Below are 72,089 nucleotides of genomic sequence, written 5' to 3' on the forward strand. Positions count from 1 at the left end.
TGCAGATTGAGATTTTGGCCCGTCAGATTTTCCCTTCGCAAAAAACATTCTTCTCCGACAGTTTCAAAGACGCCACCGAGGAGCCCCACGGGTATTTAATCCTTGATCTCACTCCCTCGTGCCCAGAACGCTACAGAGTACGCGCCGGTCTGCTTCCGGGGCAGTACCCCGTCATTTACCTGCCTAAACCCAAGTAGCCATGTCTCAGCGTATAAAAAGAAACGCAGTCTTACTGCAAGCTCTGTACCACGCGTCGCCGCAGAAACGCAGAGACATTCTCGCTCACAGCTCCCCGGATTTCCTCCAGGCGCTGTGCGAGATAGCTTTAAATCTTTTAAGGGGAAACATACCTCTTTCCGCTCCTCAATACCAAAAACTGAAACGCCAGAAAAAGATCATCAGGCTGCTGGCCGACAAGAAAACGAGTTTAAACCGTAAGCGTCAAGTTTTAAAGAAACAAACGGGCGGGTTTCTTTTCCCTCTGTTGTCCGCAGCCGTACCCATTCTGGGGAACCTGCTGGGAGGAATATTTCAAAAACGCTGAGATGTTTAAAAAAATGATTCTCGTTCCCTCTCACGAGTTGAAAAAACTGACCCGACCCACCGAGCCTACCGTCAGAGAAACTGCCAAAGACGATTTGGACGAAAAGATGAAAGCCATACTGGAGGATCCGCGGCTAAATTCGTATGAAAAAATCAAAAGATACGAGTCTCTGCTGCGGAGATATCTCACACTCTCTAAACAGGACCGGGACGAGGAGAGTAGGGTGACTTTCCACCTCCCGCCAGAGGAGGCGCAGCAGCAGGTGCAGCAGCAGGTGCATCAGCAGGTGCATCAGCAGGTGCAGCGGCCCAGAGAGGAGGATGATGAAATGATGGAAGAAGTATTAAAATCCTTACCCCCTGGAGATCGCAAAAACGCCCGCTACATTATGCAGAAATTAGCTGAGGGTGGAGGAGGATGGACAAAGAGGGGTGAATTTGTTTACAAGGGGGATGCGGTGCGGGGTTCGCACATGATCGATCTATTTAAAAACCTCTCCCTCTCTTTTAAAAGTAAAAACCAAACGCGACCGAAAGGATGGAACGCATTTTTAACTACTTTGGTCGAAACAAACATACCCTCATCCTCAATACATAACCGTAGAGCTCGCGATCAGTATGCGCGTCTTAAATCTGTGGAGGAGGAGGAGGGAGGACAGACACCTGCGCGAAGGGGGAGAAAACCTTCTCGGGTCAAAATAACGCTTTCCCCGACCTGGACCTCTATGTAAAATCAAATGTTTTTTTGTTTACAAATGAAATAAAAAACGCTGCAACAAACTTTTTTTTGTTTACGTTTCTTTATTCGATACACACATCTTTAAACTTTTGTAAGGAGCACGCCCCGTGATGACCTCTGCGAGAGCGAGCGGGGCAGCGTCCTTTCAGAAAGTCAGACACCATATCATCATTTTTAAACACATCGTTATAGTACAGAGAAAGTATTTTACCGACGGATAACCCCTGAGCCTTGTGACATAGATAAAAAGTGCAATGTTGCCCGCAAACGACAGACATAGGGTGCTGAAGTTGACGATCGTGATAGAGTATTTTGTCAGAGCGGCCTTCCAGAAACTCTGAGATGACCGAGGGATAGTGAGCAAAGTCGGGAGGGAATCCGTAAGAGTCAAAAAAAGTGGAGGAGCCGTCCTTTTCCAGAGTCAGAGCCAGCCAGTGTTCTCCCCTCAAGTGCGAGGGGTGAGTGTTTACTATAAAGTAGGCGGGGGGTTTAAAGTCGCGCCTCAAAAAGGCCAGCTGGTCCGAGGCCCAAACCCCGCAGAAAACGTCTCCCAAGGCGCGATGTAGAATGTGCTCCAGCTGAAGGTTATCCATGTATATATATATATATATATATTTTTTTTTTTTTTTTTTTTTTTTAGTAATAATCCACCAGCACCTGTCTTTTAGAGTCAATCTCCAAAATTGAGTCGTAGCAGGCGTACACTATGAGAGTTGTGGTCTGAGGCAGAGGAACTCTGAATCTCATCTCCAGCCTCAAATTCCCGTTGGAGACGGGAGACAGGGCGTCAGCATCCTCGCTGGGTTCCAGATTAAAGGCAAACAGGGCGTAACCTTCATTAAATTCCCGGCGGTCGATGCTCAGAGGTAAATCTTTGAGGTGTCTCCCCGTGGCGGAAAACATGTGATAAAACTCCCTGACCGAATTTCCGCGGTCAAACTGTGGCTGGAAAGCTTTGGCGGGCACCTGCCTGCCGTCCTGACACAACGCCAGATACTCCACATCGTTGTGTCTAAAGTTGAAAGGCGACAGATCCCTCCTCCCGGTGAAGGCGTCGTGATGAACCATGCCCAGGACCACGTATTTTGGCATGGCTCCCAGAAAGAGATTCTCTTGGTTGCAGATCCTGGAATTTTCAGGGATGGAGTAGGTTTTCACAGAAACGCGCGAAAGAGGATAGAGGGCGTTTCCTTTCATCAGGGCCGCGGCGTGCCCCAGCCTGACGGCCGGCGAGACCGTGACCTTTTTAACAAACAGAGAGGCCGAAGTTATTTTCAGGGCAAACTGCGAATCCCGAGTTCCCATCAGACTGAAGGCATCGCTGTTGCGTATCAATTTAATTCTCAAATCCACAGAGTTCAGCAGGAGCCTCTCGCAGAAGAAAATATCAGCGTGGAGGGGACCCAGCAGGTCCACTTCTCACGACTCGGCCGTGAAAACGGCTCTCTGTTTTATCCTTTTGTTCGGCCCGTTGCTTATAACTATAGAATCCATGTCTCCGGCCGTGTCTTTGTAAAACAGACCGGCGCTGAATTGACTCTTTAGAGTGTCTTCTGAAAAGTTGAGCAGCGTCTCGATCATGGCCCTGTAAGGATGGGTGGCGCTGGACTGCGAAATCAATCAATCCCCCAGAATAACGTCGCACTGACTGAAAATTGTGTTGAGAGGATAATTGATGAGGGCTACCCCTGCATCGGGTGGGATGTTGCTCCCGTCCTTTTCCGTAATTTTCACTCTCAGATGGAGCATGGTGTCGTTCAGATCGAGATACTTTTCCCCGTCTCCGGGGATGAAAAATTCAATGGGTGAGTTGTCGTTCAAAGCAGAGAGGGGCTGACATTCTTGATATTTTTTATCCTCTTTGGATAGCTGGGTCATGGGAGCCGAAAATAGATCCAGTTCGGCAAGGGTGCATTCGGCAGATTTCTTGTGTAAGAGAGACATTTTTTATTTATTTATTTATTTTCTTCTAAAATATGTCCGAGCTCCTCTGGGGCTTCCTTCTCTTCCCACTGCCAGCCTTAACTGATTTACTTTTTACTCCGACGCTTTTATTTTTAATCCGCTCGCCCAGAGGGCGTTTCCTCTTCCTGCGGGAGAGGACCATCATACCCCCCGCCCCCTCCTGGCGAGGCTCTGTCAGCTTACCCATCACTCTTTTCACAGCGTCTGTAGCGATATTGGTTGCGGCCGTTTTCAGGTGAGGTTTAGCTACGGCGAACCCGGATTTGAAGAGAGGAGACACGAAACGAAACAGTCTGGAGAAGATGGATCCTATCCCTCTGCAGTACATCACGGGCGCTCCGTGATGTACCCGGAAGGGAACCTCCCACCTGCCCCTCATAATACCTCACAAAACGGTGGGGGTCCTGCGGGAGACGCGCCGCCATTCTCAAGCCGGTTTAAAGTGCAGCTTGACTATCGTTTTCCCGTAAACAAAATCCACGAATCTGTCGCGGTCCGTTTTAATTTCTACGCGTATGGTTTTAATGTATTTTTTAGATACGCGCAAGTAATGGACCGTATTATGTCTGATGCTGATCACGTCTCCGTAATCGCCTTTCACGTTAAGGACGCTGAGCAACGGTGAGTAACTGTCACCGACCGGCTGGTACTGAACGATGTCGGTGTAGAGAAACAGGTTATATACGCCCGCGTTCATATCGCACGGATACGGAGTAGAGCGCTTCGACAGAGTCCACCACTCGTTCGTTTTCAATCCCAGCATGTAAGCCAGAGGAGGGAAGACCTTTATTTTATGGCTCCCGACTCCTTTGACATCCAGACGTTTGGTGATGTTGTTGAATGAAGCCTCGAAGGACGGGTCGTACTTTTGGATCGCCGGCACCAGGTGATCCAATAGATCTTTAACGCGTCCGTAATGACCTCCCCTGCCGAATTTTAAAATCACCAGGGGCTGATCTTCCTCCGTCGTCCGCATCAGCTCCAAGTAGGAGGCGTCCGGCGGTAGATTGTACCATGTGCGCGGATAAATGAATTCGCATAAGCCCACGCTCCATTCTCCGGTCAGCTCGAGGGGTTTGGCCAGATCCACCGTGTAGCAGCCGCTGGTGTTATCTTTAAATAAGCCCTTGCTGGCGTTGGAAGGCAGGGTCACGTAAAACCCTTCGGACTCCATGATGAATTTTAAAAAATGAGCCGAATGATGCGAGGGGTCTCTTTTTTTATACGCCTACCACTTCCGAGGCTTTCACCCAGCTGTTGAATTTATCCGGCCAGTTTTTCCACTTGACAAAAACCCGTTTTTCCCCTCTGACTGTGCGCCGCTTTAAAATCTTCTCCACATGAAACGCTTTGTCCTCGGTCAGTTTCACTTTCTGCAGCTCGGGCTCATAAAACGACCCTTCGATAGGCTCCCCGTCATAATCTTGTAGCTTATACACGGGTGGCGATCGGTGAAGGACCCGGATCACAGTAAAGATTTCGTCCGTGAAACTCTGTTCGTATTTTTTATCAAATACTCCTCTCAATTTGGATATTCTCACCAGATCAGCCCTCTTAAATTTCAACTTTATTTTAGGACGGGCGGGTGTCTTTCCATACAAGTTGCGAAACACCTGATCCGCGTTCTCGGGGCGCACCTCGGCAGGTGCCATTTTAATGCTGCTGTGATAACTGCGGTTATATCCTTCTAACAGGTCGGGCAACACCTCCAGATAGCGTCTGATATTGTGCGCGGTGAAATATCTCCACATCCTCGTTTTCAGGGTGCGGTTAAATCTCTCCACCACCGAGGCCTTTAGATCGCTGGCGGTAGCAAAATGGGAGATGCTGTGATTTTTCATCAGAGCTTGAAAACTCTTGTTGAAAAATTCTTTTCCCGCATCGGTCTGTAAATTTTCCGGTATTTCACTCTCTCTCAACACAGATTCGAAAGCTTCAGTCACTTCCGAACCCGTCTTCCTTTTCAGGGGGCGGGCGTAAGCCTTTTTTGAAAATACGTCTATGACGGTTAATAAATAATTGAATCCGTCGTTGTATTCAGACAGGTGTCTCATGTCGCACAGGTCGGCCTGAAGCTGCTTCAGGGGTTTGGTCACAAACACTCTATTTCTCTTAAATCTTACTCGCGCCGGCTTGTGTAGGGTATAGGCGTCCTGCTCGGATAAAAAATTCTGCACCTTGCGGATATCAACTTTTTTACCAGTTTCATCTTCTAAAGCACGACGGAGTCTATTTACTCCTCCGAAACTACCTGGGTGATGCAGGTCGTAATACACTTTTTTCATCTCACTTTTCTCGGCCATCTCGTCTTCTGATAAAAAGCTCGTCTGCGTTATAACGTCGCAGGAGTCGGCTTTTATTATTTTATTCAAAAACCAAAGATGAATGTTTTTTATTTATTTTTATTTTTTTTCGAAACCAGAGGGCTTAATGTGCAGAAAACAGGAATACATTATTCAAAAACCAGAGATGAATGCTTTTTAAATATTTTTTATTCAAAACCAGAGGGTTTAACATGCAAAAAACAGGAATACATTTTTATTCAAAAACCCTGAGATAAAACACACTTATAGAATACAAACAGGAGTACAAGTAAGTTACAAAAAAAACAAAAAAAACAGGAATACATTTTTATTCAAAACCCTGAGATAAAACACACTTATAGAATACAAAAACTCTCTTTTATTCAAAACCAGAAGGTTTAACATGCAAAAAACAGGAATACACTTTTATTCAAAACCCTGAGATAAAACACAGTTATAGAATACAAAAACTCTTTTTTTATTCAAAACCAGAAGGTTTAACATGCGAAAAAAAAACAGGAATACACTTTTATTCAAAACCCTGAGATAAAACACAGTTATAGAGTCAAACGGTTACAAAAAAAACTCTCTTTTTTTCTTTTTTTTTAAAAACATGAGGTAAACATGTTAAAAGGTTACAAACAAACAGGATACTGTCATAAGCGTCTGTGATGGCGTCAAAGACTTTCCTCACCGATTTCAGCTCATGAAGCAGAGTCTCCGCAACCATCCCAACTTTAACGTCCTCAGTCTTGATGTTGCGGGCAATCAGCAGACGTTGAATGGAAGGGACAAAGCGAGGAGTGAGCAGTTTCTTTCTGATGTTATAATAGTTGTCGGAATAAAAATCATCCTCCAGAATTTGCAGGCACTCGTGTTGTCTCTGGCTGGGATGGTCTATCTTACAGCCATTACATTCGTCGGTGCGATGCTTGTTTATCACCAAGTTGACCAGATGATACACAGCCGTTTTCACAGTGTCGATGAATAAAGAAGACGCCCAGCCGTCCATCTCGTCGGTATGCTGCTGCCGCTGCCGCCTCTGGCGCTTCAGAGGCCCGTAGTAGCCGGGAGTGTCGGGTACCAGCTCGCCCTCGTCAGAAAAACAATCGGTGGAGCTGGTCTCCTCATCGCGAAGCAGGGGTGCAGAGTCCATCTCTCTCTCTGAGCTAAAAAAGGCTTTTTGATCGGACTTTTAAAACAGAAGGAAGGGGGGCGTGGTCCGGGAGGGGCGGGGGTTTTCAGAAGCTGAGACATTTCCTTACTCCTACAGCATCCCTCCAGCAGCGGCAAGTTTGAAAAAGAATTGTAATATCCTTCCTCACTTGCAGCATTCTTACGACCCACTCTTTGGCTGGTATAACCATCATGCTGCGAAATAATCCGCAGTCGGGGTTGAATTTCTCCATGACAAAAATGTCAGGCGCATCAGATTCATCAGTTGAGCGCAGGCTGGCTCTCATTCTCCATCTCCCCGTGGCTGTGGTTCCTGAAGACCAGACGGTTGACAAGATTGTTTTAGTCTTGATCAGTTGCTCATCATTGAAGCGTATGCCTCCGTTCCGCGGCGGGGGAGGGGGAATAGCTTCTATTTCTTCTTCCGTAGCTTTTTCTGGAGCCGGGGGAATGTTTTCTTTATTCTCAGCGGCTGCTTTCTCCTCTTTTATTTCTGGAGCTGGGGGAATGTTTTCTTTATTCTCAGGAGCTGCTTTCTCCTCTTTTATTTCTGGAGCTGGGGGCTCATCATCTTCTTCTTCTTCTTCTTCTTCTTCTGTAACTGTGTAGAGAGGATGATGATCATCATCATCATCAGCTGATTCAACAGCTGATTCATCAGGGGAGGAAACATCCTCTACAGAGGGGTTTTTTTCTTTATCCTCATCATTCTCAACAGCAGGGTCAGTATCCTCTTTTTCATCAGAGGAGACAGAAGGAGGGGAAGGAGGATCTTTTTCATCATTCTCATCATCAGCAGCATCATGCTCTTCTTCATCACCGAAGCCGAAAGGAGAAGGAGGAGGAGGGGGAGGAGAATCTACCTCTCTCCGGGGTCTTTTAGCGGCAACATCTTCCTCTTCAGGAATGGGAAAATCCTCATTTGCCTCTCCGATAGCCATCGCAACCAGCAGCTTCAGCACGGCCCAGTCACTGGGAGTCAGCTTCACAATGCTGCTCGATTCCGTCAAGCTTTCTCCTTCGTTCAACTGATAAAACCAGAGCTCCCCTGATTCATATTTGAATATGTAGCCCCACTTTCCACAACCCTCAGCAGGCAGAGGCCATTCTCCTCGCAAGTTTCTCGGTGCTGGAATTTGGCTGCGGAACATGAAGACGCTCTTACTTCTTCCTTCTTTCCGCGGAGTGGCGGTTGCTTCGGATCTGGTACTGTAGACAGAGACCGGCGTATCGCTGATAATCGACGAGGCCCACTCGCTGCTGCTGCCGCCCATGCTCGAGGGTTCTGCGGGAGAGCAGATTTCTTCACCGTCCAAGTAAACAGGACCGCTGCTGGGCTGCAGAAGGAAAGAATCCATCTTGTGTGTCTGTGACTTAGAAATTGTGACGGACTCCTCCTCTCTGCTTTTTATTCTCCTCCCTCGCTGCAGTCCCTCCCACTAAAAACTTTTTTTCCCAACAACAGATGGCGCTCTTCCGGAGGTTCCCCCCTCCTTTCTCAGGATGCAATTCGACACGGTTAGCAACAGATGGCGCGCTTCCGGGGTTCACCCCCCCTTTCTCAGGATGCGATTCGTCACGCGGGGGGTTTCCCACCCCCCTTCTCCGGATGCGATTCGTCACGCTCATTACACGGGGGGAGGGGCGGGAGGTCAAAAGGTCGTGATTAGGGCCATCAATCACTTCGGATCAAATTTTGTCATAAGCTGTATGGGATTATCTCTCTCACACACACACTCAACTCTACTCATTCACCTGGAGGAACAACTCTCAGTTTGACAACACTGATGAGGTCACTATCCAGTTTTGCTCTCCTTCTGTCACGGATAATGGGGAAATACGGACTCAGTCGCGGAGCTCTGGATGCGAAGCAAACAGTGCGTTTATTTACAGTGCTCAAATACAGTCTCAAAACACAAAGCGAAGTGCAAAAATTCAACGGTGATCATCTCCAAATTCCCAGTGGTGTGCAAGTGAGTCTCCCAAGTGATTATCCGAGTGTGTTTCTCCTCCGAGAGCTTAATCCAGTGGGCTCCTTCTCTCCAACCTTCTGCTCCGTATCACTTCCTCCTACAAACGAGTGACAACAACAGGTGAGAAGGGTAGCCGACTAAAGCTATGTTACAAGTAACAAACACTCTTTACTACCGAGCTTCCAGTACAATCCAGCGTCGACTGCCATCCGGACACACAGTTAAATACCTCAGCCCACAATGAAGGATGATCAGTGACAGCTGGGTGGCAAATTAGGTGCAGGTGTGTCAGCCACTGGGTGGAGGAGGAGAGAGAGAAGCACACACATACACACACAGGCAGGTCGCCCCGGGAAGGACCGTCCGACCATGACAGTACCCCCCAACGGGCTGGTCCGGACCCGCCTAATTTGAGAAACATGAAACACGTTGTGTATCTTCATGTTGCGCGGGAGGGCCAGTCGGACAGTCACTGGATTCAGGATGGCTTGCACAGAAAAGGGTCCAAGGAACCGGGGAGCCAGCTTCTTGGACTCAGTCCGCAGAGTGATGTTCCTAGAGGAAAGCCATACCTGCTGGCCCACCCGATAGGCCGGTGTAGGGACGCGGCGGCGGTCAGCCAGTCTCTTGTTTTGAGCGCTCGTACGCAGTAGGGCCGCTCGAGTTGCCCGCCAGATCCGTCGACAGCGCCTCATGTGATGTTGCACGGAAGGCACGGCCACCTCTCCCTCCGTGATGGAGAGGAGTGGGGGTTGATACCCCAGGGATGCTTCGAAGGGAGAGATGCCCGTAGCGGCTGATGTGCTAGAGTTATGGGCGTATTCGGCCCACGCCAACTGCTCACTCCACGACGACTGGTTGGAGGAAACGACGCAGCGCAGCATGGCCTCCAGCTCCTGGTTCGCTCGCTCAGTCTGCCCATTAGTCTGCGGGTGGAAACCAGAAGACAGGCTGACCTGGACCCCCAGCTCGGTACAAAACATCTTCCATACCCGAGAGGTGAACTGGGGCCCACGGTCAGAAACAATGTCCAGAGGAATGCCGTGAAGGCTGAAAACATGCTGGGTCAAGAGCTGGGCAGTCTCTAGAGCGGTGGGAAGTTTGGTAAGGGCAACAAAATGGGCAGCCTTAGAAAAACGGTCAACGATGGTGAGTATAACAGTTTTACCAGAGGACGGAGGGAGGCCACTGATGAAGTCCAGAGCGACGTGCGACCACGGCCGGCTGGGGACAGGCAGTGGTCTGAGGAGTCCCGATGGAGGGGAGTTGGACGTCTTATTTCGGGCGCACACAGGACATGCGGCCACATACTCCCGGACGTCCTGAGAGAGAGAGGGCCACCAAAACAGTCTTCGTAAAAAGGTGACAGTTCGGTTCCTGCCCGGATGGCAGGTAAACCGTGCGGTGTGTGCCCAGTGGATGACCTTACCCCTGACCGCTGAGGGAACGTACAATCTACCTGCTGGACCAGTGCCGGGGTCGGGATCTTGTCGCTGAGCCTCTCGGACCACCCTTTCTATCTCCCAGGTGAGGGTCCCCACAATGCATGAGGCTGGCAGAATGGGCCTCTCCTTCTCCTCAGGGTCCGTGTCTGGCGCGAACTGGCGCGACAAGGCGTCTGGTTTCGTATTCCGGGACCCGGGCCTGTAGGTAATGGTTAGGTTAAACCGTGCAAAAAACAATGCCCACCTGGCCTGTCGGGCGTTCAGGCGCTTAGCCGCTTGGAGGTAGGCGAGGTTCTTGTGGTCCGTCCACACGATAACAGGATGTCCGCTCCCATCCAACCAGTGCCGCCACTCCTCCAGCGCCAACTTGATGGCAAGAAGCTCCCGGTCGCCCACGTCATAATTTCTTTCAGCCTGAGTGAGCCAACGGGAGAAAAAGGCACAGGGGTGTAATTTACCTGCCTTGCGCTGAGAGAGAACCGCCCCAACCCCCGAATCAGAAGCGTCCACTTCCACCACGAACGGCAGGGCGAGGTCAGCCTGGGCCAGGATGGGGGCCGAGGCAAACAGGCTCTTGAGACGGTCGAATGCTTGCTGAGCTGCTGGAGACCACAGGTACGGCTGTTTGGGCGATGTGAGTTGAGTAAGAGGCAATGCCACCTTACTGAAGTCCCGGATGAAACGTCTGTAGAAGTTGCTGAATCCCAGAAAACTTTGCAACTTCTTCCGGGTGCCGGGCACAGGCCACTCCAACACAGCTTTGACGTTAGCCGGGTCCGCTCGCAACCGGCCCTGTTCAATGATGAAACCCAGAAAAGAGACAGTTGAGGCATGAAACTCACATTTTTCCGCTTTACAAAACGGCCGATTCTCCAGCAGGCGGTGCAACACCAGTCTCACATGCTTAACATGCTCAGCTCTGGACCAGGAGAAAATCAAAATGTCGTCAAGGTAAACGAACACGAAGTGGTTCAAAAAATCTCGTAGGACGTCATTTACCAGGGCTTGGAAAACGGCAGAGGCGTTAGTGAGTCCGAACGGCATTACCAGGTACTCGAAGTGGCCCAGATGGGTGTTGAAGGCCGTCTTCCACTCGTCCCCCTCGCGGATGCGGACCAGGTGATAAGCATTGCGGAGATCAAGTTTGGTGAAATGGGTGGCTCCTTGAAGGAGTTCAAAAGCTGAGGCGAGCAGAGGTAGAGGATATTTGTTTTTGATAGTGATCTTGTTCAGTCCCCGATAGTCAATGCAGGGGCGTGGGGATGCATCTTTCTTTTCAACAAAAAAGAAGCCTGCACCCAAGGGAGAGGTGGAGGGACGGATGATGCATAGGTTGGTACAATTTGAATGTGTGAATCGTAACGTTGACTTTGTCCTGTAGGCCTACCTGTTGCCTCGAACAGCCTTCACAGAACACAATAACATCACCTTCATTAGCACATAGACGACTCAGGATCTGATGGCGAAAAATAATTTTTGACACGTTTTACTGGCCAGCTGTTCCACACAGATCTCACGTTCATATGGTGGAATAGTTTGTAATAATGCAGCTCCATCTGCATCTCCATTCTCAGGATTTCGTTGATTTTCCTTCAGCCTCGGCTCACTGAACCGAGTTGTGATGCTGGTTTTGTAGTTGTGTGTAAAATTACATTTGCACATTTACCACTTTGCAACTCTGGTCTTTAAAGGGTTCATTGATTCACATCATATATATATATCTATATATAGATATAGATATAGATATATATAGATATATGATGTAGCCAGAACAGAGGGGATCAAACTACCAGAAGGCAACATTGCAGACATAGAGGACAGGTACAAGTACCTGGGGATCCCGCAGGCGAATGGGAACCATGAAGAGGCCGCTAGGAAAGCTGCAACCACCAAGTACCTGCAGAGGGTCAGGCAAGTCCTGAGGAGTCAGCTGAACGGTAAGAACAAGATCCGGGCCATCAACACCTACGCCCTGCCCGTGATCAGGTACCCTGCTGGGGTAATAGGCTGGCCAAAGGAGGAGATAGAAGCCACTGACATCAAGACAAGAAAGCTCCTTACCATGCATGGAGGGTTTCACCCCAAGTCCAGCACCCTGAGGCTGTACGCTAAGCGGAAGGAAGGGGGCCGGGGACTGGTGAGTGTCAGCACCACAGTCCAGGATGAGACAACGAACATCCACGAATACATTACGAAGATGGCCCCAACTGACCGAGTACTCAGTGAATACCTCAGGCAGCAGAAACTCAAGAAAGTGGAGGAAGGCGGGGAACCATCATGGAAGGACAGGCCCCTGCACGGTATGTACCACCGGCAGATAGAGGAGGTGGCTGATATCCAGAAATCCTACCAGTGGCTGGACACAGCTGGACTGAAAGACAGCACGGAAGCACTAATCATGGCAGCACAGGAGCAAGCTCTGAGGACAAGATCCATAGAGGCTGGGGTCTATCACACCAGGCAAGACCCCAGGTGCAGGCTGTGTAAAGATGCCCCAGAGACAATCCAGCACATAACAGCAGGGTGCAAGATACTAGCAGGCAAGGCATACATGGAACGCCATAACCAAGTGGCCGGCATAGTATACAGCAGTGGTTCCCAAACTTTTTTTGCTGGGCCCCCCTTTGCTTTACAAGAAAAATGTTCGCCCCCCCCCGCATGCACGCGCGCATGCACACATCCTCCAAAAACACACACCCATATTTTGCTCCATTGCGGTTTATTTCACACCTCAAACATTTAGTAAACAATTAAGCAAATACAAGTAATCTGCAATAAATTACAGGTAGTAATAAAATAAACAACTAACTCTTTTATGCTACGTCCACGCCTACACGGGGATTTTTGAAAACTTGAAGGCCCTGAGTACTTTCTCCCACACTGAAAACACTGGAATGATAAAATTATTTGAACATTACCTAATAAGACTGATTCAGGACAGACGATTAGTTATTTTAAACTTTTCTAGCAGTCCTTCACAAACAGGGAACAGTCTGTCTATTCTCTCCATCTGTCGGCTGCTGCTGGCTCTTCCTCCTCCTCTTCCTCACACACTGCTTCTCCTGGTGGATTATCAGTAGTGATGTTCGATTCGTGAACGAATCGTTCAATACTCGAGAATCACTTTACTGACTCGTGAATCATGATTCACAAGCCCAACTGACTCACTGACTCATCCCTGTTGCTGTTAGCAAACTAATTCCATTAGTAGAAATATATCTAGCTTATAATTAAAATTGTGGGAGGGGGGAAACAACAGCCAGTTTCTTAACAAAAGCATTTCTGCTCTGAACTGGAAGAAAAAACCCTGAGTAGAAGTAGAGCTGGGCGATAGAACGATAACGATATGTATCGCGATATAACTTTTACTCGATAGAGAACTTAAGCTATCGCGATAGACCTCGCCGCTCTTGTCCTCTTTAAAAAAAAAAAAAAAAAAAAAAGGTCAGCCAATCCAAATTAAGTAGCGCAGAGCCGAACCAATCACAGCCGCAGCGTCACGTCGCGTGACTTGTTACGTACAGCACAAGTGCCAAGCCGCACGTGTGTTTGTTTGGGAAGCAGCCAGCGGGTAATGGAGCCAGCGCGTAATGGAGGAAATGAGTGTGCCGACTAGAAAAATCAACCGAGCGTGACCGAAGAGAAAACAGATGATGGTTCCAATGCCGGAGAGATTGTCGAACGGAAGAGCCATAGAAGTTCCGTAGTGTGAAGGTATTTCAGCTATTTCAAGTCTGACAAAAAACAGAGTAGCGTGCACTGTAAATTGTGCCGAAAGCAAGTCTGGAAATACAATAAACTGGTGCATGCGTCACACTGTGCGCCACGTTATTGTTTCGGTGAAATGAATTTCTACAATACTGTTACTGTTAATTCTACTCTCTGCAATGTTTAAATGCTTACATATACACACAGTTACTGTCCGTCCACACATACGACTCTGTTCTGCTTCTATGCCCCAGCTTTGTTTACTTTTTCCCACGAGGCTTCTAGACTTCTGATTGGCCAACATTTCTGCACGGTTAGGAATCTAGCGCCACCTGCTGCTTTGGCATGTTCATAGCAGCGTTTTCCTTCATTTCTGCCTTTATGTGTGGACAGGATTATTTTTTAAAACGAAAACGGAAAATCTCCGTTTTCAAAAATACCCGTGTACGTGTGGACGTAGTCTCAGTCTCTGACTGGAAGCGCTAATTCGTCATTCGGCTTTTGTCAGACTAAAGTAACTGTTAAAACTGTTTGAAAAGCTAAGCTATACAACAAGGAGAGATTGAGAATTTCCTTTTAGTTCTCAGTTTATTTGATATTGACAAAAGTTAGTCAGTTTTGTCTGTTCTTCTGTAAAACAAACTAAGATTTATTTTTAGAATTAATATTTTGTTTCTAAGTGGAATTGACAATTTAGTCTGTTTCGTTTGTTCTATTTTGAAACTTAAACGCTTTAGCGGCTGCCTTTTGTGTAGTTTGCAATATTTGCCTTTATTTATCTGAAAAAGTCTCATGTTCCTTAAGTACATCTACCCTGTTGAACTTATTATGGGAAATAAATATTTAAATAAAAACAAGCTGCTGATTATTTCACATTTTACTTGTGAGCAACGGCACATTTAAATCTTACAAATATAGTTATTTGGCTTATATCGTGATATATATCGTTATCGCCTGAAATGAAAAAAACATATCGTGATATGAAAAAATCTCATATCGCCCAGCTCTAATTAGAAGCTCACATCTAGAAAATAGCTCCTCGGTTCACAGTAGCATCGCTCTGCTAACATGCTAACAGCGCATTTGAGCTACTCACCCCCTCCCTTCCTGTGCTGAATCATAGAGCAAACGAATCACTCACTCACCCCCTGCTCACAGCTCAGTGGACATTTAGATGAGAAAATATATATTTGACACATTTAAGGAAAATACTAATAAAATACAAATAAACAAAATAAATGTTTATTAAGTAATTTTGATAGAAAATTGCTTAATTTTAGAAATGTTTTTGCACTTTTTTGCTCTATAAAATAGTTGTTTTTTTAGAATCATTCATCTTAGCAGTGGGATTTACATGAAAAGAGAAACAAATTAAGTTTGAGTGAAAATGTACATATTTTGCACTCTCTGGTCAACTGACTCAGTGAATCAAATGACTCAAAAAACCCGATTCACTTTGGTGAGTGACTCATTAAAACTCGATTCAGTAAAAAGAATCAAATTTACCATTACTAATTATCAGGGGTGCAAAGCCTCACAGATGATGTGCAGCAGTGGGTCCCTCAGTATGTCCTCACTCTGGACACTTGCAGTTGTCACACATGGAAATCAAATGTGTGATAAGCTGCAGGATTCAAACACAAGTGTAACATGTTCATACTTTTATTCCACAATCAGAGAGAAAGAAAAAGAGAGAGAGTGCAGGACAGACAGGTGACAGTCTCGGGTGTATACACTGCTACAAACAGGAGGATTTAGTGTTTGTGTTATTACGAGTGCTAAACAAGAAGAGTTCCCAGATGGTACAGTGGACACATGTGTGACTCCTGTGATTAAAGCATCTTTCTTTCGGCTTAACGAGTGAACCGTCAGCTCGTTCAAACACACGTTAAAGTCCGTTTGGCTCGACACCACCGAACAGAGGCAGCAATATAACATAGCTAACATTAACAGTGCAGTGAATCCTGCTTGTGCCGTGATATTCAGGACTGCAAACCGAGCAGCATCACTGACTTTCAGCTTGTTGTGTTTGTAGATATATGACTGACTTTAATTATCCACAAAATTATCACATTCTCTGTAAGATTAAGGTCAGCTATTGAACAGCGTATATTTTAAAATAAAGGCTTTAAAACCAAGCTGACACTTAAAGTACAAACATCACTAATGTCCCATAATTTTGCCAACATGTGGCCAACAGTAATGTTTTAATGTTCTTCATTATTAAACATTCGCACATAAATAAGTGACATAATATTCAGTACTTACTTTTGAAAGTTCACTCTTTGGCAGCTCCGCTTCCACCGGTTTTTTTTTCGGCAAAATTATCCACACCCACCACCGCGCTATGAAGTCTGGGATATGGCCTGTATTTGTATAGTGCTTTACTCAGTCCCTAAGGACCCCAAAGCGCTTTACACGTTCAGTCATCCACCCATTCACACACACATTCACACACTGGTGATGGCAAGCTACATTGTAGCCACAGCTGCCCTGGGGCGCACTGACAGAGGCGAGGCTGCCGGACACTGGCGCCACCGGGCCCTCTGACCACCACCAGTAGGCAAACATGGGGTTAGTATCTTGCCCAAGGATATTCGGCATGCAGCCAGGAGGCAGCCTGGGATATGTTGGGCCACGAAGTCTACACCTCCACATCCTTAAAATTCAGGGGAATGAAGGACGCATTTGAGGGCCGCATTTCGAGCAGCCTTTGAATTGGGACACTTCGTCACGTTGCTGTGATGTAATTGGCCTTAAAATGCGGCCTTTGAGGCTGCAGACCCTGAATTGGGATACAGCCGTTGAGGAGATAATTCAGCCATTTGAATTAGCTGTGCTGGATCAAGAACGCAATGTAGCTTGCCATCACCAGTGTGTGAATGTGTGTGTGAATGGGTGGATGACTGGTTGTGTAAAGCGCTTTGGGGTCCTTAGGGACTAGTAAAGCGCTATATAAATACAGGCCATTTACCATAACACTTCTAAAACCTGCACGACATCCTTGGGGCCTGGAGATCCCCTGGGCCAGCTTAAAATTTACATTTTACATCTTCGGATTATAAGAGGAAACCCACGCAGGCATGCCTCTGCTGCTCTTCATGCACATTTTTCCACGGACTTAAATTACATCACAGCCTGCAACGTTTCAGGTGACAAAAAAAGGCGTAACACATGTAACAAGCATTTTGTACCTAATAAAGTGGCCATAAAGTAGAAACTATAATGTTCTGTTTATGATTTTGACCTTGTGTCAGTCTGAGTGAGTCCAGTTTATCACCAGCTGCTGTTTTTTCCCACTTTTTTCCTCAGTAACATTGTTCATCTTACAAAACAAACGTTGCGTTTTTAATCTTCTTTTAAATCTTAGAAACTTTGCAGAAGAAACAAATGTTTTAGTTTGACCTCTAGGTGGCAGTGTTGTATTAGTGTTACCATAGCCACCTACAGAGGTGTGACCTAGATCAGTCATCAGCGATCCAGTCACAGTGTGCGACAAAAACACTATTAAAATATGTTTCATTTGGATTTCACACTTTTTTCTTTTTTTTTCTTTTTTGTCCCGTTTGGATCTTTAGGCATCAGAATTGTTGTCTTAAGGCCAAGAAAGATGCCAAGCGGATTTATTTTACCAAGTGGATCATCATGGCCTTGCCATATTGGTCCATTTGATTGACCTTTATTATAATTATGAATTTATTTTATTTTCAGTTGCTACAAACAGGACAGACATGACTGGGGGATAGGACAGTGGGAAAGAATGAAAGAAAGAGAGGGAGAGAAAGAAAACCAAAGGGGAGAAGAGAGGGTGAGAAGGGGGGAAGAGAGAAAAAAACCCAAAAAAAACCAAACAAAGCACCTGGGTCACCTGTATGGAGAAAAAAAACAGAAGAGAAAGCAAACAGCAAAGAGCAACATAATAAAAAAAACAGCACCATCACAATAAACTAGCTAGTAGTAGATATCAGTAGATACTAAATAATAAACGATATTGTGCAGCACGCAAGATAGACAGCGCACAATGCTCTTTGAGGCAGCAGCCAAGAAAGCTGTAGTCCGCGTCTGTGAATACCCATGTGTACACCTGTGTGCATACCTGTGTGGATCAGCATGCTTGCATTCCAAAGGTTTCTCCATGTAACGATCTGCTAGGGAGTGTGGGGAGCCATAGCCCCGTCCACCAGGGTATGAAGCAGGTATGGAGGAGATCAAAACTCCAGACATCTTTAGGCCCCCAGAACACAAGAGACCAAGGAAGACCAATGGATTTCACACTTAAGTTTTCCATCCATCCATTTGTTTATCCTTTTCAGGGTCGCAGGGGGTTGGAGCCTGTCCCATCTGTCTTAGGGCTTAAATGGCCACTTTGTGTTTTCTTTGCTAAATACTTCAATCCTCTACACATGCAGGCAGAAACAGGTCTACATGAAATATGGGCTAAGATATATCTGTAAGACAAATGGGAGATAATCATCATCATGGTATTTAAGATGGCATCCTGCTGCCTGACGAGTAAATTTACTGTAAAAATTATTTTCCCCTATTGTCCATGAGACTAACTAATGTGTAAAACATCAGTTTCTTTGTATATAAGTTTCAGATTATTATTTATTTGTACCACTTTGTTATTTTCCATTTTAAAGGATTCAATAACTGTCAGATAACCCAGGAAATTACATGAACGTGTCAGTGTGCAGCAGTTATTAGTTTCATTGGGGTGACCGTGGCTCAGGGGGTGAGGAATCGCATCTGTAACTGGAAGGTCGCCGGTTCAATCCCTGCGCTCTCTGTCCTGGTCGCTGTGTCCTTGGGCAAGACACTTTACCCTACCACCTACTGGTGTTGGCCAGAGGGGCCGATGGTGCGATATGGCAGCCTCGCTTCTGTCAGTCTGCCCCAGGGCAGCTGTGGCTACAACTGTAGCTGCCTCCACCAGTGTGTGAGAGTGAATGAATAGTGGTATTGTAAAGCGCTTTGGGTGCCTTGAAAAGCGCTATATAAATCCAATCCATTATAATTGTTGTGAGTTGTAAAAATTTAAAGCAGAAAAAATAAAACATTTGCAGAGGTTGCCCCAGAGACAGAGAAGTGACCCTAAGCTGCAAACTGAGATTGTTCCAGTCAAGATTTATCTTCTTTCATGGGGCAGTGGTGACAGAAGTTAAGGGCTACTTTGACACTGTCATGAGAACTGTGTTGCCACCACATTTGCAGAGGTTGCCCCAGAGACTCATGCCTACACATTTTTCATGATCATGGGGGAATCCACAACCAGCTAAATAATAAAACAGCTTAGGAGCTCTTATATATGGTACACAGAAGGCGCAGAGGTCAGAGAGGGCCTTGAAAAGAAAACATCTGTAATCGGATGGGAGACCTACAAAGACTTGGGGTGGTGACCACTGAGCATCCGTTCTGAGCTGCACAGAGTTCCTGCTCCATCAGTGTGATGGTGGTTATCACATCATGTCAAATAACAAAACCTGCTTTATTACCGTGAACACGTGAAGTTGGACCTGTTCCTTTTTTGTGTTTCCCACATGTTAATGTTAGTGAGATGGAAGATGTGCTGGCTTTAGTTTGGATATTACACACTTTTCTTCTTAAATTTAATTCAAAGTATCAGATTTGTTCCTGTTATAGAGTGAGAGACATGGTACATCCTGGACCTTCACAGGGCTGACACACAGAGACAAACAACTACACAAGAGGTAGGCAACTCCAGGCCTGAAGGGCCGACGTCCTGCTGGTTTTACATATCACCCTGGGTCAACACACCTGAATCAAACGATTAGTTCATTAAGCCTCTGAAGAACTACAAGACATGTTGAGGAGGTCATTTAGCCATTTAAATTAGCTGTGTTGAATCAAGGACACATCTAAAACCTTGGGGCCTGGAGATCCCCTGGGCCAGCTTATTGTCTTTACATTTTACATCTTTAGATTATAAGAGGAAACCCACACATGCACGCATTTTGCTGCTCTACATGCACATCTTCCCAGGAACTTCAATTACATCACAGCTTCCAAAGTTTCAGGTGACAAAAAAGGCGTCAAACATGTATCAAGCATCTTGTACCTAATAAAGTGGCCACAAAGTAGAAACTATAAAATTCTGTTTATATTTTTGCACTTGTGTCAGTCTGAGTGAGTCCAGTTTATCACCAGCTGCTGTTTTTTTCCTACTTTTTTTCCTCAGTAACATTGTTTATCTTTCAAAACAAACGTTACTTCTTTAATCTTCTTTTGAATCTTACAAACTTTGCAGAAGAAGAAACAAAAATGTTTCAGTTTGACCTCTAGGTGGCAGTGTTGTCTTAGTGTTACCATAGCCACCTACAGAGGACTGCAGTAACAGTGTCAATATGTTGGAGCAGTAAAATAAATATGTGTGTGACTGAAAACTGACCTTGATCAGCTGCCAGTGATCCAGTCAAAGTGTGGGACACAAACACTATTAAAATATGTTTCATTTGGATTTCAGACTTAAGTTTTCCCAAATGTTAAAAATAGAAGAAATAAAAGACATATTACCTGAAATATATACAATTTTTGACATTGTCAGAAACACCTGTCAGTTTGCACGTAAGATTTTAGTCACACTGACAATAATTTAACCCTCTTATATGGTCACTTTGTGTTTTCTTTGCTAAATACGTCAATCCTCTACACATGCAGGCATAAACATCCATTAAAGATCCAGACCTACATGAAATATAGGCTAAGATATATCTGCAAGACAAATGGGAGATAATCATCATCACGTGGTTGTCAGTGACCCATCATGACTCATGCTTTCGGGCGGATTGAGATATTTGAGATGTACCACCCACTTCTGTCTTCATTCAGTTCGGAGTTCATTAGCATTTCATTCACTTTAGCAGAATCTCTTTCAACCCAAATACTTTTCTCTTTTAAAATTACTCAGACTGCAGCAGTTTATTTGATCGTGTCAACAAAGAGACTCTAAATGTAAGAAGAAAAAAACGACACAATGAAGTGACCATTTTCACATTTACTTTTTATTCTTTTAGTTCAGCTTTCCAAAAACAGTATTAATGCCTGAACATTCATGCAACGTAATCAAAGTAAGCATCCCTTTAAATTTAAGAATGCAATAACATGTTTATTTGCTTTTTACACACACAAGAAACTGTAAAACCCAAAGTGCAAACACAGATAAGAGGGATCAAAGTTCAACACCCACTCACATCCTGGGCCATCTGACCTCAGGAAATCAAATGATATGGTGGGGTTAGGTTTCACAATGAGCTCATGGGGTGGCTGTAGCTCAGGTAGCAGAGCGGGTCAGCCACTAATCAGAAGGTCGGTGGTTCGATCCCAGGCTGCCTCCTAGCTGCATGCCAAATGTCCTTGGGCAAGATACTAACCCAGGGGTCAGCAACCTTTCACATCCAAAGAGCCATTTGGACCCGGTTTATACGAAAACAATGGGAGCCGCAAATACTTTCTGACATCTAAAATGAAGATAACACTGTATATATATATATATATTTTTTTTTACCTTTATGCTTTGTGTGAACAACTAAGGCGTGTTGCTTATGAAATCCTTGAAGTGCTACAGAGAAAATTACAATTTATTTATGTAATTAACACATTTTTAACTCTTAAAGAAATACAACAAAAGGAAAGACACCCAGCTGAACTAAAATGATCCATGTAGCAAACAAAAACTGTTGTGAGCCGCCACCCTTATATCGCCTTTGGGCTGTTGGAGCCTCACTTTTAAAAAATAATTGGAAAAAAGCACTAAAAGATGCTAAAAGATGAAAAATAGATATTTGCAAAATTCTGCCTAAATATGTATTTTACCTGGTTAATGTGTGTGGCGGGGCTGCAGGGGAGGCGGACGCACCTGAGCGGCACCCGCAATCACGCCTCGCCGCCTTTGCGTCTGCGCTATCTACGCTGTTGTGTTGGTGTGTGTCGGGGTGTGGGCTGAAAAGCTACATCCGGCTGTATGCGTACAGCAACAGTGTGTGAAAAGTGGCCAATAAAGAGATGCTGAAAAGCATGTTGATGGAAACATCGTCGGGTCTGTCGTGATATGTTTACAATAAGACTTATGGTCCCGAACCTCTGCGCACAGCGTCTGCAAATAGGGGCTGTACGAAGTCACTTTCATCTTTACGCAGGACTGTAAGCTGTCATCTGTGAGGCGTGAGCGGTGTTTGTTTTTAACATAGTTCACGGTGGAGAACAGCTGCTGACATAATGTGGATCCAAGATCCATAATTGGCCTACCTGGGGTAGAAAGTCTCGATAAATGCACAGCGTTTCGGCGGGTACACCGGCTTCCGCCAGTGTGACGCTTATTTTGAGTGATGAAAAAATAATAGAATATAATTATATTTATATATTTCAATATCACAATAATCTTCCAATTTAGAACTACAAGTTAATAAAGAACTAACATAAATAAAATACACTTCAGCTAAATACTTCTAATTTATTTTCCCAAACCACGCAGAGCCGCACTATAAGGACTAAAGAGCCGCAGGTTGCCGACCCCTGCACTAACCCCATGTTTGCCTACTGGTGGTGGTCAGAGGGCCCGATGGCGCCAGTGTCCGGCAGCCTCGCCTCTGTCAGTGCGCCCCAGGGCGGCTGTGGCTACACTGTAGCTTGCCATCACCAGTATGTGAATGTGTGGATGATTGTGATATGTGATGATTGTGTATAGTGTAAAGCGTTTTGGGGTCCTTAGGACCAAGTAAAGCGCTATACAAATACATTTACAAGACCATTTACTTCTACTTCCAAAAATCTTCTATAAAACTGCAAGTCTGGCCATAGTAACAGGTGTGTGATGGTTCTTTGGCTGTCATCCACCAGTCACAAATGATTCAATTTTGACAATGTGTTATTGCAGTTAACTTATTCATCAACTCAGAAACACATTTCACGTTAAAACATTGTAATAATAAAATGTCAGAATTGCAGAGGCATGGTACACATCTTCTGCATTAAAACGCATTAAAACACACACAAAAAAAACATTGCTAAGGTAAAATATTCTAAAAATCTCGTGAATTTAACTTGAGGACAAGGAAACATAGAATTTTGAAATTAATGCCATAGCTGTATGTATTAGGAGGTTCAGGGGTAGGCCAACATTATTTTTGTCCCAGTCTTAAAAATCTGACAAATATTCTCTTTCTTCGCTTAAGCCCCCCCCCCACCCCCCAAAAAAAGAGCTAACTTGTCTGCATTATTTTTCTACCAATCTTTGAGAAAAAGCCTCCCAGAGAAAACAGTGTGTCTAAGGTATAGACATGAGTCAGGCCCAGACTCTTAAGACACTCAAGTTCATTTAGAATATCAAAAGAAGGATGGCTGATGAGTTGTTGGCACATCAGAGGATCTCTAGAGCGGATAACACACACTGATTGCCTTGAATGGAAAATAAAAGGCAAAAAATGCACCAGTGGAACCATGAAGTAGACTAGACTCTCTTCCACTTTTACATTTCCACCTGTATCTCTGGCTCTGTCCACTTTCTTTATGGCCTCTGTAATGTTTACCTTGAATGACACCAACACTGTGTATCTGGCTATTAAGTGTTTGTCATGCCTGGTGAGTGAATCACTGTTGTCTTTGTTGGTGTGCTGTGTTAAGAACCTGTGAGTAACTTCGAGTTGGTCACAGTGAAGCTGAACAGACTTGAGTGCATTTTGCAAATCTTCTAGAGCTCGATTGATGCAGTCTGGACTCTGACTCCTGTCTTGCTGCTTCAAAGATGTAAAAGCACGGTTGTAATATGCAATAGCTCCCCAACAGTGATCCCTCTGAATGGCTTTAGTGTACATGTTGATGCTCTCTGCAAACTTCCCCTTTTCACACAGGTCATTACCAAAGCTAATGTAGTGGTAGAGGTTTGATGATGGTGATTCTCTCTGTCTGAGTTTCTGCCTCGCTGTGTCCAGGTCTGTTTTCAGTCTACTTTTCAACTCTTCAGTAGAATCTTTTGCACTGAAGCTTGTGAGTAGCCACACACCCCAAAACTCATTCAGAGCAGACAAATCTGAAGCTTCTGGTTTGTTGTTGCTGCTTGTATACAGATCATCCAGTACATCCAGATAATCATTGAAGAGTTCTTCCTTCTTCTTCATGTCTGGGACCTGAGACTCCAAGTAGCTTGATAGCTCATCAGCCACTGTGCTGTCTCTGACCTGTTTAATTATCTTTATTTCCTGCTGTGGTGTTCCAGTCAAAATATCCTTCAGTGTTGAAGTCATTTCTGCAGATCCTTCATTATGGTTGCTTTGCTGATATGACCTTAACTGCATCACAAACAGAAGTTGTTTAAGTGGAGTCACATCTGTTAGATTTCTGAATAAAGAAAGAAGTTTCATTCTTAAAACCATTAATTGGAGCAACTCTGTCAGATGACTCAAACAGACAATGAGCTGAGCAGATCCTGGAGATCCTTGTCTGGCAGTTCGACCGAATGCCTGCGCCTCTACACGAGCATTCTTGGGCAGGAAGGTCTGCACAACAAACAAACCTCCAGCTTCCTTTACTGTGTCAGAAACCTGAAGGTCTGTTCCACGGCCAGCGAGGTTTGTTGCTATGATGACTTCTCCTGCTTCAAGCTCCTTGGAAATGATCACACTGTTGTCCATGTTGTTGTTTATATAAAGATTTTTGTTCTGGACTCTGTCTCCTAGACTGCTATGGATCATCTTTGCTCGTTTGATGGTTTCACAGATGATGAGTACAGCTCTAGGATCCCTGTATGATGTAGGGCTGGTTTGTACAATGACAACATCACAGAGTTTTGCAATCCATTCTTTTTCATCTTCTACAACAACACCTTCAACCTCAAACAGCTTTCTACGTTTGAATGAAGGTATCTGACAGGTTTTGATACCGTCATAAATCTTTTGCAAAGTCTCAGTCTCTTTTTCTTGACCAAGAGTTCCAGACATCCCGTAGATCTGACTTCCAAACTGTTTTTTGTACTTTTGAAGCAAGCCCACATTAGACATGTAGTTTGTGATGGCTGTCATGTCACTAATCTTTGACTCGTGTTTCATTTCAATAAACTGTTGAAGTCCATCTGACCACTTCATGTAGTTTTCAACAACCCCTGTGCAGCTGTAGTCCACAGGCACGATTCCATGTTTCTCCATCACATATTCATGGTCCTCTGTCATGACTTGAGCTTCAAATGCATTTTCAATCCAGACTTTTAGTTTAGATTTGACCAGCTCTGAAAAGAAGCCTGGGATATAGCAGCTGCTTTTAGCTTGGTTCAGTTCACATGGTGTAAAATGAATTGATCTCTTTACTTCCTCTTCTACAGCTCTCACCACGCTATTGTGATCAGAGTACATGTACTGACAGAAGCCACCATCAAGTAAAAGCAGTGACACTCTTCTGCTTTCCACATTTTCACTCTGCAGCTCTTTCTTGAGTTCCTCTATTTCATTGTTATTTATGAAGTGGAGAGCAAACTGGCAAGATGGGAATTTCCTTTCCACCGTTTTAAAGAACTCAGACAGCTCGTTAGCAGTAACACTTTCATTTAAGAGGCTCGGGTTCTTTCTCAGGTCCTTGACTGATCCCTTTAACAGTATACCTGTGTCCTCTGCTATGTGACGAATGATGGACTCATCACCATCTTTGCTCATCATGTTTTCCAGCACTTGATAAAAAGGAAATTTTGGCCCTACTGTTGTATATGTGCCAGTTTTCTTGTACTGATTAGCAGTGGCCCATATACATGCCAAGAGTGGGTTGAGATGCTGTAAAGCAGGCATGTTACTGCTTAAATAGACTACATGATGACCCTTGTCCAGCATCAGGGAATCCACTTCATCCACTACTGCACACTGGAATTTCCTCTGCCCTAATATGTCCAACCTCTGAAAGTGGTGCCGAAGCCAGTCACCAGCAAAGTTTTCTGCAGTGCCATAAACAACTTGACACTCATAGCACTTTTTTAGTTCTACATCAGGCCTGTTGCAGTTATAATCAGCAGTGATATTTAACTCTTTATAAAATCCTTTCCATTCTTCAAAATCTCTCTCTGCAAGAACTGATGAACTTGACATGATGTCGACTTTTTCTCCTCTCAGAGCTCGAAAAGCTGCAAACATGGCCACTATGCAGGACTTCCCCTCTCCTGTGCCAACCTGAATCAATCGCCCTGTTTCTGAAAGAGCCATCAGACACCAGCTCACCATCTGTGTCAGTCGTGGCCGAAATGGCTTTCTTGTATTTTTAGTTTTTGTTATACTCACTGCCAAACAGAGAATCTTTAAGATGTTTTTCAAATGACTATTTGGTGAGCTGTCATTACAAAAATTAAGCATGAGTTTAGGTCCTGAAACAACAGCTGATTTTTTTTTCATTGGCAAAAGCAGATTTTTTAAGATTGATTTCAGTTCACTCTTCTTTAAGCTGTCATTTTTAATATCACAGTCTTGATGAACTGTTGATACAATATCTCTGACATCATCTAAAATCTTTACATCAACCTGGTTCAACTTTTCTTGGCGGATTTCATCAATGATTTCCTCCAAGGTCTTCTCTCTGTCATTTGCTAAATATTCCTTCAAGGTTTCATCTGTTACAGTTTTGTCTCTGAGTAGTTCCAGAAGTGTTTTTCCATCTTCATCCTTCCAGTCAGAAGTAATAAAGTAAATCTCTATGCAGTGCAATATTTTTATCATCCATGTGAGGAAATGGGAGTTGTTATTTGTTGTTGACTCAAATCGCTTCAAAAGAGCATCAAACAAGTCAGCGACCTCCTCTGGGCTCCATTTGATATTTGTAACCAGTCCTTTCAGCTTCTGGAGGAGAATTTCTTTATCACCATCCATTTTTAAAGGTGTTTGAAAAAGACACTGGTCAAAACAGAGGTAAAATATGTTGAGATTGTTACTTTGAAAATAAAAATACATTGTTTACAAATTTCCAAGCAACCTGCATCTATTCTCTCCACTGTATTACACTGAGAATCACGATCCAACACACACAAAGTCAGTGTAAAAAAATCAAACATGTACAGATAATATGTTGTGGTGACCCTTTATGACAAGGAAGGAGCAAAAAATACGTTCTTTTATTTATATTTAATGCAGTTTTATTTAAATCTAATACTGACCTGTTGAGATGATGAGAAAAATTGCAGATGATGTATGTTTGTCAAGGTGCTTCAGGGGATCTGCTGTCTCTGTTTTGGTTCTGTGTTTTTATTTCGCGTCTTTAGTTTCTCTTTCACAAACCCTGCCCTGGCACTGTCACAAGGGAATTTCCTGCCAAGCCTACCCTTATGATTTGCATTTATTGTAATTTAAGACACTTTCTTTGAAGAAGTTATAAAGTGTACTTCTAAAGAGCAAAACAGTGACTGTTCCAACAAGGAATAATTTGATTAATAGTTTTATAATCATTTTAATCAGTTGTCAAGTCAGCCTAAAACTTTCCACTTCCCCTTTACTGGATTCACTGCTCAGAAGGGCAGGACTTGAAAGTCAAAAGCAAAAAATGTGGGTGTGTCCTGTTTGGCTGAAGTCATGGCATGTCTAGGCAAACTTCTTTGTCATGGAAAGAATTGATAGGCATCATTGGTTTTAATCTAGTTTTTCTTTCGTTTCTCTGACAGTCATACAGTTTCTTGGTAACAAAGTATCTGTCACTGTTTGCAAGGCAAGCCGTGTGGGAATTATTAAAGGACCCAAGATGCAGGCACTGCTGATGTGAGTGAGTTTTATTGAGGAGGATGACATACAACAAAACACGATGGTGGCGAGAACAGAACCGACAAAAACTCGAAACTCATGTCTAAAGAAACAAAACAGGAGCCCCAAAGGCACACACGGTGCAATCCTCAATAGGCTTCTTAGCCTCCAGGGGTCCAGAATCAGCTGAGGACTGAGACGTAGCCTCTGGGGAGGCCCTGGGGGGAGTTATAGTCTCAAAGGTAGCCAGTTCATGAGAAATACCAAAGGTTAATGTGAAATTTTTTCCCTGTATGGAATGACTTTGCGAGAATGGTGGCAGAATGGGTGGCTGAGCTAGCGGGAACACAGGAGACTGAGCTAGCAGGGCCACTGGAGACTAGGGATATCCAGATCCGATCACGTGATCGGAAATCTGCCCAATCACGTGGTTTCAGACTCGATCGGAATCTGACGTTACCTCCCGATCAGGACTTGGCTATATATATATAGCGGGTGGTGGTTTATCCTTCAAGCTTGGGTCCTCTACCAGAGGCCTGGGAGCTTGAGGGTCCTAAGGGTCCTGCGCAGTATCTTAGCTGTTCCCAGGACTGCGCTCTTCTGGACAGAGATCTCCGATGTTGTTCCCGGGATCTGCTGGAGCCACTCGCCTAGCTTGGGAGTCACTGCACCTAGTGCTCCGATTACCACGAGGACCACCGTCACCTTCACCCTCCACATCGTGTCGAGCTCTTCTCTGAGCCCTTGGTATTTCTCCAGCTTCTCGTGTTCCTTCTTTCTGATGTTGCTGTCATTCGGAACGGCTACATCGATCACTACGGCCGTCTTCTTCTGTTTGTCTACCACCACTATGTCCGGTTGGTTAGCCACCACCATTTTGTCCGTCTGTATCTGGAAGGCCCACAGGATCTTAGCTCGGTCATTCTCCACCACCCTTGGGAGCATCTCCCATTTTAACCTTGGAACTTCCAGGCCATATTCGGCACAGATGTTTCTGTATACTATGCCGGCCTATGTTTATACTATGTTTAAAAAAACATGTTGAAGATCTTCCATTAAGTACAGTTTGCTTGATGAGAGCTGTCTGGTTCCAGCTTGGCCTCATGGTGGCAGTGTTGTTTCCCAGTTTCACTTCATAGCTGCTCCCAGCCTGCAGAGGACTGTGATAAAAACTGTGTCAAAGTGCTGGAGTGTTAATGAGCATGTGCTTGAAGCAAGTTCTTCCTGCTTTGCTCTGATTTATTTTCTGACATGTAGAAACTGGGCTTATGATGTTTGTGGTTTTGTAACAGTCAAAATAATTGCACTAATCACTCAACTTATTATAGCTGCAGTTCACTATTAATTACAAAACATTAAAAAATAATAAGTGGTGTGAACAAGTGTTCGTCTAGCTTGTCTCTTCACAAAGATCCAATGAGAGGCTCATCAGAGGTTTCAGTTTTAGTCACATTATTTCTTTAAACAGGAGTTTGCTCTGAATCCCGACTCTGTTGTTGTTAACATTTTCTGTACATAAAAACAGCAACAGCAGCAACAAGAAGTAGACAGAAAATTGACAGAGCAACTTTCCATCCAATAGATCCATCTTCTTCATTTCTTCTTGATTGACCTGCAGGTGAGAAAAGGTGTGAGCTACTTTCTTCAAAATCTCATCAGAGACTATCAAACAGCTTCACCTCTGATCACACACAGACTGAACTCTACTCACTCACCTGGAGGATCAACACTCAGGTCCATGATACAGATAGGCTTGTTCTTAATGACAGTCTTCTTGTGACTGTGTCCTCTCTGGATGACACGACACTCATATGTTCCACTGTCAGCAATCATCACATTCTTCAGAATCAAAGACACGTCTCCATCCTTCATCTGTCTGTCCTGCAGATCCACCCGGTTCTTAAAAGACGGATGCTGGTCTTCAAGTACAGACCCCTCATCTCCGTACAAAAGGACATAGTCATCCAGGTCAACTCTTCTCCACTCCACAAATATGTTGTTGTTGTTTGCAGCTCGACATGTCAGAATGACGTCCTGTCCAGACTCAGCTGTGATGTTTTTCTGTTCTGAAAGAGGAAACAACACAGATCAGAGAGGTTAAAGGTCAAAGTACAACTGAACCTCACTGTTCATCATTGCTCTATTTAAAAAGTTAAGAATTTCTGTCTCATAAAATGTTTCAGCATTTTCAATCAGGATGACTACAGTAACTTTTTACAATGGGTCTGTGAAGGTTCTCAGTCATCCAGGTCATCGTAGTCAAAGGAGCTTGCAAAGAAAAGCGTCTGGACTTCTTTAAGTTGCTTGAAGACGTTTCACCTCTCATCCGAGAAGCTTCTTCAGTTCTAAGGTCAAATGGTGGAGAGTCCCAGATATAAACCTAGTGGGAGTGACCCCCCACAGAGGGACAAAAGGACCCCCTGATGATCCTCTAATCGCCTGAGCCAAGGTGTGAAACTGGGTGTGGGTCCCAATCAGCCAGAGTTTCGGGTGAGTTCATTGTTTTTTGTTTTTTTTTTTGTTGTTGTTTTTAAGTGAGTTCATTGTGAAACCTGGCCCCACCTTATCATGCGAATTCCTGAGATCAGATGGCCCAGGATGTGAGTGGGTGTTAAGGCGTCTGGGAAGGGATCTCAAAACTGGATTATAGATGGCAGAGAGTTGGTGTCGTAAACCCCCGCCTCTGTTCAAAGATGGTCGCTCACAGTGGACATAGATGGCTTCTTTCACTCCTCTTTCAAACCATCTGTCCTCTCTGTCCAAAATGTGAACATTGGCATCCTCGAAAGAGTGTCCTTTGTCCTTAAGATGCAGATGGACTGCTGAGTCTTGTCCTGTGGAGGTGGCTCTTCTGTGTTGTGCCATGCGCTTGTGAAGTGGCTGTTTGGTCTCTCCAATGTAGAGGTCTGGGCATTCCTCGCTACACTGTGGAGCATACACCACATTGTTAAGTCTGTGTTTTGGCGTTTTGTCTTTCGGGTGAACCAGTTTTTGCTCAGACTCTCCACCATTTGACCTTAGAACTGAAGAAGCTTCTCGGATGAGAGGTGAAACGTCTTCAAGTAACTTAAAGAAGTCCAGACGCTTTTCTTTGCAAGCTCCTTTGACATGTTTACAATGCATACTATAGTGATTTTAATAAAGAACTAAAAGGATTAAACTCTGGTCTCTCTTGATCTGATCGGTGGTATCAGAAGGAAGATGTTGGCTTGTGATTTATTTCACAGAAACACATTATTTTAACTTCATTAAAAATATTTTTAATCAATATAATGTGCTTTGTTATCTGAAGTGTAATGTTGACACTGGAAATATCAGATTAAAGATCTAGCTAAACAAAGTGAGCTAAACAAATGTACAGAGGTCAACCATCTGATGTAAAAACCAGTTAATCTGGAACACCAACATTGACAGCTCAGGTAAAAAGTGACCTTGCAGCCTAGACAAGCTGCAGGGCTGGAGTCACTTTGGTGTTTGGTGCACGCACTGCAGGTGTTTTTGAGGTGAATCGGTGGTAAAAATTTCAAATGGGCCCACTGTGAAATGTCTAATCCTCTGTTAATAAACCCAAATGGTTTTTTTTACTTATTGCCATGTGTTGAGATTATCCATGTTAATTATCCATATTGTGCACACAATTTCCATTATTATTGTTATTATTATTATTTACTTATTTATTTTTTAAAAACACAGACAACTGTTGAAAGTCTCCCTGGGGTGTAGCTTAAATTGGATGATTTAATGTTTGGGGGGGGGGGTATCCTTCTTGTCTGACTAAAACATGTTTGTCCTATTGCAGCCAACTCAGTTGACACCAATCTGAAATCAGCTGATGAGAAGTGGTGACAAATTTTACACACTTTAACTGAAATAGTCAAACATTCACTAGATTAAAAACAAAACATTTAAACATGAAACATAATGTAATAAATTCAGATTTCACCTCCAGAAGCAGCTGAACAGAAGACCAGGAGAGACAGGAAAATCCAGTAAAGTAGCAAAAATGTTGTAGCATTCATCTATGCTGTGAGTTCCACTGATCCGACTGAATGCTGAAATAATTCCCAAGTAGAAAAAAAGTTTCCACTCTGAACCAAACTCCCGAGGACATTAGTTCAGCCTAAGTTTCAAATGCCTTTGAAAACTCTCACCATCTGCTCTTGCTGTATTTGCACTGTGTGCTGTGTTTCATGGACAACACAAACACACTTTACACTCCTGAAAAGGGGGGAGGTCTGCTCATGGCCTACACAAACAAGCCTGAGGGTGGATGGTTGCAGGTGGAGCAGTGTAGACAATATTATTTTTTATTCTCATATTTACCAAAGAAAAAATAAACAGCAAACCCTGTACTGATCAATCAGAAACACACACACACAGCGAACTTTATATTATTAAAAGGTTTTAAATAATTAAAATCACAGAAAATATGAAAATATCTGGAATTTATGGGATTTCCCTGAATTCAGTTAAATTCGTTTAGTTTGTTTGTTCTCAGTTCTCGGGACAAATTTAATCCTCAGCCACACAGTCTCATTACTTTTCTGTCTTAGTTGTTAGTTTATACTACATATACTATTCTGGCAGCAACATACTTCATTGTTGTGCGCTGCACTGATCTGAAGATGAATCTAAAAAGCTCACCTAAGTTACTTTACCACAAATGCAAACTTAGTTGCATTCCAACTTTATCTTTGTTTATATTCCCAAAGCTAATGATCTTTTTCAAACTCACATCAAAACGTGCTTCACAGAGTGGTAGCACTTTAGGAAGTTTACCTGTGAGTGCAACAAACAGTTTGAAACTCATTAGCATGTGGATGCATTCTTCACCACGACTTATCTGGTCAGGTATGATGGTATTTGTATTTTAAAATGAGAACCATCTCTTTCTACACACACACACACTCGAGGGAGCATTGATGCATCATGGTGAACTTTAGCTCAAATATTCTAAAAGCAGAAGTAAAAGTAAAAGGACTTGTCAGAATCCACCCTACAGCCCATTTACTCTGTCACGCTGCACTATAGACTGTCTGCTATGGCGACAGGCTTCACAGCTGCTGGTGCACATCCCAAAGATGTGCAAACAAATCCTACCTTGTCTGAAAGGCATGTGCACCTGCTTTTGTGCAAATAACGTGAGACTTTCCAGGACATATGAATTGTTAGAGAAAATGTAAACGTGAGAGGGAGAGAATTAAAAAGGGAGAGCTGCAGAGCTGCCAGCTTTGTTTCTTGGCTAGACGTTCGTCACTTTGACTATTTGATGCAGTTCTTACATCAGAAACATCATTCTCAGCACTCCCAAAGGAGTTTTTAAAAGAGTTAAAGCATTTCTCATAACATAGACAAAATACACCAAAAAATAGTAAGTAAAGTAAAGTAAAAAGTAAGTTAAAGAAGTGTTTGAAGTAAAGCAGATAAGAAAAGGAACATGTACACAGATTTGTCCTTTTTTCCTGACTCTTATTCACAAAGAGGCAGTACAAACAGTGCCACTGCCACTCCTAACACCTGGACCACAAGCAAACTGATGAGAACGGTGCTTTTACATTAAAGATTTTTTTTTTTTAATTCAAACATACCCTCCCTTTTAATGTGCAGAATCAGCACAGGGCATCGTGTACCCAAATCCCATCTGCTACACTGGATTGATCATTTTTTATCGACTCTTACCTGTTTCTTTTTTTGCCTCTCTTTCTCTTTGCTGTTTTGATCCTCCTCTCCCGGTCGCCAAGAGTTCGATCAAAAAGTGAAACAGAACCTAATTAAAGGAAGAAAATGATCCAGATCCATTTATTTCTGTATTCAAACTGAATATAGGCTGCAGGTTCCTCCCTTTGACTTGCTGTCACAAATGGAGCAGTACTGTAAGCTCCAAACAACAGGAACATAGTTGTGAACTGGAGCAGAGCTGACCTGGAGTCAGAATATGTGCTTTTGTACCAGGACGGGCACTTTGATACCACCAACCAGCATCTATGTTTTAAGAAGTGGGAACCAAGAAGGATGAAGACATGTCTTTGATTCTGAAGGATGTGAGGACTGCAGATGCTGGAACATATGAGTGCCGTGTCTTTACTCTGTGAAACAGGTGTAACCCATGTGAAATACACGGCTACTAAACCCCTTTTCGTCATTTTACGCTATTGTTATTGTCACACGGGGCGCTATGAGGCTGTCTTGTGTTTGTGATGACCTTGTGTCTTGTGCCCAGGAAGCGTTGTCTTTCCCTTCCTGTGAGATCTTCCCTCTAATGGCTGTTAAATGTGTTGGAGTGCAAAAGGAAAATATCTTGGCCCTGAGCACAAAAGAAATAACATCTATCGAGTTATTTGTGTTGGAAAATCCAGACTGGTTTTTGAACTGCTATAAAGGATTCTAGGGAACCACTGATCATGAGCCCCGCCCAAATTATGGATGATTGTGAAATGGTGAGGCCAACTATGCGATCAGATTTTTGGAATTCTCTGAAGAAGTGATTCAAGCCATACCTTGGATATTAGATAAGCCCTGTGCACTATCAGTCCTACCAGGTAATATAACATAGGGTCTGTTTGGGTTTCAACAAATTTTAAAGGATAATTCAGACTTCAGGAAACTTTAATTTTCTTATATTGGTACTCAGTCAATATAAGCTAATTGTTCACTTCCAATCCAACTCACAGTGTTAGTCCCAAATCAAAACCTCCTTCTGAACCTAGCTTAATGTCTGGGGGCTCTTTTTGAATTGATATTGTACTGGTCCTGAGTAGAGGCGCTACACACTCAAGACGTTTAATCTGTTGATTCCAGTTTGCAAACACACTTTCTCCATTTTTTTTTTGTTTCCGGACAAGAATTTCCTCCTTTATTCTGGTTTCTGTTACGGCTGACGCTGGCCAACCGGAGGCATGGGAGGAAAAGGAGGACCCAGGCACGGAGCTCTGAATATAAGCAATGCGTTTATTTACAGTGAATGGAAGACATAACAATAAATCCTCAGTGCGTTCCCGACTCCCGTGACATGTCCTTTTCCCAGTGTTAGTGTTCCTTGTCTCCGCTCCTCAGTGTCTGAGCACCCCGTGCTCGCTGCCCTCTCGTATCCACACTTCTCCTGGGGAAAATAACAAAGATGCCGTCGTAGACTGAAGACTGAACTTACTAACTAGCCAAGAGACCAACGTGAAGCCACGCAATGACCCAGTGTCGGAGAGAGCTCCACCACACTCTTAAGTAGCTCCTCACGGGGCTTCATCAGCGTGTGATGGTCTTCAGGTGTGGCCAACCACCTACCAGGCCTGAAGGTGCCTGTAAACAGGTGCTCCCAGACACACCCAGACACACACACCCACACACATACCTGCAACCAGGGAGAACGAGGGACAGCAACACCAAAACACATATAATATAATACAAGTCCATAACTGCTCAGGGACCCTGGGTCACTCTGATCCAGGTCCCTGAGCAGTTTCTCTTAACACCATTTTTCACATGAGCTCTCATAGATGTTCTGATTCGTGTTAATGTACAGAAAATGAGTTTTTCTACTTTTAAAGAGTCAAACTTCATGTTCCTGGGTTGAAAAGCTTGGCTGGAGATGTTCACACCAGCGTCAGTTTGAGTCTTAAAAATGTGTGTCACAAACTGTCTCAAAGTAGGTGACAAGCAGGGAGTTCACACACAAAGTTTACTTAAATATAAAATAATGTATTACGTGCACATGGAGGACCATGGGGGAATCCACAGCCAGTGAAACAATTAAACAGCATATGAGTGATCATATACTGTACATAGAACGAGCAGAGGTCATACTAGCAGAGGTCAGAGAGGGCCCTGACATAAAGAAAATATCTGTAATTGGGTGGGATGGTGGTGGAGTTGTTTGGGATGGTTCAAATGCCAGCTGGGGTCTTTTTGTGTGTGCTTCCTCAGGTGCTCATCTTCGTCCCACAGTTCACACATATGCATGTTAGGTTAACTCAGAGGTGTCGAACTCCAGGGATCAAGGGTCAGTGCCCTGCAGGTTTTGGATATCACCCTGGGTCACCTGAATCAAATGATATGTTCATTACCAGGCCTCTGGAGAACTTCAAGACATGTTGAGGAGGTGATTTAGCCATTTAAATCAGCTGTGATGGATCAAAGACACATCTAAAACCGGAGACCGGCTCTCGAGTCCTGGAGGTTGACACCTCTAGGTTAACTGGTGATTCTAAATTACATGTGTATGTGGTAGAAGTGTGTAGTCACAAGGACTTTGACTATGTCAATTTACTCTGAGCTCAGAGTGGCATTTTAGGTGCTCACATTAGGTTCCACTGCTGTCAGCTAAGAATCCAAGACTACAATGAGCTCATGAGCTCCCAAAAAAGGACCACAGTAAATTAATAGTATTTTATCTTGTCTAAATAATTCTCAGTTCATGCTACAATAAAATAAAACAAAATGAGATTAAACACTTTGCTCTTTCTTTAATATTTAAAAAAGATGTGTGAAGGTCTTCTTTTAGTGACAGCTTGCTTGATAAGAGTGTAATGTTCAGGTTTCACCACGTGGTGGCAGTGTTGTCTCTCTGTTTTCATGGCTGCACCCAGCCTGCAGAACGCAGCGATAACAAAAATAGCTAAATAGATAGAAATACACACACACACACACAAGGGAAAAAATACCACTAGTTAGTGCATAGGTGTCAAACTCTGGCCCGCGGGCCAAATTTGGCCCGCAGCCTAATTACATTTGGACCGCAAAGCCATACCAAATTACTATTAGAGCTGGCCTACTGGTAGTATGCTAATATATATATATATATATATATATATATATATATATATATATATATATATATATATATATATAGTTTAGTATTAAGCTTTGCTTGTTCCATATTCAGTTTTTCAGCAAAACTTGTTTGAGTCCATAAGAAAAGATTCATTCTTATATCTGGAGGAAGATTTTTTTTTTCAATAAAATGATCTGGCGACCTGTAGCCCTGACCCCCATCGTAAGCAAATGCTTCGAGAAGCTGGTCAGGGACTTCATCTGCTCTGCACTACCCGACTCACTGGACCCTCTACAGTTTGCATACCGCCACAACAGGTCCACTGATGATGCCATAGCCCTGACACTACACACTGCCCTGTCACACCTGGAGAAGAGAGACACGTATGTGAGAATGCTGTTTGTAGATTACAGCTCAGCATTCAATACCATCGTTCCCTCGAAGCTGGACAGGAAACTGCAGGATCTAGGACTGAGCAGCTCCCTCTGCAGCTGGATCCTTAGCTTCCTGTCTGACAGACGCCAGGTGGTCAGACTGGGCAGCATCACCTCATCCCCCATCACACTGAACACTGGTGCTCCACAGGGGTGTGTACTGAGCCCTCTCCTGTACTCACTCTACACCTACGACTGCACAGCCACTAACAACTCCAACATCATTGTGAAGTTTGCGGACGACACTACAGTGGTGGGTCTTATCACCAACGGTGATGAGACGGCTTACAGGGAGGAGGTCAGCGCCCTGACCCACTGGTGTCAAGACAACCATCTCACCCTCAACGTCGCAAAGACAAAGGAGTTGATAGTGGACTTCCAGAGGTGCAGAGAAGTACACACCCCCATCACCATCAACGGCGCTGCTGTGGAGAGAGTGAGCAGCTTCCGGTTCCTTGGCGTACATCTGGCTGAGGATCTTACGTGGTCAGTACACACAAACAAAACAGTGAAGAAGGCGCAGCAGCGCCTCTTCTTTCTCAGGAAACTGAAAAGATTCGGCATGAGCCCCCGCATCCTCAGGACCTTCTATCACTGTGCCATTGAGAGCATCCTCACTGGATGCATCACCACCTGGTATGGCAACAGCACCGCCTACAACTGCAAAGCTCTCCAGCGAGTAGTGCGGTGCTCTGAATGGATAATTGGAGGTGAGCTTCCCTCCCTCCAAGACATCTACAGGAAGCGGTGCCTGAGGAAAGCGGGGAGGATCATCAAGGACTCCAGTCACCCCAGCCATAAACTGTTCAGACTGCTTCCATCAGGAAGGAGGTTCTGCAGCATCCGGTCCCGTACCAGCAGACTGAGAGACAGCTTCTTCCATCAGGCCATCAGACTGCTGAACACGTCATAGACACCTCAGCTTCACTACTGGAACTTCAACATTATGCACTACATACCGTACAGTAATGCCGCTGTTTTGCACATGTCTCACTCTGTATATTTTATTTTATTTATTTTATATATTCTATTTATTGTTTACTCTATTTAATTTGTAAAATATGTGTACACACACACACACACGTAGAAAAATATTTAGTATACACATCCAGAAATGCATATACTATTATATATTGTACATATATTTATTAGTTTCAGATGTAGCCATTCTTGTATTTTGCTTGTTTACATTATTGTATTTTGCACAACTCTGTTGCTTGTGAAGCTCGCACACAAGAATTTCACTCACATGTGCTGTACCAATGTACCTGCACATGTGATGTGACAATAAAAGTGATTTGATTTGATTTGAAATATTAATGTTAGCCCGCGACTTTGTTCCAGTTTTGAATTTTGGCCCACTGTGTATTTGAGTTTGACACCCCTGAGTTAGTGTAACCCAAAGATAACAAAATACTGAAGTTTCCAGATGACACCCTTATCGTAACTCATAAAATGATTTTGTTGAATATTTGCGATGTTGAGGAGGTAATTTATCCATTTAAATCAGCTGTGATGGATCAAGGACACGTCTAAAATCTGAAGGACATCGGGCCTTAAGGACTTGGATGCCCCAGCTTTAGAGAGTAATATGTGCAATTTTCACTGTTTTTTGTTAACATTCAACAAATCACAATGTGATCCATTATATTTTTATACAAATGTCTCTATTTATCTTACAACTCAATTCAGCATGAAAGCTGCAGGAAAATGTAATTTCATGTTTTTGATTCAAATGTACAACTGTTCACTTCTACAGCAGCCGATTAGGGTGAGGAACAGTTTTTATTTCTTACCTTTCAGTCATTTATAATAATTTAGATGATTCTTTGACAGTTTAAGCAGTGATGTCATTTAGAATTTTTATAAACAAAACAATCAATGAAAACTCAGTCGGCAAATGAAAACGATCAGCAGTTTCAGCCTGATGTGGGACCACCTCCTTCGAGTCCAGCAGTAACACGACACACACACACACCTTAAAAATGTCATCATTAAAGTTTTCTACAGAAATTAAGGATACTTTGTCATTGCATGGCAACTTATCACTCTGGAATTTTGTAATATTCACCAAATGTGTTTCCTAAATCAGCAAAATGCAGGTAAACTCTGGTTGAGCTGTTTGGTGGAATCAGAAGAAAGATAGTTGCTTGTGATTTATGTCACAGAAACACATTTATTATAACTTTATTAAAACATTTGTAATTATTATTTAAATTGATATCTGAAGATTATGTCAACACCTCTGCATTCACATGAACTGGAAATGGCAGATTAAAGATTGCAAGTAAACAAATGTGAATAAGTCACCCATTTGATGTAAAAGCAGGTTAATCTGAAACACAATTAAGTGGACTTAGCCTACACAACAGGGAAATGATGCAAGGCTTTGGGAGCGCTCACTACAAATGAACAGTTTTTGAAGTAACTCTGGGATAAGAATTTAAAATAGGCCAACTGCAAGATCTCATATTCCCTGTTAATTTACAAATTTGTTTGTTTATTTATTTATTTCCTGACTTGCCATGTGTTTGGATGATTAAAATATGCTAAAATATAGTGTGCACATTTTTTTCTTTTTCTTAACTCATTCACTGCCATTGACGTCTATAGACGTGAATTGAAAAACTTACGTTGACTGCCATTGACGTCTATAGACGTCAATTACGTTTTTCAATGGGAGGGGCTAGAATACAACCTCGGGCAGCTTGTCAGTGAATATCAGACTTGTAAGGGACGTAAGGGATTGCGGAGTGAGACAAAAATGTGGTGCAAGTCTTGTTGTGTGCCCTTGCATCCCGGAAAGTGTTATAATGATTACCACACAAAAGTGAATTATTCATTGTGAATAAATGTTTCACTATGTACATTTTATTTTTTCATATATTTGTAAATAAATTGTTTTGATAAAACATAACCTTTCTCAGTGTTATTTCTGTTTTATAGAAGTGAAAAACTATTTTATATGTTAGAGGTGTCACAAAGCAAGAAATATTAGTGTCAAAGGCACTTTTCTGCTTGAAATGCTTGGGCATTGCTTGCTTGGGCAGGGATAGCTCAGTAGGTAAAGTGGTCGCCCCATGATCGGAAGGTCGGCGGTTCGAATCCACTTAACGGCTACCCTGAGGTACCCCTGAGCAAGGTACCGTCCCTACACACTGCTCCCCGGGCGCCTGCTTAGTGGGCTGCCCACTGCTTCACTGAGTGAATGGGTCAAATGCAGAGAAAAACAAGTAATTTCCCCATGGGGATCAATAAAGTATCCATTATTATTATTATTATGTATTTTTCACAAAAAGCTAGTTTTCTCCCTTTTTTTGGTCAAAACAGGCATTTTTGGTGGAACCCACCTCTCTTCTACAGCTGATTACTAAAGAATGGAAAATGGTAGAAACAAGCTTTTTTTTTGGATGAAAGAAGAGAGTCTGTTCTTCATTTTGGTAGGTTCAGCGTTTATATGATCATAACACACAGTTTTCTGTGGCTCTTCAAAAATGAGTAAAAATGCTCAAAAACCCTGGCAGTGGGGAGTTACCTGATTTGAAAATGGCTGGCAGTGAATGAGTTAATTCTTTCTTTTTTAAAAACACAGACAATAGTTAAAACACACTGGCACGATGCCACTTTTATATGGAGCACTTAAACTTACATTTTTATGTTTTTTTTTTATCTTTTTGTCTGACTAAAACATGTTTGTCACTAAATTGTGAGAGCTAAGAAAACAGACATCAGTTGACACCAATTGGAAATCAGCTGATGACAAGTGGTTAACAGAGCATCAGGAGAGACAGGAAAATCCATCAAAGTGGCAAAAATGTGGCAGCATTCATTTATGCCCTGAGTTCCACCAATATCAGACTGAATGCTGGAATAATTCTCAAGTAGAGAAAAAGTTTCCACACCAAACTTTAGTTCTGCCCAAGTTTCAAATGTGGTTGGAACCTCTCACTGTCTCCTACTGCCGTTTACACTGGGTGCTGTGTTTCATGGACAACATGAGCACAGTGTATACTTGAGAGCATCCTCACCTGCTGCATCACTGTGTGGTATGACTCCTGCACTGAGTCCTGCCCGAAAAAGTTATAACAGGTAATGTGAGCAGCAGAGAGGATTGTAGGTACTTCTCTTCTCTCCCTTCTGGACATCTACTGCACCCAGGCTAGAACCAGCAGACTGACTAGTGATGGGATTTCCGGCTCTTTTTAGAGATCTGGCTCTTTCGGTTCGGCTCACTAAAAAGAGCCGGCTCTTTCGGCTCCGAAACGGCTCTTCAGGTTGTTTTGTTGCTTTAAATAATTTATTATTAACAATAATATAAAATTATGCACAAAAGGAATTACTAAAGTAAAAAAAAAGTGGTTTTATTTATATATGTTTATATATAGATATATGCGGTGGCCCCTAGAGACAAAACACGTACTAACTCCAAAACACATTTCTAGCATGAACTGAACTTCCAAAGCAGAGCTACCTAGATCACTTAAATTACACAACTGAAAGCATGTGTGTATTGTTTATTGTTTACCACACACCAAATCTGGTCGTTGGTGCTTGCTGGCTTGTGTAGCCACTAGGTAACAAAAGCTCAACACTGTGCCCTAGCATCCTGGAGCACTTCTGTTGTCTTTTGTATGTGTTTTGAGTTTTTACGTGCTTCGGAGTTTGTACGTGTTTTTACGTGTTTTGGAGTTTTTACGTGATTTGAAGTTTGTATGTGCTTTGTCTGTAGGGGCCACCGTAAATATACTTTTATTTATTCACTCCACATAAAATGTAATAAATAAATCATATAATACAAAAATCAACTATTCACATTTCAACTTTTAACTATTTTAATTTTCAGGTTTTTCCTTTCACAAATTTAAAGTGAAACAACACAAAACACTGCAAACCACAACACAGTTAAATATAAATTATAATATGAAAACAAACAGAAGATGCACATTCTCTGTCATATGGACCTGCATGAATAAATTTTCTGAATCCTTTATCATCTGCAACTGAAAATAGTTGTGGATGATTACTATACCTTTCTAATGTGATGTTATTGTCCCTGGCTCTCTTTCTCCCTCCCGCTCTGTTCCTGTGCTACTGAGTGTAACTACCGCCCCTCCCCCCTCTGCCCAGCATAAAGCACAAGGCTGGCATGCTGAGTGAAGCAGAAAAAAAGTGCGAGAGAGAGAGAGAGGCTGAGAGAAAGAAAAAAAAAAAAAACACGTGACGGCTCGCGATAAGGAGTCGGCTCACGTCGTTCACGTCAAAGAACCGGCTCTAAGAGCCATTTTGTTCGCGAACGACCCATCACTAAGACTGACAGACAGCTTTGTCTATCAGATCGTCAGGATGCTGAATTCACTCCCTGCTCTCACACGAACTTCACACCTGCATCCATCTCTTCCTCCCTCTGAACCCGCCAGCTACCAAAAACATACAAAAAACATTATGGAAAGTGGATGCTCAGACTGGCTGAAGTTTTCTTACTGTATATCTTGGGCTGCATAAATGTGGATGGGGAAGTGAAGAATCTGATTGATTGATTGATTGATTGATTGATTGAGCTTATAAATTGCCACTAGCAATGTTACAGTTACATGTTACATGCAGTGAAATATGACCATACAGGCCAGAGAGACGTATGATGGTAAGAAAAATAATGAAAGTGCACAATACATGAGGGAAAAGGAGGGTAAAAAAGAACTCTGCTCAGACTAAGCACCTGATAGGAGATACTTGTATAGGAATTTCTTTTACTTATGTATTAATCACATTATTTTATTGTATAATGCCTTGGTGCCACTGGATTTTAAGAAATCTCACACTCAGACATTAAGACAAATGGTGGGGGTGTAGCAGTTGGGTGGAAGCAGACAGCTCCACAGGAAGAATCTTTTGTCTCTTTGAGGTTCAAGGTTCAGGTTCAAGGTTCTTTATTTGTCACATGCATAGTTATACAAGTATAACACACAGTGAAATGTAACCTGACACGCTCCTCGACATGTGCAAACATTTGGGGGGGGGGGGGGAGGGTGTAGAGGAAGAACATTATATATATATATATATATGTAGTATATACACTGGGTGAATGTGCAGTAGTAGCAGCAAGCAGGTGAATTCTGTACATTAATATGAATAGACATCTGACTATTTTACAGGATAGACAATATAAACATATTTAAAATTAAAGGAATTGAAATGTACATTGTGCCTTGGTTTAGTGTCTGGAAGAGAGTCCTGTCTCAGTCAATTATAGATGATGTGAGAGGGCGGGTGTGTGTGTTTAGGGCACGGATGGCTTGGGGATAGAAGCTCCTCTTGAGTCTCTCTGTCCTTGCCCGGAAGATGCGGAACCTTCTACCAGATTGCAGAAGTTGGAACAGTTTGTTGCCAGGATGGGACGGGTCCTTCAGTATCTGCGCTGCTCTAGTCCGGCATCTCCTGGTGTAGGTGTCCTGAAGCGGGGGGAGAGCAATCCTGCAGCAGCGTTCTGCTGTATGGATCACTCTCTGGAGAGCTTTTTGGTCCTTCACACAGCTGTTCCCAAACCACGATGTCATGTTCTGTGTGAGGATGCTCTCCACAGCGCCTGTATAGAAAATCCTGAGGATCTTTGGAGAGACCCTGAACTTCCTCAGTTGTCGTAGGTAATACAGGCGCTGCCTAGCCTTTTTGGTCTGGACCTGAATGTGGGCAGCCCATGTCAGGTCTGAGGAGATGTGGACACCAAGATACTTGAAGGACTGCACCCTCTCCACTGGAGCTCCATTGATGATAATGGGCTTGTAGTCTCTGTGCTGACCCCTTCTGAAGTCCACCACCAGCTCCTTGGTCTTGCAGACGTTCAGCTGGAGGTGGTTCTCCTGGCACCACGATGCCAGATTCTTCACTTCATCCATGTAGGCCGCCTCATCGTTGTTGGAGATGGCACCCAACACCACTGTGTCGTCAGCAAACTTCACAATGGTGTTGGAGCCATGGGTGGCCACACAGTCTGAAGTGTAGAGGGAGTAAAGCAGTGGCGAGAGGACACATCCCTGAGGTGCTCCTGTGTTGATGGTGATGCTGTTGGAGAAGCACCTGCCCACCCTCACCACCTGAGTTCTGCCAGTGAGGAAGTCCAACACCCATGCACACAGACGGCTGTTAAGTCCCAGATCCCTCAGCTTTGTGAACAGTCTGCAGGGCACTATTGTGTTAAACGCTGAACTGTAATCAACAAACAGCATTCGCACATAGTTACCCTGTTTCTTGTCCACGTGGCTGAGAGTGGTGTGTAGGACGTGGGCGATGGCATCCTCTGTGGATCTGTTGGATCTGTAGGCGAACTGCAGCGGATCTGTGGTGTCTGGGATGGAGGAGGAGATGATGTTCTTCAGCAGCCTCTCAAACACCTTCATTACTACCGAGGTCAGTGCAACTGAGGACTCTGGGAGGTAGCAAGGGAGTGTGAGCCTTAAGGTGTGAAACAGCTGAGTACTGCCTTTTATTCCTGAAGAAGGTATTTAACTGAGAGCCATGCTAGGCTCAGGAGACTCTGCTGACTGTCTGCCCCGTGATCATGCAGGCTCTCCACAAGCTTGGTTGTCTGTTCTTTGTGTGTTTGGATTAACTACCGCTCACTGCTCGTCTGCGGCTTTATTTAAATGGAAAACTTCCACAACGTACGTTTGAGAACCGAAAAAGCCAGGAAGATGCAGCAGACACCACAAACACACAACGTTTTAGTGTGTCAGCGTCCCTTCGATACCACATCCTTTGTTTTACTTCTTTGCTGAAGTTTCTGTAGAGGAACTGGAAACCACAGGAACATTTTCACATCCAGTTTAGAGTTTTACGTTAGTATTTGGAGTGGTAGCAGCATGCAACTCTGTAATTTGACATTGACAAATATGACATTTGACATATATCTTTGCCTTACCCCTCAAAACCTGTAGGAATTTCACACTGAAATTTACTGCATTAGCTGTTGCACATCCATATGTGCCCCTCCAAGGCTGTGCGTATGTTCCCCAACCAAAAATTGTATTTTAATAGGGACATAAAAATGAAAATCAGGAAGAGGTGGGAGACCTTCAAGTGAGGAGACCAAGTGGAGTATAAGAGAGCTGGGTATGAGCTGCAAAAGTCCATCAGAGCAGCAAAAAGGGCCCACTCGCAAAAACCTGAAGGCAACTATGTCAACCACAACACGCATAGCATGTGGCAGGTGATTAAATCTACTCAATCAACTACAAGAGAACCACAACTACCACAGACAACCGAGATGCCACCCTCCCAGACAGCCTTAACACCTTCTAGTCCAGGTTTGACAGACTGAACACAGAAACACCCTCAAAGGCCCGGAGAGACCCCACGGACACTGCCTTCCAGGTGACACTCACACAAGTCCCTAAAGCTCTGAACAAGGTAAACCACCACAGAGTTCTCCCAGAGTTCTGAAGGCCTGTGGGGAATAACTAACCTGTCAGTATCTCAGGCAATGACTTCAGGCCAGCAGCGCTCGCACCTACTGCCATGAAGTGCCTGATAAAACTGGTTCTCACGCACATCTACGACATGGTCCCAGACATTTTCGATTCATCCCAGTTTGTCTACCAATCCGCTCAATCAGTGGATGACATGGTAACAATAGCCCTATACCACACTCTGCAACATCTGGAGTGTAGCGGAACATCTGCCAGGATGTTTTTTCTGGACTAGAGTTCAGCTTTTAATACCATCCGTCCAAAGCTGACAGGCCCACTCTCATCATCAAAGGAACTGAGGTGGAGATCAGTGAGTTTTATAGAACTGGCACTTTGATTCTAAACAGGTATTACAGTAAGAAGGTTATTAAGGCAGCACAGTGGTAACATTGATGATGACAATATAACATTGGTAACTGATTCCTTGCACAGCCTCAGTCCACTTTGCTCCAATTCAGAGAGTAGGTGTCGTTTGAGGTGTCGTAGCTCATTTGATGGCTCATATTTCAGGGAGAACCCACTTCTGTGTGGACAAGAGCAAACCTTCATATTAGTGGGTTTGTTGGTGTGAGGAACTCAGATGATCATGTCCCAACAGGTTTATTTTGCTCATAATGAAAGGTGAGGAATCTCAGAATAATTATGCATAGTTATTTGTATAAAATATTGAATTTTTCATAGCTGTTCTGCTTTTTTTTAATGTAAACTCTTCATGTTTTACAAAAAAACTGTACGTGATGGAGGGGAATGGACATCATTTTTGGTTTCAGTCCGCTAAAAAACATTACTTTGACCAAAAATATATGGGACAGCTTCTGTGTCTGGACCTGGACCGTGGAGTGCCTGGTAGTGACCTCTGTTATGGAGTCTTTACCTTATAATATAAAGCACCTTAAGGCAACTGGTAGTTGGTTTATCACTGTAGAAATAAAACTGAATTGAAGTGATCGATAATCTATAAAAAAAAAAAGACCTGTGTTTAGTATTAAACTGCAGGAAGAGAGTAAAGATCAGTGGAGGTCCTGGGTCGGTTGCAGAAAACAGGTTCAGATCATAAACTGCGGCTTAAAAAGTTTTTTGATCACATTTTTTTAATCAAACAGGAAGAAAAGATATTCGCTGTTTGTTTTGAATTTACAGATGATATTTTGTAGATTAGCAGAAAAAAATCATATCCAGTGAAACATATTTTTAAAGTTTTTATTTTTCAGATATATTTATTACAGTGCTTTTACACCATTTCATTTGACATTTTTTTTTTTTTTTATTGACAGATCAGAAGAAAGGTAAAGCCCAGAGGAAACATGAATCAAATATCTCTGCTGTTCTTTAATGTCAGACTTTAATAAAAAAAATTAAAAAAAAACTGACGGTAAATGTTTTTCTCTGAATTGTTTGATTGATTTTGCTCATTTTATCTCCTCTTTTTCTCATATTAACAAAGACTACGTATTCTAAAGTATTCTGATTCTGATTAACAACACAAGAAAATAATTTCCATCAGTAATGTTTGATTCATGATACATTATTAAAAAATATGTTTGTTCTACTGACTTGGACAGCTTTAAAACAGAGTTTAGATCATCTTAAATGCTGATTGTTTTACAGTTTAATAATGTCTTCATAATGACATAATCAATTATTAATTTCCTTTTTTCTGTAAAATTAATAAATATATTTGATCAAAATACATTTAATAATCAATAAATGCACAGTCAAATAAGATAATTATTCTAAAATTTGATTTCCACTCTGTATATTCATGTTTATGTTAATGAGCTGCTGCCAAATAACACTGCATATCACTGCAGGACACAAGCCTTCTTTTTTATTTTAGCTGCAGAAATATGATCCACTCCAGCTCCCACTCCAGCTCCCACTCCAGCTCCCACTGAAGACCCTACTAAACCTCCCGTCACAGCTCCCACCGAAGCACCTACAATTCCAACTGTAGCTCCTACTGCAGCTCCCACTGGACCTCCTACAAGTCCAACTGTAGCTCCAGCAGCAGCAGCTGTGAAAAAAGCTGGAATACCAATTCCAGCACCAACTCCAACACCCAGTCCAAGAGCAGATCCTATAAGAACTGCAACCTTGCTGTCTTGATAAAACTTATTTTTCCGTTCTGCTCTGTATGTTGCTTCTTCTGGTGTCATATTTTCTTTGTTTATTAGTCGTTCCACCTCTTTCTTTATAGCCTCCTCTGCCTTATCAAACATTCGATTGCTGTAGTAGCTTCCTCCATTTTCCTTCACCATGGTGTTGATCTTCTCCAGCAGCTCTCTGACCTGAGCAGGATTTCTGCTTCTGTTGTTAAAAACATGATATCCTCCTCCACACTGATTGATGAACTCACTGAGAGCTGGAGTTTCAATGATGCGTTCCTTTATGGAGACCTTCAGATCATTTACATGGGTGAACAACACCATGGTGTAACAAGCGGCTTTGTCTCCAAACACATCCTGAAGGATTCTCACTGTTTCTTGTTCTTTATCTTCAAACTCTTCTGGATTGACCACAATCAGGAACACATGAGGACCAGGAGCAGCCAATGAGATGCATCTATTGATCTCTTTCTTGAACTGGTCTAAGGTGAACATGGTGTGAAACAGACCTGGAGTATCAACCACAGCCAGTTTTTGAGAGTCGAACAGAGCTGTTTCCTTCTGACACTCTAATGTCACTGGGGAAGTAGATGATATTGATCTAAATACATTTCCCTCTAAGATGGTGTTTCCTGCTGCACTCTTCCCAGCTCTGGTTTTTCCCACAAGAACTATCCTGAGGTCTGGTTCCACTTTTTTAAATGCTCTCTCTGCCTTTTCAAACATCTCATTGGTGTAGCAACTTCCTCCATTATTCTGAACCATGGTGTTGATCTTCTTCAGGAGCTCACTCACCTGAGCAGGGTCTTCACTTCTGTTGTTAAAAACATGATATCTTCCTTGACACTGACGGATGAACTCACTTAGAGCTGGATTTTTTATGAATGTTTCTATTGTGACTCTATCATACTCCAGATTGTCTCCACAGGTGAACAGGGCCATAGTGTACCGTGCTGCATCTCCTCCAAACGCATTCTGAATCTGCCTGACTGTCTTTTGTTCTTCTTCTGTGAATCTGTTCGCCTGAATCACAACCAGGAACACATGAGGACCAGGAGCAGCAAAGGGGATGGATCTACTGATCTCTTTCTTGACCTCCTCTTCAGTCTTACTGGTATCAAACAGACCTGGAGTATCAACTACAGCCAGGATTTGACCATCAAACTGACCTGTGTTCATCTGACACTTTGCTGTTGCTGTGGAAGCATTTGGTGTAGACATAAATACTCTTTGTCCTAAGATGGTGTTTCCTGATGCACTTTTCCCAACACCAGTTTTTCCGACAAGCACAATCCTGAAGTCAGCCTGTCTGAATATTTCACTGGTGTAGTAGCTTCCTTCATTTCTGTGAACCATGTTGTTGATCTCCTTCAGTAACTCTCTGACCTGAGAGGGATCCTCCATTCTGTTGTTAAACACATGATATTTTCCTCCACACTGACTGATGAAGTTACCCAGAGGTGGATTATTACTAATAAATTCATCAATGGTAACACTGTCTGCCTCTGGATGATCTCCACAGGTGAACAAGACCATAATATAACGTGCTGCTTTTTCTCCAAACATGTGCTGAATTCTTCTCACTATTTCTTTATCTTCTTCTGTGAAGCTGCCAGTTTGAAACACAACCAGGAACACATGGGGACCAGGAGCAGCAAAGCAGATGCATCTATGGATTTCCCTCCTCACATCCACGTCAGTCAGTCTGTTCTTAAACAGATCTGGAGTAACAACTACAGTCAGGATCTGACCCCCGAACTCTTGTGTTTTCTTCTGAAACTCTAAAGATGACCTTGACTCAAAACCATTTCTATTATTTCCTAAAATGGCATCTCCAATTTTGTTCTTTCCAACTCCAGTTTTTCCAAGAACCACAATCCTGTACTCTGGTTTATCTGGTTCTTCTTGTTGTTCTGGCTCCTCTAGCTCTGCAGAAAAATATTATGAACATTTTACTGTTGTTGGTGTAAAAGGCACATTTTACTATTTTCTTTCTCCAAAATTAACATTTTTACAGATGAAAATCTGAAAACAAATATTTGTCAGCTTCCCTCAGTTGTTTTGCAGCCCAGACTAGGGCTTAAGTCACTGAATAAACAAATAAATAAATAAACAAACAAATAAATAAATAAAGAGAAAACTCTTTGACCCTGTGGTGGACAGAGAAACTGCTGGTTTCTGTATTTCTACACTTCTTCTTTTAGGCCAGGGGTGTCGGACTCCAGGCCTCGAGGGCGGCTGTCCTGCAGGTTTTAGATCTCACCCTGGGTCAACACACCTGAATAAAATGATTAGCTCATTACCAGGCCTCTGCAGAACTTCAACACATGTTGAGGAGGTCATTTAGCCATTTAAATCAGCTGTGTTGGAACAAGGACACATCTAAAACCTGCAGGACACCGGCCCTCGAGGCCTGGAGTTTGACACATGTGTTTTAGGCATTAGATGTTAAAATAAACTCTAAATCATTTCATTTTGGGAGGTTTAATAGAATCAGCTACATCTTTGGAAATAAGCCTAATTGGAATGGCTCTCTCCTAATCAGACACTTCTTTCTGAGAAACATTCCCAATGATCTTGGTACGAAGTGTTCAGATAAGAGGTACCCAGTGGTAATTGGAGCACTAGGTGTGGTGACTCCCAAGCTAGGAGAGTGGCTCCAGCAGATCCCAGGAACAACATCTGAGATCTCTGTCCAGAAGAGCTCAGTCCCGGGAACAGCTAAGATACTATGCAGGACTCTCAAGCTCCCAGGCCTCTGGTAGAGGACCCGAGCTTGAAGGACAGACCACCCGCAGGGGCACGAGGGGAATTTTATGGAATATGTATTTATTTAATTATTACAGAGAAACTAATATGAACTCCTTTTCCATGTAGTAGTGTATCAAATTAAATTTGGATAACATACATGCTTGCTATTACCTGCTTGAACTGTGAACATGAAACCTGTACAGAAGTTCTTCTCACCAATATTGTTTTCAGTTTTACTATTCAAAGTGCTAAAACTTTCTTTTCTCTAGTTTTAGTTTTTTGCTTTCAAAAAGTCATTGTGAAAGAAAATAATTAATATTTTAGCCAAATTCTCTTAATGCATGCTCAATCAACCAGGTAAGGAAATCCCCAAAAGTTCATTTTGTTCATCTGGACAAAAACACTACGTCCAGATCAACAAAATCAACTTTCTGGGATTTTGACATGAAGTTGACATAGAGTTATGTTCTCCTGAACATTAAGATTGCGTTGGTGTATTTTTTTTTATCCAACTAGACATTGGAAATATCATTTTTTGTGTCATATTTAAATGTACATTGAAAAAGTGAGTTGTCCTTACCCAGTAGAAGCTCTTGGTCAGACATGTCTGTATAGCAGTTTGTGTGTCACTGCCCGTCTTGCTGTCGAATAACTTCTTCTTTATCTCACGACTCTATAAGAGACTCTTTCTAGCCGCTTCTGCAGCTGTGGACTGTTGGAATGTTGCAACTTCCTCAGCATCACAGACCGCTCAGTCAAGTGCACTTCAGACATCGTTCTTACCATCACCAGCAGTTGACGGCTGACTTGAGGCAGATCAAGCCATTGAGTGACGATAAAAATCAAGGGATAAACCTTTTTTTGACAGCATGCCGCATGCTTCAGTTACATTATTAGTATGTTTGTTTGTGTTGATTAGAAAATGTATTTTAGTGCCAGACACTAAAAATTTTGAAATATCATGATATTGAAAAAGGTCCAAGGCTATTTTTTAGGTAAAGGTTGACAAGACTAGTTTTATCTTCATATTGTTCCATTTAAACCATAAAAGTAGACTTATAAAATGTTTAGAATACACTTTTCTTTCATGACAAACCATGTTCATTAAATTAAATTAATTATGTTATGCATTTAAAACTCTTATATGCAGATATTTTAAAAAAAATGACACAAAATACAGTCGTGGCCAAAAGTTTTGAGAATGACACAAATATTCGTTTTGACAAAGTTTGCTGCTAGACTGCTTTCAGATCTTTGACCCAGTTGTTTCTGTGATGTACTGAAATATAATGAAAAGCACTTCATACGTTCAAAGGCTTTTATCGACAATTACATGACATTTATGCAGTCAGTATTTGCAGTGTTGGCCCTTCTTTTTCAGCACCTCTGCAATTTGACTGGGCATGACTGGGCAATCAACTTCTGGGCCAAATCCTGACTGATAGCAACCCATTCTGTCATAATCAGTTCTTTGTCAGAATTAGTGGGGGGGGGGGGGGTTAGAGAGTGTGCCTAACTTAGGCATTAAGCTGTTTGGTCTTTGTTCCACACAACATATCACCAATTCCACGAAATCTAAATAAGCTGTATGTAAGAAGCAACACATGAAATACCGCAGGACCCACCATACAAGCTGGTTTACGGTTATTTAAATTAAAAAAAAAAAACATGTCTATGCAGATGCCCGAAGATTAACAACACAACCGCTATAACAGTTTAGCTTTTGTGCAACCAGATTTTCATATACTTACATTTGAAAGTGTTTTCCTCTCCCACTTTGACCACCATCGTTATCAGAAACAAATCTCCTCTATGACCCGCAATGAATCCTGGGATATAGTGGGACACGAAGGATACATCGGACCCATCCTTACAATTCGGGGCAAAGTAGGACGCATTTGTTGCCACATTTTGAGTAATCTTTGAATTCGGACAGCCTTTGTCGCGTCACTGTGACGTCATTACCTCCAAATATGGCATTTTAAGCATCCTTCCTCTGAATTCGGACACAGCTAATACCTGCAGCTCAGAATCTAGCGCAAAAAGATGTAAACACAGAGTACAGCCTGTCCATGTACGGACCGGGTGAGAAAGCCGAGAAAGAGAAAGCTAATTCTGATTGGTCGGGTCTGCTCTGTGTTTACGTCTTTGTGTGGAATCCGTGTACCTGCTCTCATTTGCTGTTTGATTGTTGTTGAAATGGTTTTGTGAGCTTTAATCTGAGAATCTGCCGTTTCTGGCAAAACACAGTTATATTTATAAATCAATTCAGGATTTAATGAATCGATTTCGCTTTATTCAAGCTACTCACCTCCCTTTTCCACCTGCATTTCAAATTGACCATGGCCAATCAGAGAGGTCCCGCCCCTGACTATCTCTAATTTGTTTAGTCCACCATAGAGGCATAATGTGTGTCTGTTGTTGCATTTGTGTCCAAATTTGTCGCACTCTAGAGCCCTGCCATGGACCCAAAATTTCAACGTTTTGGTCCCCTAGCCACTTAGTTATCACTTTTGCCTGATGGCACGGTGCTCCAGCGTGCTGGAAAATGCATTGTTCTTCACCAAACTGTTGTTGGATTGTTGGAAAAAGTTGCTGTTGGAGAATGTTTTGGTACCATTCTTTATTCATGGCTGTGTTTTGGGCACAATTGTGAGTGAGCCCACTCCCTTGGATGAGAAGCAGCCCCACACATGAATGGTCTCAGGATGCTTTACTATTGGCATGACACATAGCGCTCACCTTTTTTTGTCCGGACAAGCCTTTTTCCAGATGCCCCAAGCAATCGGAAAGAGGATTCATCAGAGAATATGACTTTGCCCCAGTCCTCAGCAGTCCATTCACCATACTTTCTGCAGAAGATCAATCTGTCCCTGATGGGTTTTTTTTTTCTTGGAGAGAAGTGGCTTCTTTGCTGCCCTTCTTGATACCAGGCAGTCTTCCAAAAGTCTTCTCCTCACTGTGTGTGCAGATGCGCTCACACCTGCCTGCTGCCATTTCTGAGCAAGCGCTGCACTGGTGGCACTCCAATCCCGCAGCTGAATCCTCTTTAGGAGACGATCCTGGCGCTTGCTGGACTTTCTTAGACGCCCTGAAGCCTTTTTAACATGAATTGAACCTATTTCCTTAGTAGCCACAATATACTTGCCTGTGTAGCCATTTTATGCAACACAATGATGGCTGCACACGTTTCTCAAGGCATCCTATGGACTGCTGCATCGCATATTTTGTGATAAAGTGGATGCCATGAAACTGTACCACAAGACTACATGTGAAAAATATTTTACTATGACTTTACCAGCCTCTATCCCACAGTGCAGTCTAAAAAAGCTTATCCTGTAGGACACCCACAAATCATTTACAACAACTTTGACAGGCTAGAAAATTATTTTGGCTTTGTTAAATGCTCAGTACTCCTAATTAGAGGTCTGTTTCACCCAGTACTTCCCCACAGGTGCCACAGCAAACTGATCTTCCCCCTATGTAGCATGTGTGCTGAAGAGCAGAACCAACACACTGCACACTGACAGTGGGAGGATGTTGTCGGGAACCTGGGCAAACAGACCTCTAGATGTGCTATGCCAGACCTTCCCAAAGTGTGGGGCAGAGCAATTGCGGGGGGGGGGGTATGAAAAGGAAAAGACAAAACAAAAAAAAGCTTGGACACTGCTAGCACAGGGCGCCTCCACAAACGCAAATCAGGAGATGAAGCATCGCTGAATATGTTTCCAAATCAACTTCATTCTAAGTCAAAGACTAGAAAATATGTTGACGCATATCTTCCCTTTGGCTTCACCTGCACAAGTGCCAAGGTAGGTCTCCCCTGCAGGATTGGTTTTCCCTTCGTCGGGAGCAGCGCTGGGCTCTTCAAATCACGGACAAACAGTATCGTACATTCTTGAGTTTTAGTTCACAAACACTTGTTGTAATAACTAACTACTCCTGACATTTTGGAGATGTTAGCTCTTTATACAGTAAAGTTACAGTGGGATACAAATAATATCAGGCTGATCCTGCCACCATTTATTCCTCCGGTTCAAATCACAGACAAACAGCATCCAACAGTTGTTTATGTTGTTGAACCTACCCATATGGAAAAGAAATAGTAAAAACTTATATGTGATTACTCATGAAAGTGGCCACTTTCTCATTACTTTCATACAAGTTTCACACAAGACAGATACAAACTTTATAAGATTTTATATATATCTTTTCCATATGGGTATTTTGCAGAGGGATTGAAAAATGTATTGATAGCAATGTTGAAAATTATTACACAGGGAAAAAACAACTACATGTAAAATAATTACATCGTGACGCCTCTACCTTTGTAAATGGAGAGACAGTAGCTGCATGTGTGTATGTAAGTAGGGATGGGTATTGTTTAGGTTTTATCCGATACCGGTGCCAAATCGGTACTTTTGAAACGGTGCCGGTGCTTAAACGGTGCTCAAACCGGTGCTTAAAGAATGGAGAACACAAAATTGGTCCAAAAACCTCTCATGTTCAGCTGTTTTTTGTAAAAATATAACAATGTTAGCCTTTTCTGCAGCTATGGGGCATATATGGTATCACTCTTGGCTGGAAGCAGTGCTTAAACAATGGAAAAAACACAAACTTTGCCCAAAAACCTCTCATGTTTAGCTGTTTCCCTCTTTTTCTTTGGTCATTTTAGCCTTTTTGGCCTGGGTGAAGGGAGTATCTGCCATCAAACAAGAAGGCAGCCGCATGTAACTACTAAGGTGTTTGCTAGTTCACCTTACATGCATTAATGTAATAACGTGGTTAGCCTACTCAACGTAAATTACTCACGAACAACATTAAGCTACTCACGCAGAGAAGAACAGCTGCTGCTGCCATCATCATCCGTCATCATTTCTGCTACACTGGCAGGGCTAGGGGCCAGGACTCTCCTCTTCGGGTTTTTGGGGGATGTTGCCAACTCCAGGTCCGATAACAGGCACCACACCCGCAGTAGATGCGCTCGGTGTGAGGTCTTGCAGCAAGCTATCAAATACGGCGCATTTTTCGGCGCGGAGGGGGGGCGCGAACATTTTTCTTGTAAAACAAAAGCAGGCCCAGCAAAAAAAGTTTGGGAACCACCGTGCTATGCTATCCTGCAATAGGTGTAGGCTGCTGGGGGGATTCCCATGATGCATTGTGTTTCTTCTTCAGTCACCTTTCTCACTCACTATGTGTTAATAGATTTCTCTGCACTGAATCATACCTGTTATTTATCTCTGGCTGTATTCCACAGCAGCACAGCAAAGGACCACTGGGTCAGACCTGCTTGCTATGTGCGCAGTTATCTATGACACAAAGTTCACAAACTGCTGTGTTTACTATTTACTACAGCTGAGCACTTGATCATCCAAAGTTAAAACTTATTGCTACTGTTACATGTCCTCCTGAGGACCAAGGAAAAAATGTCTTTCACTTTAACACTTGTCTACTACAGAGGACACAATGAATAGGCTGGGTTTCAGGAGGACATAATCATGACTACGATGACCTGGATGACTGAGAACCTTCACAGACATAATCATGAAAAATGACAGTTATTCTGATTTTCCAGCTTTGCTTTGAAAATCATCACAGGCTCCTTATTCCTGGTATCACTCAGGTATTTCCAGGTAAAGGTGGAGCCTGACAATATTATGGGTATAGGAGGAAGTAAAGTTGAGTGCAGGTGGATGTTTCAGTGAAAACGAAGTCTGAGACACAGTGAGTAATAGAATTTTTTCTCTTAGTTTAAAATGTCATTTCAAATGTTTATGTACTGCTCTGTGCATGTAATCACTAGATCAACAATAAGCTCACATCTTGTTTGAATCCGAGTTGTATTTGCTGTTAAACATTTCTGATCTTTGGAGATTTTTAAAACCCATTTGAGGGATTAAGGAAGCATAGTCTTAAACAGAAGCCTCAGGTACACCATCAGCCTCTTCATGTGTCTAACTGCTTTTCCCCACTCAATGACATGCCTGCAGGGGATCAAACCCCAGTAATCGGTGATTCTGTTCTGAGACATGTGAAGCTAGAGACACCAGCAACCATAGCCAATTGTGGTCCACGGGCCAGAGCAGGCAAAACTGAGGGAAATTTAAAACTGCTGGCTAAACACAAATGGAAATTCCATAAAACTGTAATTCACATTGGCAGTAATGACACCTGGTTACATCAATCGGAGGTCATTAAAATCAATATTGAATTGATGTGTAAATTTGTCAAAACAAACTGTGTAGTTTTCTCTGGTGTCCTCCCCAATCGGACCAGGAGTGACATCTTTATGACATGTTTAGCCGCATGTTCTCCTTAAATTGCTAACTGTCTGAGTGGTGTCCAAAAAATGATGTGAGCTTTAGAGACAATTGGGGAACTTTAAAACAGAGTTAAAAGGGAGTTTTTCCTTTGCACTGTTGCCAAAATGCTTGCTCATAGGGGGTCATATGATTGTTGGGGTTTTCTCAGTTGTTTTATTGTAGAGTCTAGTTTACAATATAAATTCCCTTAAGGGAGATGTTGTGATTTGGCGCTGTATAAATTAATTAGAACTGAATTTAAGTGAACTGAAATTTAAATTGAATTTGTAAGTAATTATGCTTTCTCCTGACTTTAACTCAGTAAGGGTCCACTGCAGTCTTCCCATATGGAAAAGATATATATAAATCTTATAAAGTTTGTATCTCTCTTGTGTGAAACTTGTATGAAAAGCACACAAGATACAAGAAAACAGATATAAGATCCCTTGAAAAATTATACAATGAAACTTGTATGTTTTGGATACTTACTAAAACAATATTTGAAAGTAATGAGAAAGTGGCCACTTTCATGAGTAAATCATGTAAGTTTTTACTATTTCTTTTCCATATGGGTTTGGTTGGCTGTCTATAACAAATTCTGTATTAGTCACATTTCCTGCACAAAACCACTTTGGTCACCTGTGTTAAACTAAAAATAACACGTACATGCAAAGGTAGGGAGGAGCAGTAAGAAACAAAGTCAACTAACATTTATTTCACCTGAATGTGACCTCACTCACCCCATCCTGAAAGGTTGATATCAACCTGAGTGTTGATACGGTTATCTATGACACAAAGTTCACAAACTGCTGTGTTTATTATTTAATACAGCTGAGCACTTTATCATCCAAAATAAAAACTTATTGCTGCTGTTACATATCCTCCTGCGGACTGTGGGAAAAAAATCTTTTACTTTAACACTTGTGTTTATTAACCCTTCTAACAAAATCCACAAACATTTTCCTTGCATTATCATGTTGTTTATTACAAATGTTATTTATCGCATTTGATAGATTGGGTGTTTTTGGCAACTTTTTGTTAATAACAGTGTTAATTTTTGACAATGAAAGAGTTTTGTCCATAACATTTTGAAATTACCATTTTTTTTCTCTCAGAAACTCATGTATCACATATGATACAAATGGCATTAAAGGGTTAAGGATGTGCCTACTCACACGCTAGCTCCTGCGGCCATTGGTATAAAGAACATTTAGCAAGTGCAAAAGCACACATCCTTGAGGAGAGCCAGTGAAGTAGGAATAATACTGTCATTCACTCTCACCCTCTGAAACCTGTCTGTTAAAAAAAAATCTAAAATCCTACAGTATTTAAAAGTAGAATGGGAGGCAGACCCTTCAGTTTTCAGGCCCTTCTTCTGTGGAACCACCTTCCAGTTTGGATTCGGGAGACAGACACTATCTCTACTTGTAAGTTTAGGTTTAAATCTTTCCTTTTTGCTAAAGCATAGAGTTAGGGCTGGATTAGGTGCAAAACTCTTTCAGTCAGTCAGTCAGTCAGTCTCATGTTGTGTTCATCCTGCCTTCCTAATAAAAACGATCTTCATCCTTCGCCAACCCCTGAGTTGTGCATTTGGGTACTCTCTTTTCCGCATTCACCCAGCGACCCCCGACAAAATGACAACTCATGTGCCGACACGCAATGATACCAGCCGAATCTGAACTGTATGAGTTGCAGCAGGCACCACTCTCCGTTTTGAGGGAGCGCTGAGGTGGAAGCCTAATGTCTCACATATGAAAACTCTCTCTCTCTCTCTCTGTTTTTCACTCGCCCGCTTTCTGTCGTGGGTGTCACTCCTAAAAACTTCCCCTTTTCCCTAAACAACAAAATGTCACATGTTGCCTTATCATTTTTTTTTTTGATTGGCTGACATGGTAAACTCTAACACCAATAGGGAAGGGGTGTATTTTCTTTTTCTTTTTTCACTTGCAAAGGGAGAGTGTTTGCTAGCGCTGTCTGTAGAAAACGCTGTTTTTACCGTCCTTCCCACAGTAAACTATGGAAGCCCGTTTCCGCCACTAAAAAAAAAAAAAAGCTAGTATCCATAACTCGAAATTTCGAGTTATTTTCTCGAAATTTCGAGAAATATAACTCGAAATTTCGAGTTGCTTTTCTCAAAATTTTGAGTTAATATGTCGAAATTTCGAGAAAATAACTCGAAATTTCAAGAAAATAACTCGAAATTTTGAGTTATGGATCCTTTTTTTTTTTTTTAGTGGCGGAAACGGGCTTCCATAGTAAACACCACTGTTTTGTTCAGAAAAAAACATCGCGTGTATTTTTTATCATAACTCTGGTTTTACGTGGCCCATCGACACAATTGAAAAACTGGTATATAGTTTGAAGTCCGCACTTTTGACCCAAGTTGAAATGGAGACTCTGACGTGCTGCATCTTGTAGCTGTGTCGTAGTAAATTGGTCATGTGATTTTGACGCACCGGCACGTCCCGCGACCCCAGAAGGTTTATTAATGGCAGGACTTCTTTAATCAGTTTTGTAGGAATGGGGTCTAAAAGACATGTTGATGGTTTGGAGGAAGTAATTACTGAAGTTAAATCAGAAAGATCAATTGGAGAAAAAGAGTCTACATAAATTTCAACGGTACTAAAAGTAGCTGTAGATAATGTTAAATCTGTGAGATGATTATGGGTAGTGATGTGCGGATCGATACTGAAATAGCAATTCCTCCGATACCAATCATTCATGTTCTAGAATCGATTCTCATATTAAAATATCGATATTTTAGTAATGTAGGGTAAATTTGTAGTTTATCATTAACAAGAACACAGTGGAAAGAAACTATACCATTTAGATTGTCTACATTGGAAGGAACTACTTCCTCTTCCGCCTTTAATAGTCATGTGCGAAATACGGCTGTATAAATGTGTTGCAGCCCCTTGGCGTGCGCACTCACAACAATGGCTGGGTGTAAATGGAGTAATGTGCGGACGTATTTTACCTCCACAAACAGCCAAGATGCGGTTTGTGATACATGTGGCAAGAAACTGAGGTGTTCTGGCAACACCATTTACCTCGTCAAACACCTCAGAGTAAATCATATCACAAAATAGGATGAGCGTATGTTGAGGCGAACTGAAGACGAGGAGAGGGACAGGTGCTGCTAGGGCGAGACAAACGTCTCTCGAGGAGTCCTTTAGTACTGCAGGCAGGCAACATGCTCAAATGGCACACAACTTCAGTTTTCTGTATGATAATTCTGCATTATTAAGTGATAAGAACAAGTAATCTGAAGTCCTGTAATCATTATGAATCTATAATTTGAGGTACAATAAAAGATACAGTTAAAAAAAAGTTTTTGTACAAAGTATCGGTATCGGATCAGTATCGCCGATACCACCCTGAATTTTACTTGGTATCGGATCGGAAAGCAAATCAGTGGTATCGCACATCACTGATTATGGGTAATTTATTTTCAGTATTGATTAAAATTTTATTTGTGAAGAAGTTCAAGAAATCATTACTAGTTAACACTAAAGGAATGGTTGGCTCAACGGTGCTCTGACTTTTTTTCGGGCTGGCTACAGTGCTGAAGAGGAATCTAGGATTGTTCTTATTCTCTTCAATCAGTGTTGATGATGTGGGTGGCTGTAGCTCAGGTGGCAGAGCAGATAAGCCACTAACCAGGAGATCAGGGATACTTGAGGGTGCATGGGAGTTTGCACAACCAGTCTACATGTGTTTTGTGGACTTGGAGAAGGCATTTGACCGTGTCCCTTGGGGCATCCTGTGGGAGGTGTTGCGGGAGTATGGGGTGTCTGGCCCATTGCTATGGGCCATTCAATCCCCATACAACTGTTTCAAGAGCTTGGTCTGCATAGCCGGTAATAAGTCGGAGTCGTTCCTGGTTGGTGATGGGCTCCGTCAGTGCTGCCCTTTGTCACCCATTCTGTTCATAATTTTTATGGACAGAACTTCTAGGCCAACCAAGTGGCGGAAGGCACTTAGGTGGTCTCAGGATATCATCTCTGCTTTTCACGGATGATGTGGTTCTATTGCCTTCATTGGGTGATGGCCTCCAGCTCGCACAGGAACGGTTCACAGCCGAGTGTGAAATAGCTTGAATACGGACCAGCACCTCCAAATCTGAGGCCATGGATCTCAGCTGGAAAAAGGTCAAGTGCCCACTCTGGGTCAGGGATGAGTTCCTGTCCCAAGTGGAGGAGTACAGTGGGATGCAAACGTTTGGGCAACCTTGTTAACAGTCATTATTTTTCTATATAAATCGTGTGTTGTTACAATAAAAAGATGTCAGTTAAATATATCATATAGGACAGCGGTCCCCAACCGGTACCGGTCCGTGAGTTGTTTGGTACCGGCCCGCGAGAGTTGGGGCTCAGGTGTGAAATGTATGGTTTTCAGGGTTTTTATCAGTTTTCAGGGTTATGTTGTTATCGTTTTTATCGTTAACTCGGTTTTCCTGGGTCTTTTCACGTGTGTTATGAATAAATCTTCTTTTTTCGGTACCGGTACTAGTTTTATTTTGTTGTATTTATCCGCAACACCTTAAAGGCCGGTCCGTGAAAATAATGTCGGGCATAAATCGGTCCGTGGCGCAAAAAAGGTTGGGGACCGCTGATATAGGAGACAAACACAGTGATATTTGAGAAGTGAAATGAAGTTTATTGGATTTACAGAAAGTGTCCAATAATTGTTAGGTTAATTGGTGAAGCTGATTGTAAAAACAAAGCTCTCTCTTTAATTTACCGGTCGATCTACGTCCCTACCCTCACCTATGGTCACGAACTGTGGGAAGTGACTGAAAAGAACGAGATCATGGATACAAGAAATTAGAGATGGACCGATCTGATATTACGTATCGGTATCGGTCCGATACTGACCTAAATTACTGGATCGGATATCGGAGAAAAATAAAAAATGTAATCCGATCCATTAAATATCACGAAAGCACCTCCCAAAACTTGCAACACGCCGTAACTCGCCTCAGAACGTTAGCACGTCGGAGCAGTATGCATCACGTGATAGAGCGGCTGTGGCATGCAGGACCTGTGGTCTGGATAGCATGTGGAGCTTCGCTAGCAACCCGGCATTTCATCTCCGACAAAGTTATCCAGAGAGAAGTAAAGCAAGTGTGTAAGTCCATCTCTGAATGTTTGTAAAGCATTCCCACGTTAAGCTTAACAAGCGACTGCCTCTCGCTCTCCGGCTGCTACTTCAATCGTGAAACTGCTCAATGATCAGCTGATCGGCTTTTCTGTCGCGAGTCCGTCTCTCTTGTTTGTTTTTGGCCCACTTTGCACCAGAAAGAGGAAACCAGCGGCTGAACAACAGCAGCACGTTTAACCTTGATCATCTGTTGTTAGAATGTATTTAATATTACTTTCTACACCAGGATCTTTTTCTACAGCTGACGGCTGGTAACTGTGCAGGGGCGGATCTAGCAAAGTTTAGCCAGGGGGGCCGATAGGGCATGAACAGGGAAAAGGGGGCACAAAGACATACTTTTCTTTCTTATTCTCATTTAAAATGTCGAGCTTTTAATAAATAATTATCTGACACCCAAAGTTTTAATTTGATGTAAAATGAATAGAAGTCAATTACTGTATATAGTGACTATTAAGTCTAATATATATACCCTAGTAAGCTATAGTACTTTTTACTTTGGGAAGGTACCATGTGTGCAGTCTGCAATTTTGTTGAAGAAAGATGTTGAATCTATTTAATATTTCTTGAAAAATAATTGATTTCTGTGCATTTTTTTTCACACTGCATCAAATTAAGGTTGATTACGTCGATTAAGCATCATGAGGTGGCGCGTGAGGGGTGGTTCCCTATTTTTTATTTATTTATGTTTGTTGTTGCTGGGAGTTGGAACCCTATTAGTTAGGTTGCTTAATATTTACGCTAAGTACTCTTTAAAATACCAGAATAGGGAGGATGGTGTAGGTTTAAGTTTATTAGATTGATCAGTATTGCTGAACTATGAAATATTTTTTTGTATACAGATATAACAGAATAGCTTTAGTGTAGTTGTTGTTTTAAACTTGAGTATGAACTTGCAGACTTGCAAAATGCAGCAAGATATTTAAAAAACAGTTTTGTTGATTAAAAAACACTATATCGGATTCATATCGGTATCGGCAGATATCCAAATTTATGATATCGGTATCGGACATAAAAAAGTGGTATCGTGCCATCTCTACAAGAAATGAGCTTCCTCCGAAGGGTGGCTGGCCTCTCCCTTAGAGATAGGGTGAGAGGTTCAGCAATCCGTGAGGGGCTCAGAGTAGAGCTGTTGCTCCTCCACATCAAAAGGAGCCAGTTGAGGTGCTTTTGGCATCTGACAAAGATGCCTCCTGGGCACCTCTTGGGTGAGGTGTTCCAGGCATGTCCCACCGGGAGGAGGCCCCGGGGCAGACCCAGGACATGCTGGAGAGATTATATCTCTTGGCTGGCCTTAGTATTCTCCCAAACAAGCTGGAAGAAGTGGCTGGGGAGAAGGAGGTCTGGGCTTTTTTGCTTAGTGCTGCTGCCCGGGTAAGGGCATATGCGACCCTGGGTAAGGGCCATCCATCCATCGGAAGATGATGGATGGATAGCTGGAACTCTGTTGGAATAGCGTTCAGGTAGCCGGTGTGCTCTGCTTGGCAGCCTATTGGCCTGAGTGCCAGGTCTGTCCAGCATCTTCCCCCGCCACCTGATCTAACTCACACAGGTGGTGATCAGTTGACAATGTAATTATGTTTTAAAATTAAAAAATTGACATGACATTTTCATAAATTTTGGAAATTCTACAATTCTGTTATTAATTTAAAAATGTTGTCACAAAATATTTGAATTTTATTTCTGATTGTACTTATGTTTTCCTCTTATAGAGCTGCTGATGTAGGTGTGACACCAAGATGGATGATGCAGACAAGATCGTGAATAAAATCTTCTCATGGATGGATCTACAAAAGGACAGTGTAGACAAGTTGAACGAGCTAGCCAGTGAATTGGAGGAACAGCAGAAGACTATTAATGTCACTAAAGTTGTCGGGAGCTCAGTGTCTGTGGGTGGTGCAGCTGCCATGACAGTAGCAGGTGTAGTAAGTGTTTTAACAGGAGGACTGTCGATACCTTTGTTAGCTGGAACAGGAGCAGTGGCATCAGGTCTTGGTTTGGCTACTAGTGTGGGTTCTGATGTTGTTGGTGCTGTCTTATCAAGTAGGACTATGAAAGAGGCCCAAAATATTTCAAAAAGCCTTGATGATCTTACAGCAGAAATCACAGCACTCATGGAGTCCCTCTTAACAAAAGCAACAGGCAGACAGCAACGGGGTAAAAATGTTTCTCCAGAAGAATATGTGAAGGAGGCGATCTTGAGAGCAATGGCCAAACGCAAGGGTTTGATATTAAAGGAGAAGGACAGTTTAATCAAGCTGTTATCTCAGCTGCCTCTTGAGAAGATCTTTAAGAACGACGCAGAATCAGACCTCCTCAAAAAGTCAACAACGGAGGTGCCACTGCTTTCAGACTTTGTTACAGGGTTGGTCTCAGAAAAACTCATGAAAAATAAGGTCAGCAAAGCCAATTCCCTGGGTTTAAAGGCATCGACTACAGCAGTTGGAAAAGTGAGTATCAGACAGCCATTACAATGGGCGGGGTTAAGAAATATGCTAGACCAGAGTATGTTTGTGTTTCCAGAACCACTAATCAGAGCACTAAACAACATACTCAGATGTGAACTAACATTTCAATATAAATTAATCTCAGTGCAGTAAATCCTGGAGCTCTTATTCTTAAATGCTCACTTTCAGATTGGCAGAGGGGCAGTAGGACTTCTGTTTTCGGTTCCTGAGCTCATCGAAAACTGTAAAAATCTGAACAACCATGAGACAGACGCCAGTCGGTACCTGAGAGTGAAGGCTGGAGCAATACAAGAAGCTTACGAAGCCATGAAATCAGAGCTGGATGAAATTGAGTGAGTAAAATGAGAAAAATTAATTATTTCATAGAGGGTGAAGGGCTGTTCTGGAAATATTGTTAGAGGCAAATCAATGTGCAAGATGCGATCTGAACGGCCCAGCACCGTAAATACACTGAAATAAAAACCATGCTAGTGCATCAGTAAATGTCAAATGAATTAATTTTTTTTATACAGCACTATATCACAACAACAGTCACCTCAAGGCCGTTTTTATATACCCCTACCCTCACTGAGCTGTGAGATGACATGAAAAAATTATGTTTCAACTCAAGAAGCTAACATGCAGCTATATTTCTCTTAAAAATTTAGAATCCAGTAAAATTGTTCTTGTACAGCTGTTTATTAATGGTAATTTTAGAAAACAACAAGATAACATTTAAGTAAAACCCACTACAAATTGATGTTAATTCCACATAGTTATTAATATTGGTGCTAGTTAAGCAGTATACAGGACACAATGTCATCAAACTGTTAAACTCAGCTAAGTCCAACATTCCGGTAAAGATTTGGACCAGCTTGGCATTGCTTTAGTTCAAGGAAAGTTCATCAGGACTTGACTAACAACATACATTACATTGCAGCATCATAACTTTGTAAACATTTTATTCATACTTAGGGACTTTCAATTCAATTACATTTTATTTATACAGTGCCAAATCACAACAACAGTCACCGCAAGGCACTTGTTGAAAGGTAGACCCTACAATAATTTATAAAGTTTAAAAATCAGTGACAGCACTTTCAGAAAGACATCTATACATTTTGAGAGAAGCCAATTGAGTCTAATAACAGATAAAATGCTGTGTTAAGGCTGATATTTTTACCATCTACATGGATCTTAAAATCACTCACAATAATGATTTTATAAGCAACGTGAGCTCTGTGTGAACAAGAGTACACTCTGGAAAGTAGACTTTGATGGTGTGACTATACAGTTACTATACAGCATGGCAGCACTTCATAATGCAGCTTACCTGTTAAAATGTAATTTCCCAGTATTTACCATGTTTTCTTGTGACTTTAGGGTGTAATTATTTTTGTATTTGAAAATACTGACTGCTTCCAAATGGTGCTTAAAATATAAGCACAGTAGAAAAAGAGAGTAACAACTGTCAGTTTTACAGGAAAGTAGAAACATATTAATATCTCAATTTAATTTTTTCAAAGTTTTGAGTAGGGATGGAATTGATAAAAATGTAGTGATTCTGAATACATTATCAATATCACTTAACAATTTGATCCCTTGTTTATTCTCATTGGGTTCACACTAAGCAGCATATCGAAGACATTACATTCATGCAAATTGCATGCTGAGTGGTCAAATATATGTGCATGTTGGACATAGTTCTCCATGTAGGACAGTGATCGTTGTTGTTACTCAAAAAAAGTAATCACACATAGTATTACACATATTACACAGAACACTTTAAAAAAAGTATTGCTGTACATTACTTAATTACTCCCAGGAGAAGGTAATTTATTATAATACTCATTATGTTACTTTCGGGTTTTTCCCTAAAATGACCTGAAACACATTGTTGCATAGCTACCATTTACTAATATAAATCTATTGCATTTTCATCTTTTTGTGCAATATAAAATATGTTATGTCTGTATCCAAGCTGTAGACTGTGTCACTATTTTTCTTCACCTGTGCGTGAACTGAAATCAGCTCATTGTAGCTCAAGTGCAACTGGAACTGATAAGGAAAATCTACAGACATGCTGACAAACAATTCCAAGGAACTGAGCAACTGGAAATCATTTCTCGATTCTCATCTATAGTTCTGAATCTCTTTGGGGTATTTAAGGGAAATCTTTCACTTTTAACATTTTAGATGCACAGGATTATTAAGGGTGTGGTCTTATTATGCTGTATCCTAACTTCCCCTTTATTTACTACTATTTAATACTATTTGTTAGTATTCAAACTGTGAAAAGTGAAATTGAGTATCAACACAATAAGATGTGACAAGTTATCAACAAACAAAACATATCAATTAAATTCTTAATAAAACTGGTGTCAATACATGAAAAGCAAATCTAAATGTTAAGACCACTACAAGGACCTGTAATGAGTATTACTAACATTTTCTTAATGTTTGAAGCTAATTTTAATCTTAGACAAAGGCAAAGCTCACTTCTTTCTTTTTCTTTATCGTGAGCCCTACCTTTACTCGCAGTCACTGACAACATATTTATCTAGTTTTGTTCTGATTCTGATATGTATATCAATTTCCTCCAAAGGACAGGATCACAGAGATAAGGTATTAACAGTTAATGTCAAACATTGCCTCACAGTGAATTTCATACCTTTATGTTTTTCTTTCAGGGCAACGTGTGCGAGGTTAGCTGACACGAAGTGGAAGAAGTACAGAAAGAGAAGCTGTTTGTGTTCATGTGCTTCTTCATCACCATGATATAACCAACGAGGGATCACTGAATCATTTCTCATGTATGAAAATATGAATGAAAATATGAATAATATTAAGCATCTGTGAGCAAGTGTTCTATAGCCAGTGTGGGGACCAATATATATATTAAACATCTGTCTTTCTTTCATTTTGACCCCAATATAAATTAAATCTTTAAAGAAAGTGCTGTGAATGATGAGTTGCCAAGTTAGTTAGAAATATATTGTACTATAAGCTCAAGTTATTCACATCCAGATATTTACATATCAATACCTATGATCCATGACTTGCTCCTACATAATGTTTAATGTGTAATCAAAATAGATATCTAATTTTCCTAGCTGATGGCACAATTAGACATTATCAGTATGTTTAAATGGACTGATTCTTATACAGTGCTTCTCTACTCGCTCTCTCCCTATTCTTAAGTGACTAATAGACATTCATACAGGTAGCCAGTGTTACGGATTCAAATATTGGGGATGGATACGAGAGGAAAAACCAAAATAACAACACTGGTCCGGCCGGGTTGAGTCAAACAATGATTTTAATGATCACACGCGTGGGAGATGGACACCGTACGCAGACAGCATCAGATCTCAAAATGGTGGAGCATTGATCAAACTCTTATAGCCTCTGGTGTCCCCACCTTATCGTAAAAGCCTAAACATTCACATGCTTTCTCTCACATAGCGCCTAAGCTACGACCTTGGCTCCCTGTTTATCTGCTCCTGCTGAGATGGGGCAGAAAACTCCAGTATGTTCTGTTTTCTTCTAATCAGACAAATAAGGCGATGACTTTCTGCGAACAGTATTTCTTATAACTCAGCAGTATAATGCATCATAAAACAATATCATTCATTCACAATAAATCAGCAGTCTAATATAATGCAAATCAGTTTAACAAATGCGATAGTTATCACCTTCTAATTCAGGAGAATAATGCAAACTAAAACTACATAATAATTCACAATCTTTAATTACGGGTCTAACATGGCATAAAATAATATTATAATCCCACACCAGCCAGAATGAAGCTTCAACCTTTAGCTAGCACAATGTGTCACATAGTATCATGATGCAGTATACATTACTCTAAAGTTGTAAATGTTGCCGACAAATTATGCTTATTTTCACAAAATAATGCTGGCATGGGGGACTTTTTTAGTGTACATGATTTTTGCAGATACAGCAACAACTTATAATTGTTTAAGTAACAACTTAAATATATGTACAAGTGCTTAAAGTACAAAGTAAACTTGTGATCAAAAAAGCCTGCAGTCTGCACTTGTTTTTGCTTCTTAAAGAACATTTAAAAAAAGAAAACAAAATGAATATATACAAAATACACATATCCAAATATCTGGGCTCCACACAGTGTCGAAACTGAGCGTCCCATCCCAAAATAAAGGTGTATTTTTGTTCTTTAAATTCTTTGCCTGGAGTAAGTATTTTGGATCGATATATTCCACTCAAATTATGACCTCATGTGATGCATGAATTCACAATCTACTTTTGTAATTATATTTCAAGTATTTAAAAATAACAGGAAAATTCAATAAAATTTCATAGAAAAAAAAATCTGTTTTACAGTGTATCCAGAACCTGACCAAACAGGATACCACAATCTCAATATCAATATAATACTATAATAATATAATAATCAATATATATACTTATATCATATATTATACAATGAAGGCTTCCCTTCATTGGCTTCCTGTTAAATCCAGAATTTAATTCAAAATCCTGCTCCTCACATACACGGTCTTAAATAATCAGGCCCCATCTTATCTTAATGACCTTGTAGTACCATATCACCCTATTAGAGCACTTCGCTCTCGCTCTGCAGGCCTACTTGTTGTTCCTAGAGTATTTAAAAGTAGAATGGGAGGGAGAGCCTTCAGTTTTCAGGCCCCTCTTCTGTGGAACCAGCTTCCAGTTTGGATTCGGGAGACAGACACTATCTCTACTTTTAAGATTAGGCTTAAAACTTTCCTTTTTGCTAAAGCATATAGTTAGGGCTGGACCAGGTGACCCTGAATCCTCCCTTAGTTACGCTGCAATAGACATAGGCTGCCGGGGGATTCCCATGATGCATTGAGTTTTTCCTTTCCAGTCACCTTTCTCACTCACTATGTGTTAATAGACCTCTCTGCATTGAATCATATCTGTTATTAACCTCTGTCTCTCTTCCACAGCATGTCTTTTATCCTGTCTTCCTTCTCTCACCCCAACCGGTCGCAGCAGATGGCCGCCCCTCCCTGAGCCTGGTTCTGCCGGAGGTTTCTTCCTGTTAAAAGGGAGTTTTTCCTTCCCACTGTCGCCAAAGTGCTTGCTCATAGGGGGTCATATGATTGTTGGGTTTTTCTCTGTATCTATGAAGCGCCTTGAGGCGACTTTTGTTGTGATTTGGCGCTATATAAATAAAATTGAATTGATTTGATTTGAAAGATTGGATATTCCACCTGCTAAGAATGTTTTAATGCAGTACAGTTGTTATTATCATCGGTTGTCACCTCCTGCTTATGACAGTTAAAATAAATAACATTCATATAAGAAATAAAATTGTCTCGTGTAAACTGTATGTGGTGTTAAATAGGCCTATACTACTGTATGTTAATGTCGGTCATAAGGGTGTTACTTCAAGAGCCATATATTTTATGAGGTGGCACTCATTGTGAAAAGTTTGATAACCACTGCCATAGATGAAGTAAGCTGCTCTTACACAAACAAACATGAAACACATTAGATGCTCAGTTTCACTCACATGTAGCGTCACAAATCCCAAACAAAAACAAGAGGACTTCAAGAGAATCCATCCATGACAAATGGAGAGTTCGTGGCATGACTGTAGTCTGAACTGAACAGAGTTTTCATCAACAGCTTTGTCTGTGGGTGGAGGAAAGAGGAGGAGGAATTCTGCTGTCGTAGAGGAAGAAGCTTTGACTGCAGTTGTATGATATTAATCTAAGTGGACATGTGTTATAAAGAGTATGGGTTGAGACTATGTAAGGACAAGAAAGACATTGTGGACAAAACAGGACAACCCCCCCCCCCCCCCCCATAATCTTTAGTTACAATATTATAGTTAGTTAAATGGTCTGATTGTTCAAATCTGTATTTTCTTTGATTGTGGTAAAATAATGTGTGCCCCAGTCTCCAAAAATGACATAGTGCAGGAAGCGTAGTTATTCCTCCGTTACACCACAAGAGGGAGTATCCCCTAAAATGAGCAGCTCTAGCGGGAGTAAATAAGCCCAGCTACTACCCATAAGGCAGTGCGCCTATAAGAGTTGTGTGAGACTGCAAAAGTGTGTAACGCTGTGCTATGTCCATGTATATATTTGCAGGTAAGCAGATACAAGATGGTAAATAACTTAAAATGTGTCTACAGATGAGTCCACGGGGTTGCAGAGAATGTGGGAAAGTTGGCCGTTAATCCCCACTATGTGTCATTAGTGTGTAAGTTATTGGTAGCGATGTGAATTAGCCGTGATGCTAACGATTAGCAGCTAGATCTAATTCATTAGTTTGTGCGGAAACCTCGTGGCACTTTTGTGGATTTATACCTGTACCGGGCTGTAATCACAGCAGATATAGACTGGTGGATCACACTATCTTTTGTTTATGTTTATTTCATTGTTACACTGTAAGAAATATTACTGAGTTTAAAGACTACCCATAAGGCAGTGCGCCTATAAGAGTTGTGTGAGACTGCAAAAGTGTGTAAAGTTGTGCTATGTCAATGTATATATTTGCAGATGCAGTAAAGGCGAACTCACAAAGCCACGCTGGTTTCAATTCATTTTAATCCAAGTGTGCAACAACTAGCACTACAAAACAGCAAAACAGGGAGACTCTGTTTTTGAGTTGGTGGTGGTCAGAGGGCCCGGTGGCGCCAGTGTCCAGCAGCCTCGCCTCTGTCAGTGCGCCCCAGGGCAGCTCTGGCTACAATGTAGCTTGCCATCACCAGTGTGTGAATGTGTGTGAATGGGTGGATGACTGAATGTAGTGTAAAGCGCTTTGGGGTACAAATACAGACCATTTATCATTTACTATTTAAAGAAGAGACTGATTATAAAAAATATAGCTGATGAATTTTGTTGATGTCTTGAAGACTTCAGAGTCATTTAGCCTCAACTCTGAAACATCTCTGAGAAAGGATTGTGGGAAACACTGAAGAGACATGAACGAGGAAGCTGGTTCTGTTTTGTATCCAGAGTGCAGGAAGTGTTGCAATCTGCTGCACAGCTTCCAACCACAAAACCATCATGGCGACTCAGTATTTCTCTACTGTCTGACAGTGACAGGCCTAAACGGTGATTTAGAGTCAAATGCATTTAATTTCCCTTCTTATTCACACAATGAATTTTTGCAGTTATGTTTTACTAAATACTAACAGAGCAGATTGCAGATTTGTAGCCTGAGCTGAAAATCTTCTTCACTAACCTGGAAAATCAGACCCAAAAACCTGACTTTAAGAGAATTTATCTCTGGAGAGAAAACTGTATGCAGTCTGAACCAAACAGAGAAGTATTTTGCGAACAGCCCTGAGAACATGAGAGGGAAGGAGGGCGTGAGTAAATCTTGTGATTTAAAGCACTTCTGCTAAGCAAGAGAGGAGAAAGAGAAAGCAACTGAGATATCACAACTTTTGCACATCTTCCTGATCCATGAAATGGAAATATAAATACTTGATTATTAGGGGTGGGGGAAAAAATCGATACTGCGTAGTATCACGATATTTTGTTTGCCAATAATGTATCGCTACAGGGACAGCAGACATCGATATTTTGTTCCAAAAACTTCCAGTCCACCAGATGGTGCGGTTGAGCCTTTTCTCTAGTGAGGTCAGCAGAGGTTAGGTCAGCACATGGGAAAATTGATCAAACAAAGATGGAGGAAGAAAAAGAGATCAGGAAAGTGCCATCTGCGTTTAAATCAAACGTCTGGACGTACTTTGGATTTTTTAACAAGGATGGAACAAATGAGATGGATATGACACACGGGATTTGCAAGGTGTGTCGTATGAAAATAAAGTACTCTGGGAATACTACGAACATGAGGGCCCATCTTACACGGCACCATCCAAAAATAGCATTAACCACGGACGGGAAAGCTAGCTCTGAATCAGCCAACGCTGGACACTCTTAGCTTAGCAAAGCTATCTCCCAATTCAGAGCGAGCTAAGAAAATAACACAATCTATCACGTACTTCATCTGCAAAGACCTGCGTCCTTACAACATTGTGGAAAACTAGGGCTTTTCTTACATGATCAAGACGCTGGAACCCAGGTATGTGATACCATCACGACGTTTTTTCGC

General features: G+C 42.2%; 2 protein-coding genes across 3 annotated transcripts; both read right to left on the reverse strand.

Annotated features, from left to right (window-relative positions):
* Positions 1–27,418: 27,418 nt before the first annotated feature.
* On the reverse strand, positions 27,419–31,747 carry LOC308392924 (T-cell surface glycoprotein CD4-like). 2 transcript variants are annotated; one of them, XM_080876292.1, is made up of 3 exons: positions 31,508–31,747; positions 29,280–29,630; positions 27,419–29,176 (listed from the first exon to the last, which is right to left on the reverse strand). In XM_080876292.1, exon 3 carries the CDS (start codon positions 28,507–28,509, stop codon positions 28,090–28,092), a length of 420 nt encoding a protein of 139 aa, XP_080732418.1. In that variant the 5' UTR covers positions 28,510–29,176; positions 29,280–29,630; positions 31,508–31,747; the 3' UTR covers positions 27,419–28,089. The 2 variants fall into 2 exon arrangements, with proteins under 2 accessions (XP_080732418.1, XP_080732417.1); XM_080876291.1 differs by having other exon boundaries at positions 27,434–29,176.
* Positions 31,748–47,026: 15,279 nt separating this feature from the next.
* On the reverse strand, positions 47,027–50,791 carry LOC308403064 (GTPase IMAP family member 8-like; the record flags this gene model as incomplete). The annotated part of the gene is made up of 2 exons (XM_080892307.1): positions 50,661–50,791; positions 47,027–49,257 (listed from the first exon to the last, which is right to left on the reverse strand). The coding sequence occupies exons 1-2, from the start codon at positions 50,683–50,685 to the stop codon at positions 47,027–47,029; spliced, it is 2,256 nt and encodes a 751-aa protein (XP_080748433.1). The 5' UTR covers positions 50,686–50,791.
* Positions 50,792–72,089: the final 21,298 nt, after the last annotated feature.

The sequence above is a fragment of the Rhamphochromis sp. 'chilingali' genome (genome assembly GCF_963969265.1).
Source record: "Rhamphochromis sp. 'chilingali' genome assembly, chromosome: 1".
Taxonomy (NCBI): Eukaryota; Metazoa; Chordata; class Actinopteri; order Cichliformes; family Cichlidae; genus Rhamphochromis; species Rhamphochromis sp. 'chilingali'.

Bases quoted from the DNA above. Each gene is read 5' to 3' on its own strand.
- LOC308392924 (XM_080876291.1), bottom strand. From the start codon at position 31,583: ATGAATGCTACAACATTTTTGCTACTTTACTGGATTTTCCTGTCTCTC. The intron at 29,631-31,507 runs GTGAAATCTGAA...TTCCTCTTTCAG, and splicing joins CTGTTCAGCTGCTTCTGGAG to AACAGAAAAACATCACAGCT. The intron at 29,177-29,279 runs GTGAGTGAGTAG...TCTCACCTGCAG, and splicing joins CCTGAGTGTTGATCCTCCAG to GTCAATCAAGAAGAAATGAA.